Source organism: Apodemus sylvaticus, chromosome 2 (genome assembly GCF_947179515.1).
Source record: "Apodemus sylvaticus chromosome 2, mApoSyl1.1, whole genome shotgun sequence".
NCBI lineage: Eukaryota > Metazoa > Chordata > Mammalia > Rodentia > Muridae > Apodemus > Apodemus sylvaticus.
In genome coordinates this window covers 52,237,324-52,309,412 of record NC_067473.1, presented here as the reverse complement: position 1 = coordinate 52,309,412, position 72,089 = coordinate 52,237,324, and the positions used below count along the sequence as shown (strand labels likewise).

The window sequence follows — 72,089 nt, the reverse complement described above, 5'->3', positions numbered from 1 at the left end:
TGCCCTTGTATTTGGAGCATTGATGTTCAGGATTGAGAGTTCTTCTTGTTGTATTTTTCCTTTGACCAGCAAGAAGTGTCCCTCAGAGTCTCTTTTGATGACTTTGGGTTAAAAGTCAATTTTATCTGATATTAGAATGGCTACTCCAGCTTGTTTCCTGAGACCATTTGCTTGTAAAATTGTCTTCCAGCCTTTTACTCTAAGGTAGTGTTTGTCTTTGACCCTGAGGTGTGTTTCCTGTATGCAGCAAAATGTAGGGTCCTGTTTACGTATCTAGTTGGTTAGTCTATGTCTTTTTATTGGGGCATTGAGCCCATTGATGTTAAGATATTAAGGAATAGTGATTACTACTTCCTGTCATTTTTGATGTTATTTTTTTAAATTTGATGGGTTAACTTCTTTTGGGTTTGATGTAAGAAGGTTACTATCTTGCTTTTTCCAGGGTAAAGTTTCCTTCCTTGTATTGGTGTTTTCCTCCTATTATCCTTTGTAGGGCTGGGTTTGTGGATAGATATTGGGTAAACTTGGTTTTGTCATGGAATATCTAGTTTCTCCATTTATGGTGATTGAGAGTTTTCCTAGGTATAGTAGTCTTGTCTGACATTTGTGTTCTCTTAGAGTCTGCATGAGATCTGACCAGGATCGTCTAGCTTTCACAGTCTCAGGTGAGAAATCTGGTGTGATTCTAATAGGTCTTCCTTTATATGTTATTTGGCCTTTTTCTCTTACTGCCTTTAATATTCTTTCTTTGTTTAGTACATTTGGTGTTTTGATTATTATGTGACGGGAGGTATTTCTGTTCTGGTCCAGTCTGTTTGGAGTTCTGTAGGCTTCTTGTATATTCATGGGCATCTTTCTCTTTAGGTTAGGGAAGTTTTCTTCCATAATTTTATTGAAGATATTTGCTGGCCCTTTAAGTTGTAAATCTTCACTCTCATCTATGCCTGTAGTCCTTAGGTTTGGTCTTCTCATTGTGTCCTGGATTTCCTGGATGTTTTGGGTTACAAGCTTTTTGCATTTTGCATTTTCTTTAACTGTTGAGTCCATGGTTTCTATGGTATCTTCAGTATTTGAGATTCTTTCTTCTATCTCTTGTATTCTGTTGTTGATATTTGCATCTCTGTCCCCTGATTTCTTCCCAAGGTTTTCTATCTCCAAAGTTGTCTCCCTTTGAGTTTTCTTAGTTGTTTCTACTTCTGACTTTAGATCCTGGATGGTTTTGCTTAGCTTCTTCACTTTCTTATTTTTGCTTTCCTGTAATTCTTTAAGAGATTTTTGTGTTTCTTCTTTCATGACCTCAGACTGTTGACCAAAGTTCTCCTGTATTTCTTTAAGTGGTTTTTGCATTTCCTCCTTATTGGCTTTTGTATTCTCCTGAATTTCTTTCAATGATTTTTGTGTTTCCCTTGTAAGGGCTTCTAACTTTTGATCCATTTTCTCCTGAATTTCTTTAAGTATGTCCTTCATGTGTTCCTCTACCAGCATCATGACCAGTGATTTTAAATACAAATCTTGTTTTTCTGGTGTAATGGGGTATCCAGGACATGCTGTTAAAGAATTGGGTTCAGATGCTGCCATATTGCCTTGATTTCTGTTAGTGACGTTTCTGCGTTTGCCTTTTGCCCTCTAGTTCTCACTGGTGTTAGTTGGTCTTGTCAATGCTGGACTCACCAGTGTAAGCTGCCTCTTTCCAGGTGGCCTCTGGAGCACAGCTGACCTCCTGCACTGCCTGGAGACAGGGTACTGTGGCCCAGGCTGTTCAGATCCTGAAGCAGACACCTGAAGGCTCCTGCCTGGGGCCTGCTGGACTCACCAGAGCACACTGACTCCTCCCAGCTGGCCTCCTGGATGCCCCTCTGGCCTCTTGCAGAGCCTGGAGATGTAGTGTTGTAGCCCAGGCTGCTCTGGACCCTGAAGCGGAGATCTGAAGGCTTCAGCCAGAGGCCTCAGGACTGGAACCTAATCTCTGTGGTGCTGACCTACTGGAGCAAGCTGTTTGCTCCCAGTCTGCCTCTGGGTGCACACCAGGCCTCTTGCACTTCCTGGAGACGGAGTGCTGTGGCCCAGGCTGTTCAGATCCAGAAGCAGACACCTGAAGGCTCCCCCTGGGGCCTGCTGGACTCACCAGCGCACACTGACTCCTCCCAGCTGGCCTCCCGGGTGCCCCTCTGGCCTCTTGCAGGACCTGGAGATGAGGTGTTGTAGCCCAGGCTGTTCTGGATCCCGAAGTGGCTCTTTTGTTTTTCATACATCCCTACTGCACCTGCATCTTCTTCCAATCCTTTCAATTTCCCCTCCCCCTTTTCTTAGATCCACTCCTTCATTTACCTTCACAAAAGAGAAGGGCTCTCAAGAATATCAACCAACCATGGTGTAACAAGACACAATAAGGTGTAAACCCTCATGCCAGGCCTGGATTAGGCCTGTACGAGGAACAGGGAATACTGCTTCCATCTGGTTGGTTGTGTCTATTTAAATTATTTCTTAATCTTTATTTAACTTTCGTAGGCCAAATACTTCTATAAACCTATCTTTTTTTTTTTTTTAGATTTTTCCATTTCAGTAGAATTAGCTTTTTTAAAAAGCATATCCTTATGATTCTCTGTATTTCCTCAGAGTCTGTTGCAATGTGTCCCTTTTATGTGAAATTTTCATAGCTCAGGAGTTTGAGGAATGCTTTTGTAATCTTTCCCTTTTCTTTTCTAATTTTATTAATTTGTATTTTTCTTCCTTTGTTTTAATTTGGCTAAATTTAGTTAACTTTTTGTTAAATCAAAAATACAATTTGTTCCAGTGATTCCTTGCATTGTTTAAATTTTCAAAAATTTCAACCCTATTTTTATTTCTTCCCATCTACATTGTTTGCTACTTGTTTTTACTTTTAGCAAGGTCTTTACACATGTTATCATTATTAATTTGAGGTATAGGCAGTTAGCCTTACAGAGTTTCTTCTTCCATATCCCACAGATTTTGGTATGTTGTGCTTTCACTTTCATTCAAGTCTAGAAATTAAAAAATTTCCTTCTAATAACACATATCTTATTGGACACAGAGAAACTGAGCTGGTGCCTAACTAAAGCCTTCACCTTATTGACTCCTATTCACGATACTGGAATTTACTATGCACACTACAAGAGGAAAAAGGTAACCATCAACCAAGGTACAAATCCTATGATCTACAATGACTTGCCTACAAGAAATGCCAGTGCAATAGTGACACAAATGCGTGGAGGTAACCAACCACTCTGAATTTAAAAGCGGAACCCCAGGCCTGACACTGCTTGTGTGGTTGGGAACCTGAGACTGGATAGGCCACGGGTCTAGGGGAAAACCAAATACTATTGTTCTGCTAAAGGAACACAGCAAAAAAAAAAAAATGATATTCTGCTATACCCATAGATCAGTTGCCTAACTCAGCAACCCTATGAAAAGCATTCTCTTGCATAGATGGAATTTAGATCCATGGCTGGACAATGTGCAGAGAGTAAGGTGCTTTGGAATACTTAGTCCTAAATGGGATGTCTTCATCAAATCTTTCCCCTCAGGGATCAGGGAGCTATGCAAAAGGGGAGGCAGAAAATTTAGAAGATCCAGAGGAGATGGGTAACTCCAAGAGAATGGTGTGTTCCAGATACAACAGGAATGATGCACATACCTACTAACAGAACCTGACAGTGTGCACAGGGCTTGCACAGGTTCAAGCAAGATGAGGTCCAGCTCCAAGGGGTAGGGGGCTGCCAACCATAACCAAGAAGCTATCTTCAACTGACATCTGCTTACAAAAAAAAACCCATTAGTTTTCTTAATGGAGTCTTACTGGGTATATTAAACACACTTAAGGATAGGTCCCAGGCCCAGGAAAGATTCATTCAAAGCAAAATGAATTCTATGGTATTTTTGTGGACTTTTTAGTCTCATATTGCTTTGAGCCTTTCTTGTCTTAATGATCTATTGCTTGTATATTATAGAGTCCAAATTGTTTTAGTGTATATGTGTGTGTATGTCTGAGTGTGCCATGTATTTGTGTGTGATTTTTTTGGATCTGTTATTTTTTTCTGAGGAGGGAGAGGAGTGCAATTGGGGGGTGGGTGGGGATGGTGTAGGGGGAGTTGGTGGAGGGAAAACTGTGATGAAATATATTGTATGAATTGTTTTTTTTTGAGTGAAAAATTCTTGATTTTTTTACTTGATCCAATTTACATTCAGGAGAATATTGTTTCATCTCCATGAGTTTGGGTGCTTTTCATCACTGTCGTGATCTAGCTTTATTCTTTTGTGATCTAGCTTTATTCTTTTGTGATCTAGCTTTATTCTTTTGTGATCTAGCTTTATTCTTTTGTGATCTAGCTTTATTCTTTTGTGATCTAGCTTTATTCTTTTGTGATCAGACAATACAAGTTGTCTTGAAACTTTCCTGTATTTGTTGAGACTTGTTTTGTATCCTAATCCTCTGTCAGTTTTTGAGAAAGTACCATGGCTGATGAGAACACATTTTTAGCATTTGGGTGGAATATTCTGTTAATTTCAGATCCATTTCATTTATGATGTCATTAACGTCAATATTTTCCCCCATATTACTTATAAGTGAGAATGAGTTATTGAAATCACCCACTATCACTGTCTTTGGTATAATCTATGACTTTAGATCTAATAGATTTTTTTTTTTTTTGGTTTTTTGGATTTGGTTTTTTTCGAGACAGGGTTTCTCTGTATAGCCCTGGTTGTCCTGCAACTCACTCTGTAGACCAGGCTGGCCTTGAACTCAAAAATCCGCCTGCCTCTGCCTCCCAAGTGCTGGGATTACAGGCGTGTGCCACGGCTCTAATAGAATTTTTTATAAAATTTGGTACTTGTGTTGGGCCCATTCTTTAATCAGTATAAACTGACCCTCCTTATTTCTTCTTAGTTTGGTTTGAAGTCTGTCTTGTCAGATACTAGAATAGTTAGACCTGCTTATTTTTGATCTCATTTGCTTGGAATACTCTTTTCTTCCATCATTTTACCCTAAGGAGGTATCTAGTCTGTTATAATGGTGAGATGTGTTCCTTGGGGACAAAAAGATGAGTTCTATATTCCAATCCAATCTGTTAGTTATCCCTTCCCCATCGGCCCCTCCATGGAACTCCTAATTGGGTCTCAACAATTGAGACCATTAGTGTTAGTAGTTATTACTGTACAATGTGTTAATTCTTGTCATTCTGTTGTTTTGTGTTATTTTCTTAGACCTGTTTTGGTTAATGGCTCTAGAACTGTTTTTTTCCCAATACCCCTTTGGATCTATTTATCCTTTTCTTCAGACTAAACTAGTCTTTCCAGTATCCTGTGTAGATCTGGCTTGGTGGGCATACATTACTTTAATGTGTTTTAATCATGGGAAGTTTTATTTCTCCATTATGACTGATAATTTTTCTGGGTATAATAGTCTGGATTGCATCTGTGGTCTTTCGGAGTATGTAGAACATCAATTAAAGTCCTTCTTGCTTTAAAATTCTATTAGATACACATTGAAAAGATCAACTGTTATATTGATGATCCTTTACATGTGACTTGGTCTTTAAGTCTACAGCTTTCAATATCCCCTTTTGTTCTGTATACTTAATGTTTTGGCTATTATATGTGTGAAGTTTCTATTTAGTGTCCTGTAAACACTTGAGATATTTTTTTTAAAGATTTATTTTTATGTATATGAGTACATTGTTGCTATCTTCATGTATACCAGAAGAGGGCACCAGATCCCATTACAGATGGTTGCGAGCCACCATGTGATTGCTGGGAATTGAACTCAGGACCTCTGGAAGAGCAGTCAGTGCTCTTAACCACTGAGCCATATCTCCAGCCCCTACATTTTAAATCTTGACATGTAGCTCTTTAGAGATTTGAGAATTTTTCTATGATTTTGTTGATAATATTTTGTGTCTTTGACCTAATCTGGGTTCTTTTTTTTTTTTTTTTATTAATTCTTCTCTTTATAGCATCCTAGAGTTTCTACACATTCCATTTTTTTCAATTTATTATTTTCTTTGAATGAGTAATCAGTCCTCATTTATTATTTTCTTTGAATGAGTGATCAACGTTTTCTTCAAGTCCTGATATTCTGTCGACCACTTGGATCATTCTCTTGGTGAATTTCTCCACTGAGCTTTTTGACTTATTGAATTTTTTAAGGTTTTAGTTTTTACATCAAAAATCTTTTATTAAATTTTATATTCCCATCATTCTGTATTCACTCCAGCACCTACCATATTCTCTTTAAGTTTCTTGAATATATTTATAATTGCTATTTTGAAACCATTGGCTAATGAATCATCTAATTTGATTTTCTTTGGGTCATTACTATGGGAGTACTATTTTTTTTTTAAAGAGGATACATTGTTTTAGTTATTTATATTATGTTTTTGTGATGAGAGTTAGGCTTCTAGAGTTATGTCACTGGTTCATCTGTCCTACCTTTGTTGAATGGATCTTTTTCCTGTCATGATGTGTCAGATTATGGACCATCTGAATGGTGCTTAGGGTTCAGTCTTGGGGTTACTCAACATTGATGTGTACATAGGGTATAAGAAGAGATCCCAATTCAGCTAGAGCTAGGTGCAGTTTGTGAGTACAAGAGCAAACTTTCTGTAGAGTTAGATTCTTGCTGCAAATCCTCATAAGTTTATTATATGTAAGTATACTGTTGCTGTCTTCAGACACACCAGAAGAGGGTGTCAGATCTTGTTAGGAATGTTTGTGAGCCACCATGTGGTTGTTGGGATTTGAACTCAGGACCTTCGGAAGAGCAGTCAGTGCTCTTAACCACTGAGCCATCTTTCCAGCCCCTTCGCCCCTTTTAAAGATCTATTACATGTAAGTACATTGTAGCTGTCTTCAGATACTTCAGAAGAGGGTGTCAGATCTTGTTATGGATGGTTGTGAGCCACCAAGTGGTTGCTGAGATTTGAACTCAGGACCTTTGGAAGGGCAGTCAGTGCTCTTAACCACTAAGCCATCTCTTCAGCCTCACAGTGTTTTTATAGATGGTCTTTAGTTCAGTGCCTGGAGTCCATGCAGGAGTGACTACTGTTACCTGGGGGAGGTATGCAGGGGTGGAATTGCAGTAGATGTGAAGGTTTCTATTTGGAGAAGCTGAGCAGGATGCACCACACTCAGGCCCAGGGGTGGGGATGAATACCTGGGGGTGGTGCTCAGGACCAGTGGTCCTCCGGTGGCAGAGAAGGATGGCAGTGGTGTGAGGGTGGAGAATGTGCATTCATTCTTCTGTAAACTGTTATATGAAAGACACAACTAGTGTTTAGAATATATAAACAACAACCCTTTAAAGCCCAAACCCAATAATCCAGTTAATGAATGGTAAAAGGATGAATATACATCTAAAAATAGAAAAGGTGGCCAATCCATACATGAAGAACATCCACAGTCACCATGGTAATACAAATAAAAACTACTGAGGCTTCATCTCACCAATCAGAATGAGTATCATTAAAAAAAAAAAAACAGTAGCAAATGCTGCTGAGGGTGTGGGAAATTAACATAGTTAATAGGATGTTGCTTGTGGGAATTTAACATAGTATGCTGGACTTTTGACCTGTTTTGACTAAAGGCATGTGGTGGACATGATGTAACTTGGAGGTCCTACTGCTCTCACTAGACCGGCTTGGTATGTTGCTACTGCAAAAGGAACTCCAAGCTACTCACCTTAAAGATGAAAGGCTCCATGGAAGGAATTCCAGTCATCAGACAGCACTAGCTGCCAGCTATGTGATGCATTTAGTCAAGCTTCCAGATGAGCAGCAGCCTGGTGACTCAGACAAGGCTAACCCAAATTACTGCTCTACAAATGGGGAGCAGCTACAATGGGTTGATGCTCCAGGGGTGGCTTGGTTCACAATAATTAGATGTGTGAATGTATAGTAGTCTCTAACACTGACAATAAGAAAGAGTAACTTTAAATCATAAAATAGAATTTAGGCTATTCAACAGGATGCACTTTTAGAATTTTAAGAATACCAGTTTGAGCCATTGAGATTCTATCTCTGAAATGGTAAGGCTCTAACAATTAGCCAGACCATTCATTGCTGTGACCAAATATCTGATATAACTCAAAACAGTAGAAGGTCTGTGGCTCATATTTTCAGAGGTCCTAGTTCACACAGCTTGGCTTTGTTGGCTCTGGGACTCAATGTAAATTAGAACAGTACAGTAGAAAAATCACATGACAGAACTGGTCATCTCATGGTAGCTAGGAAGAGCAAAAGAGAAAGGGACCTGAGAGCAGATATAACCGTCATTGTCTTGGCCCCAGACAAGGTCTTCTTCTAGACAGGCCTTGAATGCCAAAATTTCTATACCTCCCAAAATGGTGTCACCAGCTTGGAAAAAAGGACCTATGGGTATATTTCACATTCAGACCTCAACAAACATTAACCTGCTGCCTCGGTTGCTTGGAATGGTTTGGGAACATTGTTCATAAAGATAGGGTGATAATTCCACATATCCAAACTTTAAGTTCTGGAGCACCATGAAATTTCAGTTCTTGTGATTTAGCAACTCCATTTTGACTTCATGTTCAGGCACACTAGTTTTGTTTTGCTGAGACAGTGTCTCTTGTAGTTCAGGCTGGCATCAAATTGCTATGTAGACAAGAATGGTCTTGAACTCCTCCTTCTACCTTTGCCTCCTGACACCACCATGCTCACTGTACACAGAGTATCTTGACACAACATACCACTCACAGCTGGCAGGATTTACTGGTTCATCTTTCATATCCCATGCCACTGTCCCCAAACAGTTATGATATGGTGAGGGCCAACACAGAAGTCAGTACCACCTTAATGGCTAAATTTGTGAGTTTCTTAGGGAAAACGTTTCAGATGTTGGCTCAACTGTCAGCTGCAAATTTAGTTTACTTCAGTTTCACCACCTATACAATGGAAGAGAGGGACATCATTGTATAACTGATGGGACTGAAATTAAAACACTTTTTAAGCACTAAAGGCATCTTAGGTATTAGTATTGTCATTGTCGTATGAAGGTACCTAGATCTGGAAAGCAGTTATTACTAGCCACTTGATATTTCTGGTCTCTGTTTTCTTGGGTATCAAGTAAGGTTTACTTGGTAATTTCCATGGTTTATTTTCATCTTTAAGACTCAGTGTTTAGAATCTGTTCTACTCATATCTCAATTCTGTCTGTGCTTTTCAGATTATTTATAATTTGATGTTAGCAATTCTAAGGACCTTCTGGTAATTTGTTATTTGTAAGGCTGTACTTACAAAGCAATTCTATTTACTTAAAAACATTTATATGCATATGAGTGTTTTGCTCTCATGTTTGTAAGTGCACTTCTTGTACCTGGTGCCTCTGGGAATCAGAAGAAGGGGGTTGGAATTTCATGAATTGGAGCTGCAGCTGTGAGTCACCATATGGGTGCTGGGAACCAAACCCAGATCCTCTGCAAGAGCGATAAGTGCTCTTAACTACTGAGCCATATCTCCACCCTCCAGAAAACAAGTTTTAAAACTAACACCTGGTAAGAAAACATTTAAATTCTCACAAATAATACTTTCCTGGTTTATAAAATTTTACTATTTATTTTTATACACTTACTACACTCATTGTGTCAAATTAAAGAAAATATTCTTTGAAACGAAAGTTTTACTTAAAAATTTACCATTCAGCTATCAGCAATGTTGATAGTTTTCTCTTTCAGGTTTTTATTGCAGTTTTGAGTGGTTTGTATTTTTGTATCATATTTTTTTGTGTGTCATTATTTTATACCATTTCAGATAATAGTCATTTTAAAGAGTGGATTTTTAATTTTATTTACAGAACACTGAAAGATAAATTATAGAGACTGTTAACTTTTTATTAAAAATCACATATGCTTCATTCTGACAAAAGCATCTATATTTCCAAGCATAGCATCTCTCACATTTCAAAAATATATCTTTTTGGTTTAAGCATATTGCACATAGCTAATAATATACAAGATAATTCTTTGTGTGTGAATAGATGTTGTATGCCTTCTTCAATTGCTCTCTGATTTACTTTTTGAGACAGGGTCTCTCACTGAGCCTGGACTTCATCCGTTTGGTTGTGCCAGCTGGCCGGCAAGCCTCAGGGATTCGTCTGTCTTGGTCTCCCTAGCACTGGAATTGCAGGTGCACAGTCACCTCCAACTTTTTTTGTAACATGTGTTCTGGGATCAAATTCAGGTCTTCTTGATCAGACTTAACTGACAATGTCATCGTTCGAAGCCCCAAATATGATTTCTTTGTCTTCTTTTTCTTTTTGTTTTTTTTGAGACAGGGTTTCTCTTTGTAGCCCCGTCTGTCCTGGAACTCACTCTGTAGACCAGGCTGACCTTGAACTCAGAAATCTGCCTGCCTCTGCCTCCCAAGTGCTGGGATTAAAGGTGTGCGCCACCACTGCCCGGCCGAAATATGATTTCTATTGGTTGTATAATACCACCACATACAAGTAGTAATTTATAGCATATTGACCTATAATCTGCATTTGCTTCATGTGGGTAGTGATTCTTGATGATGGAACAGGAATCAAGATCATAATATATCCTATGTAGCTGCAGACTTTCTATTCTATTCTGTTCCAACTGTACCAGAACTAGTCAGGTATTCCATTTAACAGTCCTACAATTAACAACTCCATTTGCCTCCAAACTTTCTTTGGAATTTTGAAAATTGATTTTGGTGATTTTCTCTTCACAAACACAGAGCTAGCTGCGTGTGGTGCCAGCCTGTAACCCCAGCTTTGAAAAGTAAAGTGCAGAGGCAGGCGACTCTTGATTTCAAGGTCATCCTGGGCTACTCAGCTAGTTCCAGGCAAGCCTGAGCTACATAGCAAGACCATCTCAAAAAACAAAATACCAAACACATATTGCCTACCTTCCTAAACTTTACTTTTTCATAAGCTCCAAAACTGGAAGCTTAAGTTAGATAACTGTGGTTTTCATTAATCTAGAGAAGATTAAAAAGGTCAAATGGGCGCTCTTAAAATACCCTGACCAATAGCTGACACCTATTTGAGCGAAGTTAGCAAGGGCAAGAATTTCCTTCTTAGAGTTGGGAAGAAGGTGGAGACAGCAGCTACTGGATATGAGAAGCAGCTCAACGTTTGTAGATCTGACAGAAAATGGCCATCTTCGATCTTCGGGGATTTTCCAAGCAGGATGCTGGTGCCAAAGATGGAAAGTGCGTGCTAGCCATATGACCCAACTTCACTTCCAGCTTTGCACCAGCAGAACTTTGCCAATCGCTTTCGTCCCCAGAGCCCGATGTCGGCTCTCATTTCCCAAGTTCCATGGGGGTACACTTAGACAACAGCTGGGCAGCCAGCACCTGACAGCTTTCCCGATCCAGTCCACTTCGGATCCAGCTCACTGTCCCTACTTTCCCCTTCGCTTCCCCAACCCAACCCCGGTTCGGGTCTGCCACCGAAGCGCTGCAGCGCGAGCAACAGTTTGGTGCCCGAGCAGGCGGCGCATGCCCGGGGGAGGACGCGCCCGCGGTTCTCACACCTCCGGGCGCACGCAGCCTCCGGTAGGCATTCCGCGGCCGCCGCAGCCGCCGCCGCCGGCGGCAGGAGGATGCACGGGCGCGCGCCAGCCAGGCCCGCCAGCTACCCCGCCGCCCTCAACGCCGCGGGCCCCGCAGCCTCCCCCCCGAGACCGGCCCCGCGCGTCGCCTCGCCTCCCCAACGGGGCTGCCCGCCCAGCGCATGCGCGCCGCGCTGCCGGGCGTGCCGGCCACACTCCCCCCACCCACTCCGTGAGCTTGTCACTTCCTGCCCTCGCCCCATCTCCGTCCGGGGTCAGTCAGTCGCTCCCTGTCGCAGCAGGAGACTTCTCTGCTTCCCCCTTCCTACCCTCTCCACGGCGGTCGCTCGGGCTGTCCAGGGAAGGGGCGGCCGAGAAAGAACGGGACTGACTTCCATAAAGTTTCCCGAAGCATCTGCTACCCGAAAGGCCCCAGGTGGGGGACCCGCGCAGCTCCCCGCCCCTCTCCAAAGCCCGGGGGACCGTTGCAGGTGGAGCGGCGCTGAGGGGAGCCGGGCTCGGCGCGGCCGTTGCCCCGACGAGGGGCGCCTCAGTCCTGCCTGCTCCGGTTCCAGCTCCTTCGGCTGCTGCGCCCGGCGGTTCCTCCTGTCAACTGCCTGCGCCCGCGCGCCGCCAGCTCGCCGGTCCGGAGCGCGGAGGGCTGCCGTGAGCCGCCGCCGCCTCCGCCGCCGCCACCATAGCCGCCACCGCCGCGGCCCGAGGACGTGGTGAGCTGTGGCGCTTCCGCGTCGGCGCCGCCGGGGACTCTTTGGGAGCGCGCCCGGCCGCGGCCCGCTCGGCTTCACGCGGTGCGCCGGGGCTGCGCCAGGTGGGGCCCTCCGCCGCGTCGTGCGCCCGGCTGGTGCCGCGGCCGGCCGCTCCGGGAGTTGAGTAAGTTGGGCGCACTTGGTGGCGCGGATCGGACCTGCTCCAGGGAGACCGCCCGGCGCACGTGCGTGGCGGGAGGGCGCGAGCGGCTCCTCGGCCGCGCAGGGGCCCCGTCGCACCCCGAGTCCCGCGCCCGGCTCTCCGCGCGCGCTCGCCTGCCCGGCACGGCGAGGCCGCAGCCGCCTGCGCAGCCCGCCAGGCCTTCGCCGTGCGCCGCGCTTCGCTGCGCGCCGGACACTGCGTTTCCGGGTAGGGCGGTGAACCTGTGCGGGGACGTGGGGCTGGAGGCCTGGCGAGCGTCGGTTTCTTTTCCGAGCGGAAGGTGCGGGCCCGGGGTGAGGGAGCACAGAGCGCACGGTGGGATGATCTGTGGAAATTGCAGCCACAGCCACCCTAGAAGTTCAGGGATAGTGATGGGTTTGTGCTTCTGTCCACAGCCAAGCCGCGATGAAGAGCTTCTCACAGTGAAAGGAAAATAGGTCGTACCCATTAAAAATGCCTTTGAGGGACAAATACTGTCAAACTGACCACCATCATCACGGATGCTGCGAACCAGGTAAGTCCGTTTGTCTCCCCCCCAGTATCTGTGCTTTCCTCCACCAGAGCTACCCTGCTTCTGTGTTGTCTCTGAGAAGACTTTCCTAAGTAACTCGGTTTCTCCAGCGTAAAACAACTCGCATAAAGCCAAAAGCCGGTACAAACTGGAGATCTCCCTTGCTTGATCCCTTAGAGAAAGTGCCACAAGTGTCACCGTCAATCATTTCCACAAGATCGGTTGCTCCTTTCCATTCTTTTCCAAGGCAGCTTTGGTATTGGTTTACTCCATGCTCTGAATGTTTAAAACGGAAGAAAAAGGCGAAGATAGGTGATGGATTACTACCATTCATCTTCATGAAAATTGCTTATCATTAAAATAACTTTGCCTTGAAGTGTTTTAAGCTTTAGGATAAAGTTTACCACTCCCCCAAACAAACAAACAAACAAACAAACAAAGCCAAAAGTTTAATTTGGGTTAAGAAGGTAGATTGAACTTGTAGGGACTATTGGGCTTTTTGAATTTAAAAAATTTTATCCAAAACATTTAAGATAGAATTTATTGTATTGCAGATTGCTTAGAATATGTAGAATATTTAAAGTATTTTACTATGTTGAACAGATTCTGTTAAATTTATGACATTAAAACTTTTGAGTCTCACAAAGAATTTATTAGTCAATTTTATTTTGATAGACATTGTACTTGTAAACTGTGAAGAGTTCGTAGAACTTTGGCCTTATCTTAAAAGGGAATCATTGAAAACATACTGTCAACTACAAATAAAGGCTTTCCCATTCTAGTTCAAAGACAGGTGTTTATCAGTTTCTACTTTAAAGTTACCAGGGTTGGTAATTCCCCCCCACCCCCACACACACTTTGGCTTGCTTTTAATTGCAATATTTTAATTACATTCATGTATTTAGATTTTTTAACAGTGTATTTGAAATTACTTTTTTGAGTAAGAGAAAATGGCAATAGTAAAGGGGAAGAAATTCTTTTGCTATACATGACAATAACCATTTGACTCCAGCCTTTTTGCTTTTTTTTTTTTTTTTTTTTTTCCCCTTTAGACAGGGTTTCTCTGTCCTGGCTGTCCTGGAACTCACTCTGTAGACCAGGCTGGCCTCGAACTCAGAAATCCACCTGCCTCTGCCACCCAAGTACTGGGATTACAGGTGTGCGCCACCACTGCCCAGATCAGTTTTAACCTAATAAAACAGGTACTTCTAGGATGGGACCTCATTCTCATTCATCTCCTGACCCATCTCACTTCAGCATTCTTTATACATTACCTTTTGTATACTTGAGGTAAAGATGTATTTATTGATTTTTACTAGGTTGCTTATTCGTTTTCTTAACAAATCATTATTGAGCATGTCTTAGGTGCCAGGTGCTCAAGGCAATAGGGATATCAATGGTGAAAAAGACTGTTTTCTTCGTATATAGTTTTTGGGTAGGAAGAGATGGATTTAAACAAATAATATAATTTGTGAACATGATTTATGGTACATGTTGATAATTAAGTATTTAACAGAAAGTTGCTTTCTGGATTTTAAGTTTTAAATGTGTATTGAATTTTTTATTCCCCATTAACAAGAAATCTTTAAATATCATTAATTAAAAGTTAAAAGTTGCTGCTTATTAAAATATACCTTTTTAGAATTAAACGCTTTGGAATGTTTGTTTCAGTGGAAAGCTGGACACTTGATGACTTTTAGGTTAGTTCGCTGTCATTACAGGGGAGGTATGTGCTGAGAGGACGTGTACTGTAAATCATGTCTGGAAGGTACGGCATGATAGTCATTAAGCTGTCCTCAGCTGCGATGTCCAAGACATGCTTTAATTGGCTTTCATGGGGGGGAGGTCTGCCATCATTTGGGTTGCGGACAGAGGGTGAGGCCTGAGATGAGACCATCATGTCTTGATGGAATTGGTCAATTTATAATGAGGAATGTATTAAAAGTCTTACCAGTATATGCAAATTCTTGATTTAACACCTTTTTTTTAAATAGAAGTTTTCAGAAGTTCAAAAAACAAGGATGTGATTTAACCATCATTCAGAGCCATCATTCCATGGAAAATCTGTTTTCCATTATCTTCTCCTTTCCCCAACAATTCCCTTTTCTGCTCTCCAACTTCTGTTTTTCAGTAAGCAAATCCTAGACATCATGCTAGAAAGATCTGTAAGAAACTTGTTTTAAGGCAGGAAAGAATTTTGCAAATATAGATATGTGCTGTGGAAGAGAGTAAACTGTTCCGAGGGTTTGGGTATTTTTAGTTGGGGAGATAATTGTTTGAAATGTTTGTTACCTGGATGGATCTGATCATTTGATCTTGCAGTGGATAGTAGGCTGTGAAAGAGACAATTTAGAAAATTACAGGTGTGTGTGTATTTGTGTATACAAGTACATTTCAGATGAAAAAGTATTTTAATAATGGGAGCTACACACACACACACACACACACACACACACACACACACATGTTTACTAAATAAATGTGTCCATGTAAAGCTGACTTGGTGTGAATGTTCTAGTGGAAGGTTGTAAGGATGGTAGTTAAGAAACTGCTCCAGCTCTGAGCTTGGGTATTCTCACGTGGAAGTTGAAGTTGCTATATTACAGAAAGTTTTTTGGAGTATATACCTGAAATAGGAACTCTTAGACAAAGTCTGTTTCTCCCCACAGCTCTTTCTTACTGTTTGTATTTTCTTTCTTCTTTTTATTCGCTAATCCTCCACTTCTTGCCCCCTATAAAGCCAGTCCTTAATTCTTTACAGTTAGTAGATTTTTCTAGTCTTTGTAGCTAATTATATTTTATAGTTATCAATTGTTATCACACATATATGCTGAAAAGAGATCTTTCTGACTCACCATGAACAGACTGCTAATAAACCTCTGTTGTTTCTCTTACAGGTTGAATTTGACTTATAGTTTGTAAAAAAAGATTGGTTTGGTGGCAGGAAAGCAGTTGTTTGTTGATGATAATACTGATACTGCCAGGGTGTTTCCTGAGCACTTTCTATACCCCAGGGTGTTTTCATTAATTTTTATCATATCTTATTTAATAATTACAAAATTTTTGTTTTTGTTTTTTGGGCTTTTTTGGAAACTTTGTCAGCTCCATGATAAGAGAAGAGGATGACATCTGAGCATTTAATTGTCTTAGTTATAGCTCAGTGAACAGACGCACAATTGACATGCAGGGATTGTGTGTCTGGAGTCTTACATTCTTTATTACTGCAGTTTTTGTCAATCCTCAAACTGAGTTAGTTGTCTGTGTATTCTGTCTATGTACCTAGAGTGTTTCTTAAGCCTCTGTTTGATGAAATGATAAGGTTCTGAGGTATGGTTCCTCTTGTTTGTGTGCACTGCGCACTCTGTAAGAAGGAGACTCTTAAGGCTGCTTTCGCGTGCACAGCACAACAGCCTCAGCTATTCTGTCCAAAATGGAATTGCTATCCAGGTCTGAGGTGCAGAGCAGTAGTAACACATCCAACTGAAGGAAACTTGCTCTCCCAAACCCCACACCGAGAGAATGGGCCCTGGAATATGATGCCATTAATTAGGTAGGACATTCTGTTCTTAAAAAAAAAAAAGATTAAATAAAATGGTTAGTTTTTCTTTACCACAACTTGCTATTTGAGAGAGAGCTCATAGAAACACAGTTGTCCTTTTCAGCTACATTGTGTCACATGATCTAATAATTACTTTTCTACTCATCTGAGAATGAATGATGCCAAAGCAGTAAGTATTTGCTGTTAGACCTACTAATGAGCCTTGATTGAATCTAGTATTGGGAATGATTGAGGTTTTCCCTCCATTGCTTCATTGTCTTATAAAGATGGTGAATTTTACATATATGAACATATATGGGTGTATACTCATTATTAACATAATTGTAGCAAACTACTGTTTGATTCAATAGTAAGTAATTTAAATAACCCTGTTTTTTTGTCTGTGGGTTGGGGTGTGTGTTTGTCTTCCATGTAGTTTATATCCTGGAGCCTGGAGATCCTCCTTTATTACAGCAACCAGTACAGACATCCAAATCTGGTATTCAGCAAATAATTGAGTGCTTTCGATCAGGTATGAACATTTTAGTTATATTTATCAGCTATCTCAGTAATTAAAAACTTTCTAGAAGACCTGTATATTGGTTTTCTTTATAGAATTCTTTGAGTTGTCATATTTTTTTAAGACAAATGAATAAACATTGACTTGGTCTAGAAATTCTTTTTCAATACTACCTACTAAATATTAATTTAAATTTATTCTGTAGTTTAGAGAAATCAGATATATTTTAAGATAAAATGCTGTTAACCTCTTAAGATTGAATTATTCTAGTTCTTTATAAACTTTGGTGTATGTTATATTAAAATATGTGAGATATCATTCTGTGTTAATTTTCTTATCACTTCTGTTTTGGAGGATCACCTCCTGCCAAACTCTGGAGTTTTCAGTATCTTCAGTAGAGTACAGGGTAGAAAAAAAAGACATGTCTGACTCTGATATCTTCAGATACATTTATTAAGCTTCTGTTTCTTTTTTAAAAAATATTTTTATTTTATTTTCCATGTCTTAATGTTTTGACTGCCTGTTTGTCTATGCACCACATGCATGTCTGGTGCCCAGAGAAGCTGGAAGAGGGCTTTGGATACCTTGGGGTGCAGTTATAACCAGTTGTGGCCCTCCATGTCAAGTGTTTTAAACTTGGGTCTTTTGGAAGAGCAGCAAGTGCTCTTAACCTCTGAGCCAAACCCAAGTTTCTATTTCTTGTAGATTATTATAGGAATTGGCTGTATATTATATTTGTGTAGTTATAGTTCAGTGCTTTGAAATAGGTGTTACCCGTTACATATAAGCAATGAGAAGTTAGGGCTCCTGTGTTAATGGTAAGATCACAGATTGCTATGACTCTTACAACTCCTTTATCCATTTTTTAATAGATTTATGTTGTGATGTTACTGTTCAGTCAAACAGCAATAAGCAAATAAATACAATGAATGGTCACCTGATTGATGGAGAGTAGGATCTTATCATTATTTTAAAGCTACTTACTATTTTAGTGAAAAATTTCTGAGGTCTAAAGGAAAGCATGATTATATAAAACTGGATGAAGTTTTTTGAAGCATTTGTTTTAAAATTTTACTGAGGAGGGACTGGAGACTTGGTTCAATGGTTAGGAATGCCTGTTACCCTTGCAGAAGACCCAAGTTTAGTTCTTTGTATCCACATAGCAGCTTATAGTTGCCTGTAACTCCAGTTCCAAGGGATCCAACACACTTTTCTCATGTCCCTGGAGATTGCATGCATGTAACATGTATGTATGTATGCATGCATGCGTGTATATATGTATGTGTATATATATGTACATATAATCAGACATATAAAATAAATAAATTGTTTTTAAAGAAAAAATACAGAGGGGGAAATAGACATTTGCTTTATAAATCAAAGAAATAGGGTATCCTCAGATTTTTTTCTCTGACTTCCAAGAACCATTTTGTAGACTTAGACATGGTTTTTAATTCTGTTGCCTTTACTACAGTAAGTGTTTCAGTGTCTCATATGCCTACCTTTATGCTAGGTGTCTACCTAACTTTCAACAGTTTTTACTTTTGATACTCAACCTTGATTAACAGAATAATCTGTAAGTTAAAGTCTCCTATGATGAATATATAACTTTTACTTGTTAGGAGCAGTTTATATATCTTGCATAAGAGAATAGTAGTTTATTTCTGTTTGTTTTAGCAACTTTAAAACACATAATTTTTTTTTCATTCTTTGGAATAAAAATGAGAAACTTAATTTTTTTTTTTAAAGAATTCATGATTTAGAGTTAAGGTTATTTTGTACTGCCTTAGCTTTTTAGAATTGATTACTTCATAAATGATTTATTTTATGAAGTGCTTTTCAGAATGTTATGTATACAAAGTTTGTGTGTTTTTAAAATTTTGGAAGGTGTTTTATTGCTGCAAAGAGACACCACAACAACTCTCACAAAAGAAAGATTTTATTGGAGTTGCTTTCAGTTTCAGAGGTTTAGTCCATTATCATCATGGTGGGGAGCACTGTGGCATGCAGAACACTGGAACAGGAGTTGAAAGCTACATCCTGGTCCACAGGCAGAAAGAAAGAGGGGTTGGGAAGTGATTGATGGATGGTCAGACAAAGAGACAAAGCAAGGACACACAGACAACTCGGCCTAGGTTGTGTGTTTGAAACCTCAGAGCCCTACCTCCAGATACAAATTTTCTCCAGCAAGGCCAAACCTCCTCCAACAAGGCTATACCTCTTAATCTTTCTAATCCTTTCAAATAGTGCCACTCCATGGTGACTAAGTGTCCTAGCACATGAGCCCATAGTGACCATTCTCATTCAAACCACTACAGAAGGAAAGTACTTAAAGATGAATTCTCTTATGCAATATAGTCTCTGGTTCTCGGGGCTTGGCAGTTCTTACTATGTAAACTGAAGAATGGGGCAGTGGGATAGGCCATCTGAATTAGGGTCATTCTACAGCTGTTTGTTTATCTTTTGAAATGTCCTTGTCTTAGTTAGGGATCTTGTGATAAAACACTATAATCAAAAGTGACTTGGTCAGGAAAGAGTTTATTTCATCTTATATCTTCATATCTTACAGTCTATCATTGAAGGAAGTCAAGATAGGAACCTGGAGGTAGGAGCTAAGGCAAAGGACATGGAGGGGTGATGCTTACTGGCTTGCTCCTCATGGCTTACTCAGCCTTCTTTCTTATAGCATCCAGGACCACGTGCCCAGAGGTGGCCCGTCTACAATAGGTTGGGCCCTTTCACATCAATCATCAATTAAAACAATGCCCACAGAGATGCCTACAGACCAATCTAATAGGGGCTGTTTCTCAGTTGAAGTTCTCTTTTTCTCAAATGACTAACTTGGTGTCAAGTTGATATAAAACTAGCTAGATGTGTTTTTTTAAATAATTTCTCCAGCATATTAGCCTTGAGGTGTATATGTTTTAGAAATACTATAATTTAAATTAAAGATGATGTAGAAATGTGCAGAGTTGTGTAGAGGAACTAATTTTGGATTAAAAGTGAATCACTTGTGTCCTATAAATCAGAAACTTTAATTTCCTCAAGACACAATCTCTCATATATCTAGCAGATCTAAAGTTTACTGAAGTAGCTCTTTGTATAGGCTAAGGTAAACCTTAGGAGAATGGGCCACACAACTTAGGGATTTAATGTCCATTCTAACCTGGGATTCAGGTCCTCCCTGACCCAGACTTTCATAAGTACACCCTCAGTGACTCATCTCTTTCCAACCTTTTCTGTAACTAGGTCACACACTTTGCATTGAAAAACCTATCCTGGTAGCAATGTGTATCTGATAGATACTTGGCAGTACCACTGTGAAGTCCATGAGTCTGCTTAGCAAGAGACAGAGGCGAAGTCAGGTTGGATAGTAATGCTTGCTGTAGGATCTGCTTTCATTTCAAGCTCAGATAGTTGTCTGCGACCTATGTCATCCTTGAGATCTGACTTTCTTCCTCCTACACTGGGCTGTCTGTGAGCTAATACTCATTCCCACCCAAGCTTGTTTCTCTTTGTCTGGGGAAGGAGTTGACTCAGTTTTCCTAGCTCACGTGTGCTACACTGACTGCTTAACAGTTTGAACCCATTCTTACTGTCTTAGATTTCAGTGTTTATGCCAGCTTTGCACTATTTTCTTGGCTTTAAATTAAAATTTCTTTTTTACCTCTGCTATCTACTTCTAACTGCTTGATGTGTAAAACAGTTTAAGATTGTTTTGGTGGGAGGAGGAAATGACATTGTGGATACAGTTCATAGAGCAGACAATAACCTCCCCACTACCTTTACAAAACACGTGACTACTGCTACATAGTTGTGTCCTTTTTATGGGGATCTTTATCCATGCATAAATGGAGCTGTGCTTTCCTCCCAGTAGATGGTAGCAGATTGACATTCTTCTGCACGTTGACTTTGTAGATAAATTTGGTTGTTGAATTTCTGTAGAGTTAGATGTGGCTATAGATTTTTCTGTCCTGAACCCTGATGGTTGGATGACTTGAAACCTGCTGTTTGCTCCAAATACCAACTTCTGGTACTACCTCTACCATGCCCTTTGCTGTCCTGGAGTCTTGTCATGCCTGAGCAAATACTTCTAGCAAATTACACCTGTGATGTGGTCTCTTTGGACTTCCCTCCTTTCTCTTAACATGCTCAGTTGATCTTCCTTTCTCTCTGACTTCTTTCAAAACAGAATTATGAAGAAAAAAACCCCACAGTATCTTTTAGGTAGTTATATTGATTTAGTTAAGATTAATCTGTGTTAGTCTCTTAGTTATCTTACAGAGACAAAGACGCTGTAGAATGTACTAAAGTTAGAAATAGGACAATGAGGGAAGGTGCCCAGCATTCAAAATTAGTCTTTGGTATGAAATTGACATGTTAACTTCTTATAATAAATTATATAAAGAAATAATATGTAAAATTACAAAGAGAAGGTTTTTTATTTTATATAGAATGCACTATATTACTGTATGCAAGGAAATTCATCCTCCTCTCCCCAGGAAGGAATAAATTATTAATTATGGTATGCTGGTGAAAAATAAGTATTTTGTGTTATGATTCTATCATCTCAAACTTATTTATTTCTGATTGAAGTAATTTTAACTGAACTTAGTTTAAGCCCTGACTGAATTTTGATGCTGTAATTTTAATTCTGCTTAAGCTTAGCATGGAAGTAAGGCCCATGAGAGATGTATAACAGAATGCTTTATTCTGTGATTGGAATTTCCCTCCCTCTCTTCCTCCCTCCCGCCCTTTCTCCTCCCTCCCTTTCTCCTTCCTTCCTTCCTTCCTTCCTTCCTTCCTTCCTTCCTTCCTTCCTTCCTTCCTTCCTTCCTTCCTTCCTCCCTCCCTCCCTCCCTCCCTCCCTCCCTCCCTCCCTTCCTTCCCATTTGTTTCTATACACAATTGTGTACCCATGTACATGAATGCAGTGTCCAAAGAGACTAGAAAAAGGCATCCGGTCCCCTGGAGCTGGAGTTATAGGCAGTTGTGAGCCAATGATAGGGTGCTGGGGACTTAACTGTGGTCATTTGGAAGAGCAGCAAGTGCTCTCAGTGGTGGGACTTTCTCATCAACCTGTGATGAAATGTTTTTGATTGTTATAAAGCAATTATAGGAAGCTTAAAATGGCACTAGATATCTTTTGGGTTAATTTATTATTTTTAGCATTCATCTTCCAAACATGTCTTGTAGGTATGTTCTTAAGAGCAGTTAGTTATACAGGCTTGAAGTTTTCAGTGTTGCGGAACCATATCCTTTACTTACATATTTCCAGTTAATTGAATAGTATTGTATGCAACATTTAATAGGTTCTGTATTAAGTGTTTGTTAGGGGAAGCTGAAAGATTCACTAAGTTTATCCTACTTATAAGTTATTATTGTATGTATCAGTGCTCCACCACCAAAATCTTACCCTTGGGTGGAGGTTTTTTTTTTTTTTCTTATTATTAAGATCCTGATTGATGATCTATTAAGCAGTGAGTTCTAAGATAATTTAAGAAGCTAAACAAAGAGAGTAATTGCTTTTTTTTAAAAATAATTTGGATAAAATCAGCTTGACTCTTTCTTGAGATTACAAGTGTAGATGAACTTTATGCTGATATCTAGATTACCATGCCTGTGTCTCAGGTGAAGAGGAGATTTAGTTTTATGACAGAGGCTGTGTCTGTTTGTGACAAAGCAATCAGAAAAGTGGTAGCTGATTTTTGAATAAATCCATTCTGTTATGATGGAAAAAATACAGCATCTTAAATGGTGGCTGGAACCTTTTAATATTTGTTTGTACAACAAGACACATCTTAGTTTTCTCATTTGTAAGTCTGTAGCATTAGAAAACCATATATAGAGAGTTGCTAATAAAGCCATCCAGGCATTGTCCTGAAGATAGGAACACGGTGGTGAGCATCTCTTACATATCCTAGCATAGTGGGTACACAGAACACTGACTAAATGCAAAATAGTGGGCAGCTGGGGATGAGAGTACAGGTGACAGATTCTTAAGAGGAATCTCAGAGAAGGCTTCCTAGTGGAAGTGACATCTAACCTGGGATCTGAAGGTATTATGAGTCAGAACAGGGAAGGAGGTGTTATAGTACGAGTCACAAGGGTGATGGCACACAAAGACAGAGGAGCAAGAAAACGTTTGCTGTATCTGACCCAAAAGAAATTTGTATACCTGAGTCAATAGTAACTGGCAGGTGCTGTGTGTGCTTGTGTGTGTGTGTGTGTATAAAAGTGTTTATAACTGATAGGATAGAGAAAACACGTTTTTTATGCCTATTGGGAATAAGTAATATGTTCACTACTAAGTAGAACTAACTAGGAATAATTAAGAAATTGATGTTTTTCTTTTTTTAAGATCAAGAGATTCTAGAGGACAAAGTGACCTAATTTAAGGAAATAGTCTTCTACTTTTATACCTTACTGTTTATTAATTATAAATTCATGTCTATGTAAGATTGGTAATGCTTTAAATATGCTGTTATTTGCTTATTTAAACTTAATGTTAAATTTAAAAATTAATTTTAAATTGTTTTTAATTATGTCTGTGTGTGTGTGTGTGTGTGTGTGTGTGTGTGTGCGTGCATGTGTGTGTAAATTGAGTACACTGAACATGTACCCTGTAGGTACCTGCAGAGGCCAGAGATGCTGGATCCTTCTGGACCTGGAGTTATGAGCTTCCAGATGAGGGTACAGAAAACCAAACTTGCATCCGCTTCAGGAACAGAACATCCTCTTACCCACATAGCCATCTTTCTAACCCCGTTAGTTGCATTTTTTAGTTAAATAGATTTATTTTTCTTCAATCGTTTTTGCTTTAGTGTCAACTATTTTTAAGATTTATTTATATTTTATGTGTGCAAATCTTTTGCTTGCATGCACATTTGTGCATTGTATGCATGCCTGTTACCTGTGGAGGCCAGAGAGATGGTTGGATGCCCTGGAACTGGATTTATGGTTGTGATCCTTTATATGGGTAGAGGGAACTGAATCCAGGTCTTCTGCAGGTGCAGTAAGAGATTTTAGCTGCAGAGCCAAAGGTATAGCCCAGGCTGGCCTCACTCATGATCTCTTGTCTCTGATTCTTTGCTATGTCCTGCAGGTTTATTTGCCACAATAGGCTCTGTTCACTATTTTTTAAAGGGAAGATTCAATTTCTACTTTGGGTATAGTGGCTCTTTTGATTTAGAACCAGTACATGAACTTTTTCTTTTTTTCCCCTCCCTATATTCAGCTACATTTTATGAAACTAAATGTTTATTTGTTAAAACAGCTTAGCTGAATCCTTGGTTCATTTTCAATCCTTGGTTTATTTCATATAGTTTGGTAATCACTTTAGGGCTAGATATGAACTAAATATATTAGCTAACTATCATGAACTCCTTAGTAATGTGAAATGACTAGTTTTGTTTTGTTCTATGATACAAGATGGATAAGCTTAAAAAAATAAGCCCACAGATATTATTATATAGTTTGTTAAGATAATATAACTAGCTAGGTGGTGGTGGCGGCACATGCCTTCAATCCCAGCAGAGGCAGACAGAGCTCTGGTTTTGAGTCCATCCTAGTTAGTCTACAGAGCTAGTTCTGGGGCAGCCTGGGTTACACAGAGAAACTTTGCCTCAAAAGACAAAACAAAACAAAAACAGAAAAAAAGAAAAAACACAACTAGATCAGATCAGATTAACAAATCTTATCTGTAGTGAGAATTCTGAGAATTTGGTTTCTTTACAAAACACAGAAATATTATAAGAATGTGCTTTAATCCAGGTGTGGGCTATGGGGCTGCTCTGAGGCAGCTTTCTATGATTGGCCTTGTGCGCTAGCAGCAGCATGACTTTGCCAGCTGCTGGTAGTTTCTGAAATTGTGTGATGTTTGGAAATCTGGGGACTTTTCAGAGGGCATATAAATGCTGGTCCCCGAGAGGCTGGTTATTATGGCTGTAGTTTGTTAGTTGTGCTCAAAGAACAAACAAGAAGAAAGAAATTAGATTCAAGGATCTCCCTCTCCTTTCCTCTTCTCTCCTCCCTTCCCTCCTCTCCTCTCCTCCTCCCTCCTCCTTTCTTTCCTGTCTGGTGATAAAAGGGGGTGAAACCAGCTGTGGAATGGCAGTGGTGGCTCACGCCTTTAATCCCAGCACTTGGGAGGCAGAGGCAGGCGGATTTCTGAGTTCGAGGCCAGCCTGGTCTACAGAGTGAATTCAAGGACAGCCAGGGCTACACAGAGAAACCCCTGTCTTGAAAAACCAAACCAACCAACCAACCAACCAACCAACCAAACAAACAAACAAAAAAGAGTGGGAAAAAGAAGAACACACAAAATAGAAAAGTCTGGCTACACTTACCAAGTTGTATTATCTTTTTACAATAGAATTTTGAGGTCTGGCCTATTTTTAACATAATGATAAAATATACTCTTAAAAGTTACATTGTAGATGTAAATTGCAAAAGATTGGGTTAGAGACATTGAACATGTATAGACACTACCTTTTTCTTTTTATTTATTCTTCTCTGATACGGTACATCTTAAAGGCTCCTCTCTTTCTCCTCCAGTCTCCCGACTACCCCTCAATTCTTCTCTCTCCCAGCTCTACTGCTCCTGTTTCCCTTCAGAAAAGAGCAGGCTTTCAAGTGACACCAACAGAACATAGCATAACAAGATGTAGTGAGACTAGGCACAAACCCTAACCAAGGAGGAGGAAAAGTGTCCCAAGAGCAGGCAAGAGTCAGAGACACCTCTACTCCCACTGTTATGAACACCACAAACACTCCAAACTAAACAACCATAGCATGTATATACAAGACCTAGCACAGAGCCATACAGGCCTGATTGACATTTCAGTCTCCGTGAGCCCGTGAGCCCTACTTGGTTGATTCTGTGAGTTATATTTTGGTGTCTTTGACCCCTCTGGCACCCACAATCCTTCTACCTCCTTTTCTGAAGGCTTCACAGAGCTCCACCTAATGTCTGGGTGTGGCAGTCTCTACAATTTTAATTATACTATGTTAAGATAGTTTATATTCTTAAGTAGTACCAGAGCTTCATAGGCAGGCAAAAATGCTTGTTAAATGACAGAACATTCAGTACTTAAATGATCTTAAGGGTATTATTATTCAGGATACCTTGTCAATGAAAATAATAAAATTAAACTATATTAAGTTACTATAGCAAAGATTTGTAGGAAGCAAAAAAAAAAGTTTTGATAATTTTTTGCCAATTATTCTTCTGTGTCTTTTGATCTTCCACCACAGTGCTTCAATTCCCTGGATCAGTAGCATTTCTCTATTATTAGAACTGAACATTTGTGGTTATAAATGGTGGCTTGGTCTTGGCTGCTTTGAGGGTTTATAATTTAATAGATGAGATATATTAGGCCACAGTGATTATATTGATAAGTAATTGGAATTGAGGCAAGATTTCTCATGGATAAAGACTTGAGATATATAAATTGATAGTGCTATTTAGAAGCCTGAGCAAAATTCAGAATTTTGTAGGGGAAAAGGTTCTCTGCTTTATCAACAGATAGCATAACTCCATGTTGTCCCAGAGCCTGAAGTAATGTAAACTGGATTTTAAAAGGATAGTCATAGATAATCATGTGGTAAAAACTGGACTTTTAATGAATTGAGAAATGTGTTAAAAAAAAAAAACAACCAAAAACCCAAAACCCTCTTTTTTCATTTTCATGTTTAGAAAAAAGCTGGCAGAACAAGCAGAAATGTAAAGAAATGATGAAAAACATTTCTTGTTTCCAGACCTACCAAATCATAATCTTTAGGGAAGGCTCATATATATCTTTATTTTCATTGCTCAATCATGTCAAAACCACCACCTTGGAATATCCAGTGAATTAATTACCTGCTGAAGTAGGAGAGGGGCCTCACAGTCTGGCTGTCTAAACTGCTAAATCAGAATATTTGCTGGGAATTTATTACTTAGTTAATAAATATTCTGTGGTAGAAAATAGCATTATCTGTGTTTTGTTTGCAGAGTAAATGTGCTTTTGGATTATCAACTTAATACCTTTTTAAAAAGTACAGGTCAGAATTAATTTTTATATATTTCTTTCCCCTCCAGGAACCAAACAACTTAAACATATTTTATTAAAAGATGTGGACACTATTTTTGAATGTAAATTATGCCGTAGTCTCTTTAGAGGATTACCAAATTTAATTACCCATAAAAAGTTTTACTGCCCACCAAGTCTCCAAATGGATGACAGTAAGTTTTATTCATATATTCATTTATGTATTTTAGAGTTAAGTATTTTTATTGCTTCTTTGTATTTTTGCATTAAAATGGAATTGATATCTAGTTATAGATATTAGTGATAAAGAATTTGAAACACTTGATATCGTTATATTCAGTTTCTTAAATACTACTTTATATCAGTGTTTTACATTTGTTTTTTTCCTAATCTATGAGTTTAAATTTGTGAGTATATTTATTTGTATTGAAATATTGAGGATTGCTTTTGAATGTCTATATGGGTCATATATAGTTTAGTTAATATTTGAAAGTTAGAATATTAATGCTGTCTTTAAGGGAGCAATTCAATAGCATATTATTTTAATTTAACAACTTGTTGCTAGATATGATTAATTACATACTCAGACTCTCCTTAAGTAAAAGAGAATGCTTCCAATAAGTAGCAAAAAAATGAGTAAATTACTTGATATTTCGAGAATTGCAGAGAGTATTAAAATATTTATTAACCTTTTAGTGTTTACTGGATCTTAATATGAAGATTGTATTTGTTCTTTAGATATAACGTAACTAGTATTAGATTGAATCTAGACAAACAGGATTATTACTTTTTGTGATTAGAGGCAAGCATGCTAATAGTTTTTGTGGAACCAAATGTTTTTTGAATGTAATGTTCTTGTATGACTAAATAATATGTATAGTGTTATTTTTTCTTGTTTTTAAGAATTAATGTAAATTCTTTAAAATAGTAATACTAGGTAACTTCATTATTTCTTGTTCAGGGATTTAAACTTTGCAGATTTACAAAATGAGATATTTATTTTAGTAGCATGATACCATAGATTTTTGCATTTTTCAACTTAAACACACCTTTTTTGTTTTAAAGTTTTTTGGTAGAGAGATATAATGCTAAAATTGAATAATAAGACATTTCTTTAATTATTGTTAAATTACACTAAAATGTATTACAGGGCATAGATAAGGTAAATTTTTCATATTTGTCTAGATTTTTTAAAGTTTATTAATTTATTATATGTAAGTACACTGTAGCTGTCTTCAGACACTCCAGAAAAGGGCGTCAGATCTTGTTACAGATGGTTGTGAGTCAACATGTGGGTGTTGAGATTTGAACTCTGGACCTTCAGAAGAGCAGTCAGTGCTCTTAACCACTGAGCCAACTCTCTAGCCCCACAAATTTTTACATAAAGAATATGCTCATATTTTATGGGAACTTAATAATATTCTTCATGGTACTTTATTCATCCTGGGTTATGGAAACTTTGGGTTAATTGTGCTGGTCTAAAACTTTGAAGCTAAAAGTAATAATTTTTAGTGCTTAAGATATTCTATGTGCTTATATTTGATCGTATTGTGATTTTTATTATTGAGCTGTAAATTAAAAGGTAGTCTAGAGAAAATAGTTTAAAATCTAACAATTTTATTAAAGTAGTTTTGATTTCTTGGTGTTCTTCACTATATTTACATAGTACAATTGATAAATGGAGTTGCCAGATTTTTGTACATTCTTCTTGGTGGTTCTACATATACTTTGATGAAAGTATTATCACACTGCATTACTATTTACAAAAAGAAGTAAGGGCTGGGAAGATGGCTTATCACAAAGCTTGAGGATCAGAGTGTGTTTCTAGAACCCATATACATGCCGAGTGGGATAGTAGCCTAACTTCAACCTCAGAATGTGGAGCAGGGGAATCCCTAAAGCAAGCTGACTAGCAGGACACATTAGTGAGTCCAAGTCTTGAATCTGCCTCAGCGAATAAGGCGGGGGGGAGTGATGGAAGATGACTCTCAACATCAGCCTTGGGTTTCCACATGCATACACACATAGACCCACACATACATACCCACGTATGTAAACATATACCCGCCAAGCACACTCATGAAAAATGAGGAAAAGGAGAAAGAGGGTGAGAAAAATTACAATGGATTATGTCATAATTTCGAAGTAGATATCAGATTAGTATTATGTGTGTTACTAGATTTTGGAATTGTATGTGGAACCATACAATAACTGATGCCAGCAGGCCTTGCTGCGGAAGACTTACTTGGTTGCCTATTGAAGGAGTTACTATTGCATAAATAAGCAGAACTAGACCAATGGATAGTTTTTAACCAATTGTTTTATTAAAATATTGTCATGTTGATGAAATTGTAAGACTGGGTTTTATACCTCATGCCATTTATGTTGATGTGCAAATACTATTTTATTTCTGTGAGATGTTCAGCTGTCCCAGTGAAAGTAATCTGCATTGTTTATTAAGGCTTAATTAACTAGAATACCACTATATTTTATAAAAAATCATATGTATAGTAACATCCTTCCTGATTATTTTATCCATTCTCGGTTGTAACAACTTGAGTTGTCTTTGGTACTCTAAAATTTTCAGATTAAAAAAACATAAGTGATAGTATTTTTGTTGTTGTTGTTGTTGTTTAGGGTGATTCACGTGCTTGTGTATTTTATCATAAGGGAACTTAGAAGCAAAAGTAGCTCTTCAGATTATACCTTTCTCATTTGGTAAATTAAAGCAAAGTTTTAATTTAGTTAATAACTAGGCTTATGTTCACAAAATGCTGAAAGCAGATAATGCTATAAAAGCATACATGTACTACTAAAAGATGTTTCATTATATATTTTAAAATATTAGAGGGTTAGAACAAGTTAATTTTTTCAGGTTAAAAACAATTGTCTTTTTTTTCCTTAACAGATCTTCCTGATGTGAATGATAAACAAAGCCAAGCCATAAGCGATCTCCTAGAAGCCATATATCCAAGAGTGGACAAGAGAGAATATATTATTAAGCTAGAACCCATAGAAACCAACCAAAATGCAGTGTTTCAATATATTTCAAGGACTGATAATCCTGCTGAAGTGACAGAGACAAGCAGTACCCCTGAACAAACTGAAGTTCAAATACAGGAGACAAGCTCGGAACAGCAGAAAGCAGTTCCCGATGCAGATACAGAAGTGGTGGAGGCCATAGAGCCTCCTCCGGTAGAGACTGTTGTAGATGAAGCCACAGCTCCTGCTCAGGAGCAACCTCAGGAATCACAGGCTGACGTGGAGACATCTGACAGTTCTGACCTTGGTCACCAGTTGATATGTTGTCTTTGTAGAAAAGAATTCAATTCTAGACGAGGTGTCCGTCGTCACATTCGAAAAGTACACAAGAAAAAGATGGAAGAACTAAAAAAGTACATTGAAACACGGAAGACTCCAAACCAGTCCTCAAAAGGACGCAGTAAGAGTGCTCTGGTTTCATTAAGTAGGAGTTGTCCAGTTTGTTGTAAATCATTTGCTACAAAAGCAAATGTAAGGAGGCATTTTGATGAAGTTCACCGAGGACTAAGGAGGGATTCAATTACTCCTGATATAGCAACAAAGCCTGGGCAACCTTTGTTTCTGGATTCCACTTCTCCTAAAAAATCTTTTAAGACTCGAAAACAAAAGTCTTCAAAGGCTGAATACAATTTAACTGCATGCAAATGCCTCCTTTGCAAGAGGAAATACAGTTCACAAATAATGCTTAAGAGACATATGCAAATTGTTCACAAGATAACTCTTTCTGGAGCAAACTCTAAAAGAGAGAAAGGCCCTAATAATACTGCCAACAGTTCAGAAGTAAAAGTTGAGTCAGCAGATTCTGTAGAGTCTTCACCCCCTTCCATTACCCATTCTCCACAGAATGAAATAAAGGGAACAAATCATTCAAATGAAAAAAAGAACACACCAGCAACACAGAAAAACAAAGTTAAACAGGACTCGGAAAGCCCAAAATCAGCTAGTCCTTCGGCTGCAGGTGGCCAGCAAAAAACCAGGAAACCAAAACTTTCAGCTGGCTTTGACTTTAAGCAACTTTACTGTAAACTCTGTAAACGCCAATTTACTTCCAAGCAGAACTTGACTAAACACATTGAGTTGCACACAGATGGAAATAACATTTATGTTAAGTTCTACAAGTGTCCTCTCTGCACTTACGAAACTCGTCGGAAACGTGATGTGATAAGGCATATAACCGTGGTTCATAAAAAGTCATCTCGTTACCTTGGGAAAATTACAGCCAGCTTAGAGATCAGAGCTATAAAAAAGCCTATTGATTTTGTTCTAAACAAAGTGGCAAAAAGAGGCCCTTCAAGGGATGAAGCAAAACATAATGATTCAAAACATGATGGCACTTCCAATTCTCCTAGTAAGAAGTATGAAGTAGCTGACGTCGGTATTGAAGTGAAAGTCACAAAAAACTTTTCTCTTCACAGATGCAATAAATGTGGAAAGGCATTTGCCAAAAAGACTTACCTTGAACATCATAAGAAAACTCATAAGGCAAATGCTACCAATTCACCCGAAGGAAACAAAACCAAAGGCCGAAGTACAAGATCTAAGGCTCTTGTCTGGTGAGGAACAGTTACAGAGTTTTGTCCCCCTCCCCCTCATGGAACTAAACAAAATCATTTGGCCATAATTTATTGCTGGTTCCAATTTAACATTTTTTCTTCCATAAATCATATGGCAGTAGGAGCTGTAAGAGGGATGGTCATTGCTTTTGTCTCTCAGAGACCTTTATTCCAGTAGTTTGTGAACAAAAGTTGATTTTAGAACTCGCCTTCCACAGGACAATGCAATGTAGCAGTAGGTAGACGACACAGGGGCAGTGCTTTTGCTTTTGTTTTAATGTTGGAAAATATATACATTTATTTCAGTCTATGTTTACATAGAAATCTTTTGTTTAACTTGCACAGGTTTAATTTGACTCAGTCTACTAATTTTATTTATTAATCCTAATACATTGTAGGAAAGTTAAATATATTAGAATGAATTTATGAAGGAGATAATTACAGGAAAAACATTTTAAGGCATTGTAATTATTGTAAAATTTTTTTAATGGCTAAGTAAGGTGTAGCACTTAGAAAAGAAATCCCTCGATAAAATTTAGAAAAATTAACATTTATTATTTACTTTTAGCACATTACTTTCAGGGGAAGGGGGAAAATGAGTAAACACAAGTTTGATTTTTTTTCTTTTTCTTTTTGGGATTATATGTTAGTGGGTTTTTAAGGTTTTAATCTATAGGGAAAGATTTTTTAGGTACATATATTCTTGTTTCTCTTTCTATTTAATAAACTTATAAGTGATTATTTCAACGTAGTTAGTATTATTTAGTAGTAGTAGTATAGTAGTGTCTGTGTGTGTGTGTGTGTGTGTGTGTGTGTGTGTAGAGAGAGAGAGAGAGAGAGAGAGAGAGAGAGAGAGGGAGAGGGAGAGGGAGAGGGAGAGGGAGAGGGAGAGGGAGAGGGAGAGGGAGAGGGAGAGGGAGAGGGAGAGGGAGAGAGATTGATTGATTGATTGATTGTGACCAAAAGGGAAGTAAAAAACCCTCTTTGGAAGAAAGAACAATTCTAATTTTTAAAAGAAACTTTGGAATAAATTAAATATTATAAAATGTGATATAAAATAGGGAGTAAACCCTCTATACTTGGTTTTGTAAGTCTATATATTTTTAAAGTTTGCAGCAACTATGCCACTTGCAATTAGACATTTAATGTCCCTAGTATTACATAAGTTTGAGATACACCCTCTAAAGTTCTTAGTTTGAGTGCTTAGTATGTTAATGTTAATGTGGTTTGATTATCACACTGTTTTTACTTGTGTGGAAAACTTAAGATGAAATCATCCTTTAGAAGTCATTTCTGTTGTGTAATTTGAAGACAAGCTTTTATTGGTACTCAAAAGTGTTCATTTATTCCTATTTCTCCTCAGATAACTTCAAGTGATGTACGAAAAGGTTTGGAGTTCATTTTTGTGGAAAGACTTTAAGTTGTTAGAACCACTAAACGTCTTCACATGGTACTATGAGGAAAAAAAAGAACATTTTCATAAAATTTCAACTGTAACTGCTGATTTCTGATTAAAACAATAACCATCTAACCAGTTTCTAAGGCAATGCCCATTCCAGCACTTTCGAGTAGCTGTGATATTATATATTGTCTTCATAGACCTTGAATGGTCTACAATTTCTACAAAAATGTTGGGAATTTCATTTTCCAAATAATTTGTTGATTAAAATGATCAACAACCTGAAGGAAATAATAGCTTTCAATTGATATAAACTTTGTATTTTTAGTGGTTTAAGTTTATTTCGCTTTACATGCAAAATTTTATCTAGACTGTATAAATATGATTTTTGTAGTGAGTATGTTAGGATCAAAAGACAAATTAGTATCAATACATTATGAATATTTAGTAGTCTACTGAATAGTTATAATTATTTTGAATCCATTTAAATTGAGTTTTTCTTTAGCACTTAAATGTTTGAAAGTTTTATTCTAAAATATATTACAAAAGTTCCAGTTCATTTTATGCATAGATCATTATTACATTTATCATTTGTAAACATTAGACCTTTTTATGAAAATTAAACATTCCCCTATTTTTCTTTAAATTTTATATAAAGCACTTTAATGATAGATGCAATCTTACTTCTCAGTTCCTATTTTTTTAAAGAACACACATTTACTACTGTTTATATGAAGGTAATAAATAGTTTACTGATATTTTATAGATGCAGACAATCTATGTGCATCCACTTCTTATGTTTCTATTTTATTTCTTTCAATGTTGCTGGAAAAGGAAGATAGGGGTATCCATCTTAATTTTTTCTCCCTAGCAAAAATTTTAAATGACCCCTTTGGATACTATTTGATTCCTACCGTAAAATTGGAAATAATGAATTCTTGTCCATCCTTTGTAATCAAGATTTTAGGAAAAAAATCTATCTTTATGAAATTTTGGGCAGGTTTTATGTATCAATATTTTGTACTCGTAGGGAATATTTTATTTTTTAGTAACTTGTGTCAAATTATTTTAAAAAAGTACTGCAGAAAATATACCATGTTTTTATATAGGTTCACAGCTGTACTTAGAATGGACTCTGTCCATCTGTATCTTTTTTGTATAAATTTTTAAATGTCGAAGATCTAGAAGGTCATAATAAAATGCTTCTATAGATAGAAAAACATTTATCCTTCTCAGTGCTTTGCACTAAAATATACTGTGAAAGGAATTTAGACTGTAATTGTTGCTAGAAATGTTCTATATTGAATGTACATGTTTATGTTGGAAAAATGTACAATATGTGATGAAATAAACCAGACTAAAAGTTATTTCAGCTAAATGTGCTTCAACATAGGTACATTGGTTGAAACTTAAATGTTTTATTATCCAACTTACTCAGTGACTATGAACAGCTACACTTGAAGTATATCCTGATAGTTTTATTTTTAAGAAGTAATGATTTCTCTTAATTTAAAAACAGATTACTTTTCCACAGATGGAATATTTGTACTTAGAGGTCTAACGTTAATGACTAATAGCATAATATATTTAGGGACCAAATGTGTAGTAGGTGGCATTTAATTTATAAACCATCTTCATTAGTTGCACATTATTAAACATGTATTTTTGACATTTTCAAGGTGTTATCTTTTTGTGCATTCTTACATACAATACATCCTCTTTTGACATTTTCCAGTCTATTTTGCTTGTTAATTATTGTAGGAAAGTAAGAAAAATAGCTTGATGTTAGAGGAGGGAAGAGCAGCCAGAAGTCTTAGGAGCTTCACAAGACTACTCACAGTGCATTTCCTCTTTAACACCTCTTGTGCCATAGAACAGGACTTTATAAGAAGAAAACACATGTTCCTGGGTCTCCAAAAGATTTTTTTCTAGGTCATCATAGAAAAGAGAATGCTGTGTCAGAACTTGCCTGAACTAGAAGCACCTAGGTGGTGGCATTTTGTCATAGTAGACAGAAGAGAGGCTAAACTGGGACCAGTTTAGAACAAAAGGGTATTTGAAAGTATTTATTTTTCTTGTTCCTTTCTGTCCTGTGTCCCTACTTTTTGGATTTATTGTGCTGGAACTTTTCTGCACAGTCTCTATGAACAAATGTTCATATGACTTTCTGTTGTTGTAATGTCAAGTGAGTTAATAGCCATCCAAAACTGGTAATTTATATTTAGACCTGTCCTTGATTATAAAATTATATATACTTTAGGTACTATTTGATCAAGAGGGTTTTTTCCTAAGCCAGACATGATAGCACATATCTATAACCCAGCACTTAGGAAGCAGAGGCAGGAGAAATTTTAAATGACCACTTTAGGTAATATTTGATTCCTGAAAACTAAAAGTAATGAGTTCCTGTCTCTCTTTTGTAGTCAAGATTTTAGAAAAAAGAGATACATCTTTTTGAAAGTTTAAAATAAAATTTCTCAGTAATTTATCTTCCTTCCTAAAGATAGCTTCTCTTTCTAAGTGTGGTATAAGAATAGAAACCGTAGCAGATGTAGTTTCTCCATCAGCTTGTTTGGACTGGATAATAGGTGAGACCTGGGTGAGGAGGTCTGGCTGCGAGTAGAGAGGTGCTCATCAGAATGTGCACTGACAGTGGACAAGAGACGCAGGTGCTTTTGTTGTTGTTCATCTTTTACTTTAAGAAGCTCTTGCAAAACATAAATTATTTATTAAATTTTAACATAGTTTTGTTGGTATGAAACTGAGCTTTTGGTTTGTGCAGGCTGCTTTACTGTTGAAAAGTACTGTCACAGTTTTTAAAGGTATTATATTGATTTCTAGGCAATAAATTCTATTATGCTTTAAAAGTATGGATGCAGCAGTAGAAAGGTGTGTAACTGGTTTGCTATGGCTTTATATTGTGAAAGCAGAGACTTTCCATATAGGTGTATGAACGCGCACGCGCGTACACACACACACACACACACACTCTCATTCCCTGTTGTGACATTAAAAAAAAAAATCTTCAAATGGCATGATGTGGAAATGCCCCTGTGATTTAGGAATTAGGTTAATATGCTTCTTGAAGTGGCCCACAGGAATATTTTAGATTCTTATTTAGGAGTTGTAAAAGTTCTCTAATGGAATTCGTAGAAGCCATAGTTATTAGAGTTGATCTGAAGCTAATTCTACATAGGATACATAGTATAATGTTGGCTCTGCTCTGTGCTTTTCTTTATACCCCCTGGTTTTATGAGCTAAAATGTAAAGATAGACAATCTTAGAAGTAGTCCACTGATTGCTTCTGAGGCCCTAGGCACATGGTAGAATGCAGAATAAGACCTGCTGTCCTTGAACTTACTAACTAGTAATTCCCCTTTCTAACTCAGCTGTCTTTTCTTGTCTGTATCATGTTTTCCTAGCTTCAGCTTGCCTTTTCTCTTCAGCTTGATTAAAAGAGATAATTAGTCCCAGATAGTTACAATATTTGGAGAGATAAGAGCATACAGCCCATTTTCTTCTGTATCTTCATTGTTTTCACACTGAATTTGAGAGGAGTGTTTTCAGGCATCTTTGACTAATTTTGATACCATACATTCAGAAGCACAAAGGAAAACTTAAAAACTATATGTGCATTTATGGTTAGGAAGAAAACCCAAAGAGAGAGGTTTTGGTGTTTGTGTTTATTCTCCAAACCACTTGGCTTGAGTGTATATTTTTGATGTCAGGGAACTGATTGTGTCTTGAGTACTAAGCCCCTAAGAGTTTTGCCTTGTAGCTCATGCTGGCCTCACATTCACAATCCTCCTAACTTAGCCTTTAGTGTTGGGAGTGAGGTGTGTGTTACCATCTCTGTGTTCTCTCCCTCTCTCTCTCTCATGTCAATATTGGTGAGTTTTGCTTACTACCTCTAAGAAGAGTTTATGAAAATAAAGATAAGTCCTAGTGATAGCTAATAATATTTATGTAGTACTTGTATACCAGGCACTCTGTTAACACTTTGCATGCATAGTGCCTCTACACCCTACTGATAGACTTATGAAGTAAGACCTGTTTCTTCATTATTACTATGGTACAGAAAGAAAACTGAAGCTTGGAGAAGTTCAGTAAGGTGTTCAAACCACATAACTACTAGGGAAGTTTAACACCCTTAGTCAACCCAACCTTAATATTGTCACATTTCATCAAATGAAGTACAGTTCACTACATAGTATCTTACTGGTGAGCAGGAGCTAAACTAGTATTAAAATTTTGGAATAACAAATTATTTCCCACGTGAGCTCTGTAAATCTATTCTAGCCTTTTCTGCTTTAGTTCTGTTTTATTTCACCTATGAAATTGGACCAGTGTATCTTTCTTCATGAATTTTTTTCTTCCTGAGGAGAAGATGAAAACTACATGCAAAACTTAGAGAACAGTGCCTGGCATGTTATTATAAATGTTAGATGTTATCAATTTTAGAGAAGACTTGAATGGCACAAGACAGATGGGAACTTTATTATTACTGCTAAATTAAATTTAGATGGAAACTTCTATATTGGAAGAGAACTTTGTTACATACCAGTTCTGTTGCTTTTGTTCTTAATTGGAATAAAAAACAACCAACGTATTAGCTATCAATTATTCTCTAATCAGATCTTAGTAGCTTATCTTTCTCAGTTATTTTTTTCATTGCTCTTAGAAAGATACTAGATACTAAGAAGTTTCAGAAAAGAATGTTCAGTGTAAATTAAGCTTTGTTATGGCCTCCCCTATAACCATCCACCTGTTTCAAAATCTTGTTGGCATCTATTCTGACACGCAAATATTTTTGGTCATGTGCAAAATACTGACATGGGACAAATACTAATTGAAAAAGATTGTTGGATTTTTAAAAATAAAACAAGCCCTATAGATAAGTAGTACTATTTGAAGGCATCCTCTTGTAAGGAGAGAATAGACTTTGAGGAGCACTCTGCTTGATTGGGAATGTCTGAATGTGTTGCGAAGAGATAAGCAGCACCTATCAGAAGCCACAGTGCTCATCAGTACTGGCAGCATGCCAAATTTCTGCTAAGGTCCTGCTGTTAAAATTACCTGCTGGGAGAGTTTGCACACAAACCTGACCATTCTTGATCTTGTTCTTTGGCCTTGGAACTGTTGTTGTTTCACTTTGTATCTCTGTGTGCCTGGGCAAATCATTGAAATCTTAAAGAAATATGGCTGCTTTTGTTATTTTTTGTGGTGGTGCTGAGAATTGAGTCTAGGAACTTTATGAATGATAGGCAGGTGCTCTACCACTGAATGGCATTTTTAGCCCCTTCTGTTTTGATAGGGTCTCACTATGTACCTTAGAGTGGCCTAGAACTTACTATATAGTCCAGGATGAACTTGGACGCAAGATCGTCCTGCCTCCTGGGTGCTGAGATTACAGGCTTACGCTCCTTATGATGATCTGGTACGCAAATGCTCATGTCTAGCATCTGAGGCATATTTCTGGCAATTAAAATAATCTTTAAGTGATAGAATGATATGGGTAAATTATCTACCTCTCAGAAAAACCAAAAACCCTGTTTGGATGCTTGAGCAATAATAGTCAACCTTCTGCCTCTACTGTTACATGTAGTCTGGCAACACATTTAGAGTATCTAATAATGTTAAATTTAGATGAGATATTACTATATGAGAATTATCTTTAGGAGACTATAGTTTTCCTTATAATTAGGATTTTGATAATGGAACATTGATCCCTTTTATTTGAAAATATACTGAAAATAAATTAGCTGTGAGAAACAGAACCATATCTTTCAGTTGGACATTCTCAGCTCTGCAGATGTTTTAAAGAAATAGTTGAGATTCTTGTTGGGTGGTAAGGTGCCTTGGCAACCCTGAACTAATTTTTTATGTGCTAATTTTTACTGGTAGCTTTGATTTTGAATGGGACTAGAAAAGGAAGGAATACCTGTTAGAGAAAAAGGAATGATGTAGTAGAGAAAAAGAAATGAAGCAGTAGGCATAGTTGTGCAGGAAATTGAATTACAGGGTGGGGTGAGGTTTGGGAGTTTCGGGAAAGAAGCTTCCTCTAGTTTTTTACATAGAGGTATTTAGAGAAATAGGAGTTTCTATAAGAGAGTTGTTTTCATGGTTTTTGCTCATTAAATATATAGAGTTCCATGGTATGCTGCCCAATGGGCATGTGTGGGTTTCATGTTGAGAATATCTGATCATCATCTTTTGTGTCAGCAGGGTTCAGGGTGTGAGATAAGCCAGTGGATCTCTACTTTTCCATAAGACATCTTCATATTTTTCAATTGTCATTTCTGTGCTTGATCACCTTAACTAATCAACACTTATTCAATGCAATTCTGAGAAAATCAGTTCATATTCCACTAAATTCCTCACACAAACATTTATGCACACATAGATTAAAGAGCTTTTAAACTCTTTTAATAGTTTTGTTTCTTAAAACTATTCTGGAGCTCTTGTTAATGTCAAAGTATAGAATTTAAAATGAAGAGTTAATTTTTTTGTGTGTATATCTGTTTGTGTACATACATATGTAGGCCAGAGGATGACATCAGGTGCCTTCCATGATTGCTTTCTACTCTTAGGTTTTGAGGCAGGTCTTTCACTGAAGCACTCTTACTGCGTGGTTAGACTGAAGTAGCTTGGAGGAATCTACCTGTTTTTCCCAAATTCCCATCCCTGTCCTAGAATTGCATACTCAGGCTTCCATGCCTAACTGTTATGTAGATGCTGGGGATCTGAATCAGGGTCCTCATGGGGGCACAACAGACACATGACTCATTTCCTCAGACTTAAGTCGCTAATTTTTAAGGTTTATCATTCTTTTTGAGCTCCTCTCTCTAGACTAGAGCTAGGGTTTATTAACACAGTAGCTAAACCACAGATGCTGTAAAATAGATGTGAGAATCTTGGATTGCCAGCTACCACCCAGTTTGTCTAGTATCTAAAAGATGTGTGAGTTAGTGTGTACTCAAAAACCAGCTGTTAGGATCTCTTCTTCTTCTTCTTCTTCTTCTTCTTCTTCTTCTTCTTCTTCTTCTTCTTCTTCTTCTTCTTCTTCTTCTTCTTCTTCTTCTTCTTCTTTTTTTTTTGGTTGCAAGCATACAAGTTTGGCTTATATCTGGTAAGGGGAGGAGTTTTTTTTTTTTTTTTGAAAGTTTTATGTGAGGAACATAAGGGAGACAGAAGTGGCCAGGCCTTGTGGAAATCCAGTCAATTTGGCTTCACTAGAAGCTACTATTACCACTAGGTAGGCGATATGAAATCTAGTGGGGAAATGGAGGCAATTCCAGTGATTGGGTATTGCTGTCTTGGCAGCAAGTATTGTTTCTCTTCTCCAAGCTGTTCTAAGACTACTTTAAAAAGATATCTCACTCTATATGTTTTCAATATAGTTGTAGGTACTTCCTGCCTTTCCTGCCCCTTTTATCTACTTTCTTTCCCATGTAGCTTGGGTTCATTCTCTTAAGGGAAAATATGATTAGATGAATTAGGTATATTTGATCAAATTTCTCTTTCATGCTAGGCTTCCTGGGCTGCTGGCTTGTCTGCAGTGTAGTGGTCTTTGGGCAGGTTTTCTCTGCTGCTCTGCCATGTGATCTTTATGGGGAAGGCAGGAGCATAAAGCATGGTCCTGAGCCCAGCAGAAGGAGTCTGATGAAACTGTTTCAAGGATAGTGCTACAATGTAATAAGGGCTGGAATATACATGAAAACATTAGAAATAAAGGCTGCCCATGTTTGTGAGTGTTACATTAACACAGCACTAATGGTCCTTTTCATTCTAAGAAAATGTGGGAAGACACAGTCTTTTGATCAGTGTTTGCAATTCCTTCTGAACTGTTTGGTGCATTTCTATTTCTGGCTTTGTAGAGTCATAGAAATCCTGTTATTTTCAGAGAAAGAGCCCTTGTGTTTCCTATGGCAGCCTTTAGGTCATTCTATAACAAGTTGTTTCTATTTGCCACACATCCTGTTACACTGTATAGTTTCAGTAGCAGTTTAGTCAATCCTAAAATTTTAAGGTATTCTTGCTTTTCTGTTTATGTTTTCGGAGTTTGACTTACTGTGATAGCTGATTTCTGTCCTGTTAGTCTTAATGTACCTGATACTATTCTGCACTTTCAGTGAAAAGAGACTAATGTTAAAGCATGGAGTTTGCAAACTTAGGTTGAATTCTTGGCTCATTTATTTACAGGTTTGAAGTTTGGCCAAGTTACACATCAACTTCAAATTTCTTGTCTATAAAACAATAAAGTAATATTAGAAACTATCTTCTATGTAGGTTTGTTGTGGGATTTTAATAAATTAACTATGCAGTATATATAGACTTTATATTGTATTTAATATACTTGGTCTTCTTTCCCTCACTTAAGAATCCAAAACCATTAGTGACTCTTGTAGTGATCAGTGAAGTTGTTATCAAGTTTTTGCTGAAAGACTTTCTAGCACCTAGTTTCTGGTTATCTTGCTTGGACAAATGTTGTTTGTTAACTTTTGAGGAAGTATTACTCTTACTGTTTAGTGTAAAGTCAGATGTAACATCTATGATAAAGCCAAGATACACAGCAGTTTATTAAGTTAGAGCAAACTGTTATTTTATGGGCCTTAAACTTGGACTGGAGTTTGATGCCATTTTTGGCAGAACCACTTAATAGTTTGTTCCTTAATTGTTAGTATCTTATTCAACAATGTATAGTTCTAAGTAATGAAATCCAGGGAAGCACTCCCTCCATTCCTCTAGCTCTCTTTTCCCTATTTCTCTCTTTCTTTACCCATCTTCCCAACTCCTTTTTCCTGGCATGTTAGGCTGTGGGTGTAAGAGCATATTTATAGGCAAGTGTTGCCAGTACTTTGTACTATACCTGGACATAACAGGTATTAAGAGATTGTTAAAAAGAAGGGAAGAAAATAACAGGACACCAGTTTCAGGTTTCCCAGTAGTCCACAGTCTATTGAGGCCCTGGGTTCATCATCTAATAAGCATGTCCTTTAACCACGAGTTGCTATTTAGGTCTGTTACTGTGGCTTCTACCTACATTCTTGTGTGAGTCTCACAGTTGTGGCATTGCTATTAAGTTGCTCTTGCAAGTTCAAATTGACTGAAGTGATATAGTGACTAATGCTCTGTAATTAATTGCATACTATATGAGTATGTTTTTACTAACTTTGGTAAATTTTAATTTACCTTTAATGTATACCTACTGAATTTTACAAAGTCCAACTCAACTTTGCAATAAATTATTGTCCTTTCCAATGCATCCCTCTTTTATGTTGGAATGTTCCCTGTTGAATAGTTCTCATATTGTCCTTCCAGTTACCTGGCTAATCAGAATCCTGGAAAAGGCCTTGATGTTTTCTCCTACACTCTTGCTGTATCACACTTCTGAAGCTTATGTTTGGTTCCTGCTATCTCTCCCATTAGTAGTTTAGTATAGATCTTGTCTTTAACATTCCATTTCGTAAGTCTTTTAACCAACCCTGTTTCTCCCTTTTCCTCTATGCTATTGCCAGAGCTGATTTCCTAAACACAGGAGGGTGCTGTGTGTTCATTACTTGTCTAATTTACTCCTCTTTCAAGTATCAGCTTAAATGCTGCTTCTCAATAAAATGGGGCTGTCTCTGAATTTTAATATCTTTTCCTAATGTCTTCTAATGGTGTTTGTAATTATGCTTATATTGTAAATTGATTTGTTTAATGTGTGTCTTCCTACTGAAAAGATTTATGTAAGGGATGTTGACTTCCATGTTTAGCACATACTTGGAACATGGCAGTAGTTAAAAAGTTTTGAAAAAGTATGTGGATGAGAACTTAAGACTATTACAGGATCCTAAACTCTTTACTCTCTCTTAGTCACTGGCTTGCAGTGTTCGCCTCTCTGATCTAATAATGGCCTCTTTGTTTTGTCTTTTTCATTATCCCTGCAAAGACAGGAATTACATTGCCCCATACTGCACTGCAGGGAAAGAACTGTAGACCTTTTCTTAACCTCAGGATCTTGATTCAGTTAGAAGAGCTATAGAGCCACTCTTGTCTCATTCAGGTAATTTCATTTCTGAGGAAACTGTCAAGTAAGTCTCTAGATACTCTTCCTGTGCATTTTCCTCAGAAATATTTTTGGGATAGGTGGCTTTTAAGGTGGGGCTTGGAATAATTGTGTCTGTATAGCAGTTCTGCACTCCTTGAGGTCAGATACCTTGCACAGATTTTCAGTGTGTACCTTTTATTTATTTAGCATCTTAGGAGATAATCCATTTAGATTGTTATTTCTGGTGACAGCAGCTTTCTCTCAAGTTCTAAGGCTTAAAAACAAAATGACTGAATGGTGACCTTTTCAAAAGGTACACTTCCTTTACAAGGCATATTTGTTCCTTCAGGATCATGGCCAGTAACTGAAACTTAGAATATACAGAATGAGTCAGTATGAATGAATGAGGGCATGAATTTGCTTCATTAGTTAAGTCTTCCTTGCCTTTTACTTATTTACAAATTCTTCTTCTTAGAGTTGTTTATTTTTATAAAACATATATGGATGGTTTTTCTGCAGGCATGCCTGTGTATCATGTGCATGTTTGGTATCACAGAGGCCAGAAGAGGTGGTTGAATCCTCTGAATCTGGAGTTAGAGGTGGTTGTTAGCTAACATGTGGGTACTGGGAATCAAACCTGGTCCCCTGGAAGAGCAGAAAGTGCTTCTAACCACTGAATCATCTCTTAGCCCCTCCTTTATTATTTTAAGTATACTTGAGTCACTACTTTGTGCTAAAAGGACAGTGCCAAGCATTTTAGGGATTGAAAAAAATAGTATTACTTTCTTATTCCCAAGAAGTTTAAATGTTGACCTTTTTCATGTCTTTCATTTGAGCTGAGCGTTCTAAAGGGTATTTTCATATCATATTCCTTAATCATTACAAAAGTTTTGAATTATCTTCTCTTTAAAATATTATTTGTTTTATATTCTCTTTCTTACAAAGATATTCTTCCTGATTATTCACCTTAGAAATGAGAGCTGCCTGTCTTCTTCCTACCTGCAAACCAGCATCTCATTCTTCTCTCAGCCTTTACCATGGCAGTTCTGCCTTTCCTTTCCTGAGCTCTGTTCTCTCCTGACTTAGATCACCTATGTCATGTCTGCAGCAGCATAATGGCTAAGGTGATAACTGTCCTAGCCAGCCATTTCGTATCTACATGGTGGCCACCTCAGAGGACTCCTACAAGGAACTGTAGACTCATTCGAAGACTCCCTTGTATTACCCTCCCAGCTCCTCTGAGCACTTGCCTTCCCTGCCTCCAGGCAGTTGCCGATGTCCATTCAGTATATCACTTCCACTTTACATTTTTCCTCTTTAGCAATTACTGCAGTAATTTTTTATGGTGGGCTCTTCCTAACTAGGAAGACCATGTAAGGGTGTGTGTGCTCATCTGTCCTGTGTCTTCAGTGCCCAGCATAGCATCTACTATACACTATGTAAGCAGTAAATAGTATCTGCAGGAAATGCATTTTAAGTGGAGTCTACCAGTTTAGTGTCCTCTAAAATGTCTCCAGAACTATTCCACGGCCATTTCTTTATTATTGAGAGAGGCTCTGTTAGTTAATGTGTATCTTTATGACTTAATTTAGACTCTAATCACATTTGCATACTTGAATTACATGATGACAATCCTTGAAATTATTATTTTTATTCTCTGGTTAAGTAGTATGAATAATATTTTCTTCCTGGATGATTCTTACCATGTTTTTTAAAAAAATTTCCCCAAGTTTGTCATTTAGAATGTATTTTGTTCCAACAAAGAGCCAGTATGGATGGATATCTTTAGACCAGTCGTTCTCAACCTTCCTATTGTTGTGACCCTTTAATACAGTTCCTCTTGTTGTGGTGATGCCCAACTAAAATTTTCTTCATTACTATAAGTGTAATTTTGCTACAGTCATGATCTGTAATGTAAATATTTCTTTTTCAATGGTCTTAGCTAATCTCTGTAAAAGAGTCCACCTTACCTTGCAACCTGCAGGAGTTGCAACCCACATGTTGAGAACTACTGCTTTAGAGACAGGCATCCTACTACTGCTGTAGAAACAGGTTATTCATTGAGTATAAAGGAGTTTATATAAAGACACAAATCACCATTTGTCATATGTTACAATATAGAGTACCTATAATATTATGAATACATAAATTCTTACTTTCAATGTACAAGAGAAGTTTGGTTTTTAAAGGAATTCTGTGAGGTTGGTTTCTTGGGTTATGTTAGTAGGTGGTTTTCTAACCAGGATATGAATTTGAATTGCCTATGAAAAACTAGAACTGGAAATAACAGGTTCCTGGGCTTGCTTTCTCCTTGTCTATTATATTGCAGTTTCTCATGGTGGCAGCTGACCCCATGGACAAATTATGTCTTGTCTGAAATGCTTAAGACCTGAATTACCTCAGATTTGGGATGGTTTTGGATTTTGGATTTTTACATATAAACTAATAGAATACCTGATGGCATCTAACATCAGAACTGAAGTTCATTTAGTATCTTTAATGTGGTTGCATTTTGATTATGAGCCACCATATGAGGTCAGGTTTGGAATTTTCTATTTGTGTTGTCATTGGCATTCAAAAAGTTTCTGACTTTAGATTTTTGGATCAGTATTCCTGTTTTATGTTTAAAAATGTTGAGAACTTCCTGTCATGTGTCATAGTTTCCTCTCATCAACTCTAGTGAAATTGAGTTCTTTTCAGTTCTTATTAGCAAAGATAATTGAGTTATTTAAAGACTATGAAACTGTCTACTTCTATACTGAATCCATCAAAAGAACCTGGAAGGAGAACCAAACAGTAGTTTTGTTTGGGGCTGTGATGCATGAGGGGAAGTTTGGCATCATGATGCAGTACAGTGGGGGTTGTAGGGTGGTGCAAAGAGTTGTTTACCTGCTACTGGTGCATGGGTGGTGCCATAGGCATGGAGTCAAGCAGGTGTTTGCTAGGCCTAATTAGCCCAGATTCCTGACTGAATCATACTTTTGTATCATGTGTTAATGAAAGAGTTTATTACTTGTGTGACAAGTTCTGAAGTTTGGTATTTATTTCATTTATTTAGCACTTATTTGGTTTTTATTTATTTAGACATTAAAATTTTATTTAAACTTTAATGAGTAGAAGATGAAATGTTAAAATAACAGTGGAAAAGTTAGTATTACAGTAATAAGGGAATTAAACATTTTTGTGTTGATTTTTAGATAAGGACTTGTTATATAGCTCAGACTAGTATGAACTTACTAGGTAGCTTAGGCAGGACTTGAACACAAATCCTCCTGCCTCAGTCTTTTACATATATGTCTTAATTAAATATCCCCCCAACCTCCACAGAACACTTAATCAGTTATCAAAAGTCAAAGAATTTCATGGAATACATGTTCTACAGCTTTTACAGTTGTGTGTCATTCATCTGTATACAGTTCTGTTTCATTCATTCTATAGACATTTGAGCTCAGCTTTGTGCCCAACCCGCGCGCATGTGCATGTGTGTGTGTGTGTGTCTTGGATGCTAGGAAACAGGTTTGTTATAGCTCCTTTCAACCGTTGTGAGAGGAGTGCATAGTAAGGACACAGACGTGTGATCTGAAGGCATACTGGGGTTGGGCAAGCCACTTCTAATTCCTAAATTCATCCCTGAGTTTTGAAAGAGTTAAGCACAAAAAATTCCCAGATAGATTCAGAGACAAGAAACATTAGGTTAAGGGAGGGAGTATGAGATTAGACAATGGCCAAATTTAAGATGTTATGGACCCAATAAGTACTTTGAATTATATTTTCAAGATTAGGAACCACTGATGGGGGTTTCTCATAGCACTGAGGATCTCTCTCTCTGTCTCTCTCTCTGTCTCTGTCTCTGTCTCTCTCTGTCTCTCTGTCTCTGTCTCTGTCTCTGTCTCTCTCTCTCTCTCATATGTACGGTGGGAAAATTAATTAAGAGCCAACAATAGCCTGTAAGAGTGACGGAGCTTACGTTCATGTAAATGGCAGAATTTACATAATATCAGTAAGACTAGAGAGAAGACTGCTAACACAATTCCAGGAGTAGAATTTTCTGGATGATGGAGATAAGAAATGAACTGGGAGGATTTCCTGTTTTAGGCATTCTAGTTGGGCAGAATTCTCCAAGGTAGGGAGTTGAGAAGGAGAGTGAGTGAATTAACTCTTGGATGTGTTGAGTTTGAGGTGCTCTTTCCACATCTAAGTAGAAATACTCGATACGAGAAGAACACTCTGGTAGGTCAGGAGAAAGCTTGCCCATGGTAGACACTTAGGAACTATTAGCATTGATGCAGATGCAGAAGCCACAGGTTTTGAAGAAATTACCAGATAGAATGGTAGAGGCATTGGTTTATTTGGTAATTTAGGGCAATACCTAGGTTTTATGTTTCTATTTCAGCGATCCATTTGAGAAATGGTGTCTGGCTAGCATTGGTTATCTGTGACTCTGTCTCTCATTATCTAACAGTGCACTTGGTATTACTTCAAAAGTGGTACATGAATTGTAATAGCATGAAATGTGAGTTAATCAATGTGTTTTACTTACTCAGAGGACTTCTGAGATCTCTGAAACTTACTTTAAAAGACCAATACAAATCTTTTCTTTTTGCCTTTTTGTTTTTTTAAATAATTATTTTATGTTTATGAGTATATTATAGCTGTCTTCAGACACACAGAAGAGGGCATCAGGTCTCATTACAGATGGTTATGAACTACTATGTCATTGCTGGGAATTGAACTCAGGAACTGAGCCATCTCTCCAGTTCCAAAGGACCAATCTTTTAAAGATAAATATTTTATTTTTTTATTTATTTATGGACAAAACAATTCATTAGTCTTCTTGGAGTAAACAAGATTTTCTTTTGTTGAATCCCATAGTTTTGAAGTATAGGTGTTCTTGAACGGTCACTATGTCTCTGACCAGACAGGAACGACCTGTGTTTCAACTCAGGCAGGGCATAGAGACCTAAATTTGAATCTGAATCCCCCATGCAGAAAAAGCTAGGAGTTGCTGGTTGTACCTATAACCCTAGTATCGTGGAGATAGCTAGGTTGATTCCAGAAGCTACCAGCCAGTCTACTGAAGTAGAAACTGAGGGAGATACCTGATGTCCTCCTCTGGCCACTGCATGTGTATGTATGGGCACACGCTCCTGTACATTCACATTCATGTATGACATACTGTATATAAAGACTTTAAAAATTAGGGTATAATCCATATGGTTAACTTAATTAAGTGTCCATAGCCAGAGTATAAGGAAGAAAATTAAAGGCTGACTAAGTTAGGTTTTTTTCAGAGCTGGATCCTTTGGGCTGGTGAATTCTTACATGTTAGAACATTGTTATATGCATTCTTCAGAACCTCACTGTTCTTTCGTTATTTTGCCTGTCTAAAGGAAGAACCTAGCACTAGAACTTGCTTTGATTTTTGGATCTGAACAGTCACCAGCATTCAGATGAATGTTTTTGTCCTGAGACATAGAGATGTACACCAAGGTGTCCTTAGGAAGGTTTACCAGGTGGCTTTTCAGAAGTCAGCACTACTTATCATTGAGCCGACGCATTCAGTACAGAAAGTGTAAGTCTGTATGCCCTTTGAGCTATCCACTTTTGGGACTGTCTTTAAAAATATGGTTTTAAAGGGAAGAATTCCCAGGAGACCTTGTCTGATGTTTCAGTAAAGTTTAATGGACAAGTGAGGACCTTAAACTTAAGCTCAATAGTAGAATGCTGGCAGATATGAATTAGAAGATAGAGTAAAACTATTCTTTTGTTCTTTCATGATCTTTAGATGAATGGGGTGGGGCTTAAAATTTTTTGCTCAAATTCCTTGAAAATAGTTTCTTTCACCTTGTGTTTTAACTTTGAATAAATCACTAAATATTAGAATAAAGGCCTGATATTCCCATCAAATAACACAAAGCAGACTGTTGTATCACAGAACTGTATCATAACTATAACCTTTTACTAGTGTTTTAAACATTTATTTTTAATTTTGTGAACACTGATCCTGTCCCACCAAGCAGTCTTCCATATACCAACCTATACTCCGGCAAAGCACTAGAACATGATTATACATTTAATAGTGCACTTATGTGTTTGAAGAATAAAAAAAGCAATGGAGTAGAATTTTAGAATATATTCTCCAACTTGAAGACCTCACTTGTTTAATGGAATTTTTATACATGTTGTTCTTTTTTGCCTGTATGCCAACATTCAAGAGAGAAATTTTATTTGGAAATGTTTTGCAAGGTCTATCAGTATGCTATCAATAACAGCACACCCATCCTCTGTCCCTCTAACAGCGAGCACCATCATCATGTGTTGTGGATTTTGCATGTACTTGTTTATACATTGTTTCCTTCTTTGCCTTTTTAAGTTGACTGCAAAGACTAACCAGTAGGTTATAAGCATAGAAGTTTTTTTCTCTTATTTTAATTTAGATGAGTTTTTTTTTCATATAGTAAAACCTCAGTTAGCTTCATTCATCAGGCCCAGTGCATAAATTTAATGGAAACCTGGCACTTCTTGATTTCCTGGTTTTGTGCTTTTTGGGTGGAGCTGATTTCTGAGTATGAAGGTTGTGACAGGAAATAATATGAGGTACCTACAAGAAAACACTGTGAACGGTTGCCAAGCATGTAACTATAATTTCTCTCGTTCTCAGGACCCTGCCCACAAAAAGGCTGCATCTAGGTGCATGCTGATCTTGTGGTCGAGACTACTCAGTTCCTTTAAGAAATTAGTGTATTTGTATTTAGGTGTATGTGCTTATATGCACGCATGCATGCTTCTATCCACAGAGGCTGGATGGGGTTGAATCCTCTGGAGCTGGGGTTGCAGGTGGTTCTGAGCTGCTCAATGTGTGCAACTCTGGGACCTGAGCTCTGATCATCTGAAAGAGCAGCAAGTGCCCTTGGCCACTGAACCATCTCTCCAGCTCATCAGTTCACATGTAGTACTAGCATGCCGTCATTCCTGTGTGTCATTCTCTAAAGAAAGCTGGGCAACTCAGAGTTCAAAAAAAGAATTTTGAACATTTCTAATGAGCTTACTACTTAGAAGCAAGCCATGATAGGCTGAACGCACCATCTAACAACTTTCTTGCATTGCCACCGTCTAATTTGAAGAGATTCCTGTTGCTGATCACTTTGCCTGTGGTGTCACTGTCCCTTTGCTGGTCATGCAGACTTCAGAGCCTGTCTTCTGTAAATCTGTTCCTGGTGGGTCTAGCCCACAGACTTCTTCCTCCAATGAGGTTTAAACATTTGCCTTTCTACTCATTTTCACCTTTATTCTTTGTGATACTGCATTCATATTAATTTTCCTGTTCTTGTGAATCAAATCTAGCTCTCGGAGACCAAGGCTACTATTAGTCAGTTAAACACAATGGCGTATATGGTTGTCAGTGAGTGAGTCACCAGGGCTGTTCCCATTTTCCTTCCTTGCCCTGCAAGGAGCCAGCAGAGCTCTGGCTTCTTCATATACTATTCCTCCTAGTGCTCTTGTCTTGGTTACTGTTATCTTCCATTTAAAGAAGATTATACATGGTTTTAGGACATTCTTGGGCTATGAAAATCAAAGGGTTCATTGCAGCATTTTTTAATTTTAGGATTTACTTTTAAGCTGTCATAGAAGTCTGCCTTCTTTGTATGTCCATTTAATATTTGTTCATTTACTGGGATGATTATGTTGGAGGTAATAGTCTGCATGTGCACTTGACCAGAATTGTACTTGGTACAGGAGAGAAGAGAAACACTGTCAAGCTTGGAAACCTGAACTTTCTTCCACATTCTTGATTCCTGTGCCGTTCTGACAGCCTTCATGGAACTTGCAGGCAGAAGTGTAATAATTACACCATGTCAGCTGCTGCAAAGCAAGGCTCATGGTTTTCTTTTGCCAGCTGGCATTTGATGTACACCTGTTGAGCCATACTCTGTTGGGATGGCAATGGTGATGGCAATGGTGATGTAGAGGCTTAGTGCAACTTCATTTTGAAATGGAGAAAATTAATTGATTGGCCAGGCCATGTGTAGTCATTGAAGAACAGAATGAGGCTGTCTCAGAAGGAGTGTTTTGTTAGGTAACATGCATACCTGAAAAAGCAGACTTGCAGAAAGTGGTGTTGTGGAATATCCCATGCTCTTTTAGACTTCCCTAGAGGGAGGCAGTTACCAGTGTCGTGGGCTTTTAATACACTTAGGTTGTTTTATGTATCTGCAATCATATACATGTATATGTTACCTAATGTAAATTGCAGCATATCATTCACAGTTTTGGTATCTTTTAAAAAGCTTCTTCAATAATATATCAGAAAATTATAGACTCCAGGTATTTTTATGTTTTGGTCCATGAAGTTCCTACCTGTGTATCATTTAGGCAACTGTTGTTTGCTAACCCAAATGAAAAGATGTTAAAAATAATTCCTATATTCTGTTTAATTTAGTATACTATTCACATTTCTTTTAGAGAGAAACAAGCCATGGTCATTGATTTATTTTATAATGAATAATGCTGATGTTAAAAATATTTAGAGAAATGTATACAGCAGCAATTACTGCTGGTTACCAAAAACAGAAATCAGATTATTTGCTTTTCTATTAAAATATAAAATAAAGGCAGAAGGCTGGGGATGTAGCTTAGTGGTACAGCACTTGCTTAATGCAAGTCAGGCCCTGGGTTCAGTGTCCAGTACACAACAGAACAACAAACTAAGAAGAAAATCACAGGAATCTTCAGGAAATTCATTTCCTTTTAGATTTTTATCAAAGTCTAAATGGTAATGTGCCAGTGAGAAACAATCCCACTATAATTAGTAAGCTGTGTGTGTGTGTGTGTGTGTATGGTCTATGCAAGCATTTGTGTGGTTATGCTTCTGTGGGCATGCATAAGTGGAGGATGGAGGTTAACACTGCCTGTTTTCCCAAATCGCTCTTCACTTTGTTTCTTGAGAGGGGTTCTCCTTCAGTTTGGAGATGATCATTGCCTAGGCTGGTTGGCTGAGCGGGCTGCTGGGCCAGCTAGTGAGCTGCAGGGATCCTCTTGTTTCCACCCCCCATGGCCGCTGGGGATCCTAACTTAGTCTTCAGGAGCCATCCAGTTTGGGCTCCTCTAAGGTGACTGGCTGCTAGAGGACACTGACTGTGTCTAGCCTCACAAATACTGGTGTGTGGATGCCACAGTGCCACTTCTTCAGTTTACACTGGGAAGAAGCAGCTACAGTGACTTCTAATATTCACAGTCTGTACTTTTTCTACTAGCAGGCAAATTTGGCAGAAAAAATTACAATCAGTTTTCCTTTTTCCTTTTAAAAATATTTTTCTTTTTATTGAAAACAAATATTTTTGTTCATACAATATATTCTGATTATGGTTTCTCCTCTCTGCTCCTCCCAGTTCCTTCCCAATTCCTCTTCTATCCAGATCCACCCCCTTTCTGTCTCTTATTGGAAAGCAAAAAGGCTTTTAAGGGATAATAATAAAACAATATATAATTAAATAAGATAAAAACAAATACATTGGAATCAGAAGAAACAAACAAGGAAAAGAGCCCAAGAAAAGGCACAAAAGCCAGATACAGCTGCAGAGACCATTTCATCTGCACACCTAAGAGTCCCATAAAAACACAGAACTGTAAACCATAATATGTGTGTAAAAGACACACAGGGTGAAAAAAGGAGAAAAAAAAGTAAAAAATATATAGAAAAATAGAAAAAGCTCTGACCTGACATTGCGACAAGGAACCTTCAGTGACGCCTCTGAGTTTCTGTTGGGTATGCAGCTTACTCTTACAAATAGTTTCCCCAGTGAGACGCCCTTGACAAAATGTACATTTTCACTTGCAAATGATTATCAGTTGGAGATATGTTTTGGATTAGGCATGTGCCTACTTCTCCTTGCAGCTCTAGGACCCCCATCTGGTCAGACCCATGGAGGCCCTGTGTATCTTGCCGTAGCCTGCCAGCTCAAATCCTGTGGACCTAGAGGGCCTCTTTCCCCTGGTGTCCTCCGTCTCCTCCAGGTCTTACACGGTCCAGTTCTCCACCCTGCATCCTGTCCTGAGCCCTGAGGGGAGAGATCTGAGAGTCATCTCATTTAGGGCTGAGGGTCCCAAGGCCTCTCCTCTGTACAGTGTCTATCTGTAGGTCTCTGTCTTTGCTCCCACCTGCTACAGGAAGAAGCATTTCTGATGGAGGCTGAGCAAGGCTCTGATCTGAGTATAGCAGAATGTCATTAGGAGTCATTTTATTACTGCATGGCTTTGTTTTATTTGTTTAGTACGGAATATTTAATTTTGCCCTAGGTTTCTCGGCTATACAGTCTTAGGTTCTTGGTTACATAAGCAGTGTAGGGAATGGGTTCCATTTCATGGAGTGAGCCTTCAGTCAGATAATATAGTGGTGACTCTCATAAACTTTGTGCCACCATTGCACCGTTGTAGGTCAGAGCGTGTGTTATGTTTGGTAGTGTAAGCTGAGTGTCTTGGTAATCATTGAGTCAGCTTAGTGCTATAACTTTCTCATAGGAACATGACTGTTTCTCAGACATCCCTTCCATTAGAGCAGGCCTTATACATTGAATACTTTTGTTTTCCTGATTTCTTATGGAGATACAGATTATCTGGGCATGTTTTTTTAAAAGAAAAAAAACTAGAGTTTTAAAAAAACTTATTTTAATAAAAATATTGAGGAAATGTATATCAAAATACTTAGCTTAATGCCTGTCACCATGTCAGTACTAATGTGACAAGTACCATCGCATCTACCTCACTTTGATACCTGCAGGATTGAAGAGTGCCTTTTGGGCCACTTTGTAGATAACCGTTCTATTTTATCTTATATATACTGAATAATTTTCATTCTTCTGATTCTTTCTCACTTGTTTCCTTAATTTACCCTTAATATTGACTTTCTAAGTTTCTACCATTTATAATACTAATTTGTTGGTATACATAATCTCAACGTTATGCTTAGTTTCATTGAATTTGATTTTGTGTCATATTTAAGCAGATGTTAGTTGTGACGTCCCCCAGGTAACCGTGCTCATTTTCATTTCAAGCCTTGCTTGAATTCTCTCTTATATGGTGGAAAGTTATTTTTAAAATGGTAGCAGTGTGTTCTGGTTGCAAGTTGGCCATAGTGTTGGGAGATTATGGTTGAAAATTAAGTGAAAATTAAGTGTTGGAAGATTATGGTTGAAAATTAAGTGAATGTTGCTTAATTGAGCAGGCAGCAAGTGGCATTGCTGATGTGACAAACGCACAATGGGTAAATCAGAACTTTCTGGGTGAATGGGAATAGAGAAGATGATTCAGAGGAGTGAGCCAGTCACCCTGTCAGTAACAAATGCTGTAGTGTTCTTCCCACCCTTCTGGAGGATGGGCTGGTTAGAATGGGAAATGGTGGAGAAGTCACTATAGACTGTCCCAGTGCTTGCAAAACTACACAGCAGTGTGGGAATGGTCTCAGAAGGAGAATTAAGAAACAGAGCAGAAGAGGAGCAGGCCATTTTAGACTTCAGCAATCAGAAAGTGTGTGTATGTGTGTGTGTGTGTGTGTGTGTGTGTGTGAGAGAGAGAGAGAGAGAGAGAGAGAGAGAGCACGTGTAATAACTGCAATGGTTGGAGGGAGAAACCTTTTTAATGATTTAAGTGGCAAGAAGAGCACACATGGAAAACACTTGTTTGTTTTTTTTTCTTTTTTAAAGGAAGTTAAATATTTTGGCTCAAATTTCTAAAATATGGTCCAGGAAAGAAAACTGGTGCAGGTTTTTCTAATACCTCGAGAAAACCAGGCAGTGGTGCAGTTTTTCTTTAGCATGCAACTGTTAAGACCTTCTGATACCTGCTTCCATGTCTGTTTAGTATCAGCAGATAAATCCATTTCAGGCCTGTGGAAGTTGGAAAGACTGTTGGCATTTTCAGATACTCTTACTTGTGCTGTAGCTTTCAGTCCCACTTAAGTAAATATTCCAATGGAAGGGGGAAAGGCATAGAGCAGAGGGGAAGGCCAGATGGTGCAGCTGTGATACCGGCACATAGCATAGGGTTCCGGTTTGGTGAACAAAGGACTGCTAACATTATTGGGTCTCATTACTTTGTATATCATCAGCAGCCAGTCTTTCCCAGAGGAGTTGCCAAAAAACAGGACAGAATATATTTTCTCTGTACCACACAAAATTTCTGACTTAGCAGTGTGCTTATTTGAACTTGATGAGGAGGGTATATGTGTATATATTCTAATACAAGTCGTGGAGGAATTTGGTGTCCCATTATACAGGCTGACTTAACCGGGCGAACACATTGTATGGGCCGGTTGCCTCAGGGAGAATGGTCCGATTGACTGTAAAGATGAAGGACACTTTGCAGTGATAAAGGCCAAATCCCAGATTTAATTAATAAATCAAATCTCATCAAATCTACATACATCCAAGGCTATCCCAGCTCCTGCCCCAGGCAGCTTCAGTTCTCCACTTAGGAAAAGTAGCAATGCAGAGGAAGAGACTGTTCTTACACGTTTATGTTCAGGAAGACAGCTTCTAGCGTGGCTCTATACAAGCTTTTGGAAGGTGACCACATCTTTAGGCAGAATCTCAGACTGGTCTTTGGCTCTCCTCAAAGGTTAGTGACTATTTATTCATCCAGTGTGCAGACAGTGGGATGCGTTTATGTATCTGAGCAGAGGAATGACCGGAAATGAGAAGGTTCATTTGAAGACTATGAGAAGCAAAGCCCTGGCCTGTGTATAGTGACAGGGAGTCAGGTTAGCCTTGCGCTCTGACTCATCCTAGTAATGGGAAAGTAATTTTCTAGGTGGTCCTTCTCAAAGGTAGGAACCTTATATTATTTATTTGTTTGCTGTTACTGTCTGAGATAGGCCCCTAAGAGATAGTACATTCCAAAATATTAAATTGAAATCAGGCCTGGCAAGATGGCTCAGTGAGTAAAGGTGCTTGCTACCAAGCCTCACAACCTGCGTTCAGTCTTTGGAACCCAGTGGTGGCAGGAGAGAAGCAACTCCTAAGTTGTTATTCAACCTTCACATGCCCTGGAATACATACATAAATACTCCTTAAAAATTAAAAAAAAAAACTAACTTGAAATCACCTGGTGATGGACTTTTTATTAAAGAGCCAATGCTTTTAACAAAAGCTCTGCAGCCTCCCTTTTGCTCAGGAAGTAAGTTAACAACAAACACTTGGTTTCTTAGGCTTTGTTCTCTTTGTAGATTTTATTCTCGCATGTGATTTTTATTTATTTTTTTTAATACCAAAGTTGTACCTCTGGGTATGATGATTCTATCCAAAACCTTCAAAACTTGCAGGGTAGTATGATTAATTATGTCATCAACTTAAGCAACAAAGCTCATTCCCACAAACACCTAACCTTTGATTTGGTTATCACTGAATAAAATCCATCTGCCAACTGAGGTCACTTTAGTGTAAAATATTTTTGAAGCTTATATTACAATGGATTTTCTATCTGATAACAAAGCCCTGGGCACTTGTCTATGTTATTACCCCATGTGCAGATTCCTGGAATAATGTAGCAAAGCAGACTGTGTATTAACTTAAAACTTAAAATGCATTCTAACTGAAAGACCACTATTTAGCCAAGAGTTTGTGTACTATCTTATTTTTTCTTAGTTTGAGTGCTTTCAGATACAGAGCATTGCTGAACTAAAACACTGGCATGCACCAACATGCTTACTCCAAAAGCATGCGAGGTTTTCAGTCTTTAGCATATCATGATCCCAAGTCTGTGTCAATGACATGGTGAAATTAACTTTGCAAAGGTCCACAAAACTTTTATTTTCCTTAAGTAGAAATGAATAAAATAAGGTAATAATTTTATAAAAGACAGTGGTTTTGATTCACTGTTAAAAGTTTAAGGGGCAAACTACTCTGTAATACTGTGATTTATATAGTGCTTAGAGTAAAGATAAGCCATCTCAGCGAACCCATTCCTTAAAATCTCTTTATGCCTAACACTTTGCTACTGATATTCATAAGTGGGATAAAATTTATAAAATCATTAACTTTTTATTATAATAGTAAAAACACTTATTGTATAAATTTGGAGGTTACAAATAAAATGAAAATAAAGACTATCTGCAGTACCCAAAGGTAACAACACAGTGTTGTGGTTTTTCTCCATCGTTTTATAAACTTGTGTTGTCTGAATACGGAAGTACATACCCTCACACCCCACAAATGCCGGTGAAATGGAAATTTTCCTTGACTACTTTTTCATATTGTTGGACTATATCTCACAACATTTTATTAGCTAGTCAGTTTGTACTATAAAATTATAATACTTTATGGTTGGAGATGGACATTTTACATTTTTTCTTCCTCTTTCTCCATTTTCTATTATGTTGCACTAGATGTTGCACTGAACACTCTTTGAAATTTATTTGCATTCATTGTATGCTTTAAGGGAACTTTTTAAACAGTACTTTCTGGGTCGGGTTATTAGCCTGGGGTTGATGCCGGCAACCCTGCCCCTTGTGGAGTGCCGCGGGGTGCTGGGCTCCCGGGCGCAGCTTTACATGATGGGTGCGGGGGGGGCGGGGGGGGGAAACGCCTCGGCCCCGGGCTGCGCGGTTCCCGCCCGTTGCTAACCGGCGTGTCTTTGTCTTTCCTCCCTCGGGTCCGCTGCGCCCGTGCGGGCCGAAGCCTGGCGAAGCCGTCGCCCCGCAGCGCCGCCATCCTGCGCCCGCCCGCGGGCGCCGTCACCACGCGCCAGGCCGCCTCCAGCTGCCGCGCCAAGCTCCGCGGCGCCGCCAGGGAGCGCCAGCACGCGGCGCGCGCCCTCGGCAGGTCAGCCGCCCCGTGACGGCGCCGGCGCCGCGCGCTCCCGAGGCCGCGCGCACCGCCATACCTCCGGCGCCCTGGTCGTCTGCAGACCCAGCATCCACCGGCCGCCTAGGCTTCGTCGCCGGTCGAGCTCCTCAGCCCGCCCCCGCTGCCGCGGCTTACCCTGCCTCTCGGGACGCCGGGTCACTCCTTGCTCCGAGCTACGCGTTTCTTCAGCCCGCCTGCAAAATCCTGGCTTCTTTGAAAACTTCACCGCACACGATTCGGTTTCCCTATTTCTTGTAACGACTGTGTTCCCACTCAGATTCTTTCCATAATTAGTTCTTCAAAGCCAGCGCTGTTTTCTTCATTCAATTCTCATCAACCTCCACCTCCCAGTCCCATCTGCCAGAAAATTCTAATTGTCCAGATTCTCTGGGATGGCTAACAAACCCAGAGTTGTATCCTGCACATCTGTAATTGAACTCAAATGTTAGGCTTTCCCCTTGCTGTAACTTCATCTCCAATAGCCCTTGCTCTCTGTGGAATCAGCTCTTGTTTCCAAGGACCTAAGCTCATCATCCTTAGAAACTGGATCCTCTCTAGACTATTGTCGCTGGTGACCACAGGAATGTGCCTTCCATATCTGCTCCGGGAAGGCTTGTTGGCTTAGCCCCTCTTGTTTTCCCAGGCCCTCTGCCCCTGGCTTTACACTGAGGTCTTAACTTCTCTTGGGCTATTCCCAGGGACTGGTCACAGCTGAAGGAGCTGTGATGGCCCATTCATGTGACATACATGGCCCCTCAACAAACTATTTTGGGGTGGGGGCCCTTCAACTCTTGGCTGAAGCTTTCTTAGGACTCCGGGCTTCAGTCTGTAGCCCCTCTTGCCTTTCCTAGGTATGTCAGAGCTGCGTTACGGCTTGAAGGCTCTCTTTTCTCTTCTCCTCTTTTGCTTTCTTTTCTTTCTCAGGTGTCCCCTCAACACAACTGCTGCACAGTGACCGTTGTCTTGGTGTCTGCTGCTAGGACCTGAACTGACACATCAGACATTCCAGTCTCTGACCACCTTCTTATCCTGAGTTCTTTGTTCGTTGACCTCATTTTTCTGCTAACGAGCAGGCCATGTCTCGGATCTTTTTCCTTGACTAGCCCAGATTCCACAGTCCATTCTTGTAATCCTGCCTTGAAATGCAGTTCTCTCAGCACTCTCAAACCTCAGTTTCTTCAAAATTATTTCCCTGGGAAAAAGAAAAAAATCCAACCCCGGGTGTAGGTAACCTCTGTCTTGCCTGACTGTACGATGGACCATTTCCTTTAAGAAAATCACGAAACCAACCAACCTGCGCTACTTCCAACATATTATTGCAAATCCTAAATTGACGTTTTTTTTCCCATGGTCATCTCAGTCCCCCACTCCTAGACCTACTGTTTCTATGCATGCATCTCCCCAGAATGTGCCGTTTGTTTTTATATTTCCCTGAGAAATAAGAATTATAGACAGAGCTCCTCAGCTTTCTACTACAGTACGTGGAAGGGATCTTCTATTTTGTGACTGTGAAAGGAGCCCCTTCTTTCAGTGCCCTGAGTCTCACTCCCTCTTGCTTTTTGAGTAACTTAAGGTTTTCTTTCTCTCTCTCCTGTTCCATCATTCTCCCCTGCCTCTTATCATTTGTAGTAAAGGGCATCGCCATTCAGCCAGTTTCTATAGTTAGAAATCTGAGGTTCATCTTTGCTACTTTTATGACAAGTTCCTTACAAAGCAGACCATTTTATAACTCTTTTTTTTTTTTTTTTTTTTTTTTTTTTTTTTTTTTTTTTTTTAGAAGGAGCTCTCCGCACAGCTCTGGTTGGCTTGGAACTCACTATGTAGAACAGATTAGCTCTGAATTTATAACGATCTCCCTGCCTCTGCCTCCTAAGCCCTGGAATTACAGGTGTGTACAATCACGCCTGACTTTGTCTTTAATTTGTCTCCTTCCAAAGTCAGTGCTATGACCAACATTTTTTCTTACTTGACGTCGGTCGGCTAATCATGCCTCCTCTCCCGGGTACCACTTTTGATCTACTTTAGTACCTTTTTGATAACCTGGTAATAGTGACCTTTGTCATCCATTAAATCAAATAAACCCCTTACCGTGGCTCACAAAGCCCTGCCCCGTCTGACCCTTTTCTCTTCCTCTAACAGCCTCTGGACCCTTCTCTCACTGTTTACCGTGCATGTCCACACAACATGCCAAGCAGGATCTTCTTTGTACCTCAGGGGGTAATGAATGCCACCATCTCTAAGCTGCTTCTCATGGCCACCTTCTCTCTCTCCATCAAAATCTGCCTTCTAGATGGGAGCGAAGTTTTGAGAGGCCTGCCTGGAGTACCATGTTGAGATACTGAGTACCATGAGTCATGACCTCCCAATCATTTCCTCTCCCAGGTCTTTATTTGTAATCTTATTTATTTGTTGACTCTGTCTTATCTCCATTTTCCCATGCCAGGATGTATGAAGGAAGAAACCGGGTGTGGATGTCTGAATTCTTCAATGCTGCCTTCTCTGTCCATAGCAGATTTGGTGCATAGAAGGCCCACAACAAATGTCTGTAGAAGGAGTACATGGATACACAGGCAAACTTCTCTGTTGGGAATTCGCTTTCTATTGATGTAGTAAAAGCTGTTTATATATTAAAACCACTAATCATTTGTTTATTCTGTCTGTTGCAGACATTTCCTCCCCAATTTGTGCCATTTTAATTCTTAATGTCTGTGATGTACAGAAATACTGTATTTTCACAACAATAAATACCTTTTATGAATCCTGCACCCGGTGGTATGTCTAAAAAGATCTCCATGTCAGTGTTACCTGTAGATTTGTTTCCTTTCATTTTAATTTTTTAGATTTAAATATTTTCTCTAAATGGAATTTATTTTTTGTTATAGATGTGAATAAGGGCCTAAGTATTTATTTAGTTGTTACATCATCACTTATTGAAATTTCTCTCTTTTTTCTACCATTTTGAATATTTCACATTTATCAAATATTAAATTTCTTATACCTAGAGTGGTTTCTGGATTTATTACTTGTTTGTTGTTCCTGATGCCTGTTACTTTAACTATTGCCCTGCCATTGGTTGCTTTACTGTATGTTTACAATGAAATAATATTACTCTTATTTTTTAAAAAAAAAATTTGGGTTTTGGCTGTTTTTGCCTTTATTCTCCTCAATAAGCTTTAGTTATATTTTGGTAAAGTCCAAAAGAAAGTTTACTGTTGTTTTGTTTAGGATTGCTTTAAGATTATGGTTACTTGAGAAATAGTTGTGAAGTTTGTACTCTTTACAACTATTGAGCTATAAAATCTCCTATTAAAGAACTTGTCATGTGTCAAGGTCACTGAATATACCTTGTATGTCCTTCAGGTTTTCTGTTTTTTAATGTGTTGCAAACTTATTGGTTATATTTTACATTTTGTTGCTCTTTGACTCTGATCGTTCTTTCATTTTTAAGAGATTTTATAAAAGCTGTTCCTTGTAGGGTCACTTGATTTTTTTGTTAAATTTTCAGAACGCTCACTACTGAAAGAATCACTTTACTGATTCTTTCCTACATAGCCAGTCATTTTAAGCATAATTCCTGATAATTTCTTGTTTTTCTTTTGCTGTGCTCATACCGCATCAGTTATTTGATGATACTGGCTTTGCTCTTATCCCTGACATTTTAGGAATGCCTCCATCAGTATTTTATCAGATTTTAATATTAACTACTGAATGAAACACAGGCCTTCAGGTAAAGGACATGGTTTTCTGGTTCAATTATACCAAACATTTTTTGGAAGTTTATGTTGAATTATATTAAACATTCTAGACAGCTAGAGATTATCATAGAGTTTTATTTTGTTGTTTATTACCGCAATACACAAGTGTCTAATATCACAAAAATAATAATTATTAAAAGATTTCCTAATACTGAGAATATCTTTATGCATAAGATACAGTCTGTAATTATGGTGACCTTTCTCTCCATCATTTAAAGTATATGAGTACATTCCCCTAGCCCCCCATTTATATATATGAGTACATGAGCACTGTCTTCAGAACACCAGAAGAGGGCATTGGATCCTATTAGAAGGGTTGTGTCTTACCATGTAGTTGCTGGGAACCAACCAGCATTTTAAAGTATAGTAATGTCAATTCAACTCCTACATTTTAAATGGGGTTATTACACTTATATTCATGAAAAAATCTAGATTGTAATCTCATATTTTTGTATTCTTAGCTTCAGGAGGGGATCTCTATTGTTTTTATGATATAAATTAGCACTGTAGCAGCTGTCTCTTCCTTGATGGCTCGGAGAACACCCCCCCCTCCGCCCCATAACACTGTTTATAAGATAAAAGCTAACTCTCTGAAAAATTTGAAAAGTTCTGTGGTTTTGTCCTATACAGGCAACCATACTTCTTGAATAGCAACTTCAAATTATATTTTTAAAAGAAAGTCATGCATTTTCATAGAGTTTAAAACTTGTTAGATTTCTGCATATATTTATCTTAAAATTAAAAATTTTCTCTGCATCTGTGATTGTAGTGTTTTTCTTATTTCTGAACTTTTTAGCATTTAGTTGTGTTTTTAATTTTATTAGTCTTGCCAGTCTCTTTAAGGAATCAACACTTAAATACCTTATTAACTTTAGTTTTTCTGTTTATATCAATATAATTATTTATCTCCAATTCCTTCCTCATTTTTAAAGCTTAGTTGCTTCACAAATGTTTCTTTGTAATCGATATCTTAGATAATCTTAAAATTTCTTATTTAATAATAGAACATAAGATTATAAGCTTACCTCTGGGCACAGCTTTGTTATGTAGCCTCTTACTGTTACAGCGGCTGTTTCTATTTCATTTTTTAACTGGTGTAATTTGCAATAGTGTTCTGATTTTTTCCCCTGTTAATCCTGCTTTCTTTAATAAAAGTAAGTTTATTAATATTTATGTTGCTATTTTTAATAAAGAGCTAATTTTATTTGTAAGAAGTAAGATTAACTGTGAAATGATTTATTCTGGCATAGCATACAAGCACCATAGAATTCTTCCTTGGAAGATACCATCAACTGTGCAGGCGAGTGTCAACTCTAATTAATGACAGCAGACTTTTGAAATATCACTACTACCTATAATTTAATGAAATAGCTTTCTTCACTGTCTAAGTTATTCATATAAAAGTCAAGAAAGATCTTGAAAATGTTTATGGTGTCAGCAACCTTCAAGTAATATGAAATTTAAAAGGTCATCTAATAATTAGGAAGTTTCCATTCAAATTTATGAAATCAGGAAGAATTGCAATTTTTTAATATGGACGTTTTCTCAAACTTTGTTATTAGAAAAGTTTTCTCTTTGACTTAGAAAAAGTAGTTTTAAAATGCTTATTTTTTTTAAAAAATATAATAAATATACATAAACTAAAATTTATCCCATAATGCCATTATCTAAAGAAAAGCTCTGTTAGAATTTTGTTTGATTCTCTTCTAAGACGATTGTGGTCATGTCTTTTTCTTTGGGGCAGACCTAGGCTGGTATGCTTCTGTAGCAGCTTCTGTTTATTCCTGTGACATTTGTATTTCTTCAAAGTGAAAGGAAGTAGAAATGTGGGGAAATACCTCAGTAGCAGCAGAATAAGGAGGGGCTCTCTGAGCTCTCGCTGCTGGTGTCTATGCTGCCCCATGCTTAGGTGCGGTCCTGGGCTGCTTGGTACTCAGGCATGATCTTGACCCCAGGCATGCCCCTTGACCTCAGGTATGCCCCTTGACCCCAGGCATGCCCCCTGACCTCACTTATGGCCCTGAAAGAGTCTTCCATCTGCTCCTTTGCTTAACTCCTCTGCTCCTTAAATTGCTCAGAAGTGCTTTGTCATATTCCAGAACTACTCTCATTGAGAACAGTAATTTTGTTTGGTTCCATTAATAGTATTCTCAGAAGTTTAGGACCAATAAGTATATTGATATGCACACATACCACTTAAACTTGGAAAATATCTACTTGTTTGCAGAGCTGGAGGTTCACAGACTGATTTTTCATAGACAAGTCTTTTAGAAGTTCTGCATTGCAAGAGGAAAGTTTGTTTTAAAATATGCATTTCAAACTTTTTCTTAAGCAACACTTTCTTTTAGTAAGACTTGTTAATTTTTAAATTTTTATTTTTATTTTATTTGGGATTATGTGTGTGTATCTATATCAATATGTCACCTGTGTGTGGGTGCCTGTAAGGCTGGAAGGAAGCACTGGATCCCTTGGAGGTGGGATTACAGGTGGTTGTGAGCCACCTGGTGTGGGTGTTGGGAACCGAACTCAGGTCCTCTGGGAAAATAGAAGCATCCTTAAGCCATGGAACTGTCATTTCTCTACCTTGTTTATAGTTTTTGTACAGTTTGGAAAAACAATGGTTTGCTTTATCAACTAAGTAACCCATAAGGTACTTAACTCTCAGTGGTTTAAAACATGCAGAAAAAATTTACTTGGGGTAATTGTACACTGAGGAGTTAGTTCCTGGATTGCCTCCAGACTAAGGCAGGGAGGTCCCTGCTTTGGATCCCAAGCATATAGGGCATTACTGAGGCCCTTTGGTGACAGTGTGAAGATGTTGTTGACCAAGAGGAATTTTTCCACCTCGAACCTGAACCGTCTTTAGACTACATTTTGGGCTCCTGGCACCCAGGGAAGTGTCAGCTAATAACACCACCTTCCAGTCTGTCCAGAAGAAGTCACTAACCCAATGCAGGGTTAAGAGAGCTCTCTGTTGTGAGTCAATAGATAGCTCAGTGGTTAAGAGCCTTGACTGCTCCTCCAGAGGAGCTTGGTTTTATTCTCAACCCACACACAGTGCCTTAAAACTAACTCCAGGTCTCTGCTTTCTGCAGGCACCAGATGCCAGGCTCACATGTGATGCACAGGCATGTATGCAGGCAAAATTATATACATGCATGCAAACATACATGTGTGTGTGTGTGTGTGTGTGTGTGTGTGTGTTAAAAAGAGCTATCTGCTGAGCTTGGTCATGTTTTGATTTTGCAGGTTGGAGCCTTGTTCTGCCCGTGAGACCTCAAGGGGAATATGCATCTGAGGACATGAGTTAGGGACCAAGCCACTGTATTCCAGAACAAGACTCTGACACGTTCAGGAATTCTATTTTTTTTTAAATTTTCTATATTCTTTGTTTACATTCCAAATGATTTTCCCTTTCCCAGTTCCCCCCTCCCCATAAGTCCCATTAGCCCTCTTCCCTCTGCCCGTTCCCCAATCAACCCCCTCCCACTTCTCTGTCATGGCAATCTCCTACAATGCTGGATCAAACCTTTCCAGGACCAGGGCCCTCTCCTTCAATCTTCTTGGGAATGATTTGATATGTGACTTGTGTCTTGGGTATTCAGAGCTTCTGGGCTAATATCCACTTATCAGTGATTGCATTCCATGTGTGTTCTCTTGTGAATGAGTTACCTCACTCAGGATGATATTATCTAGTTCCAACCATCTGCCCAAGAATTTCATGAATTGTTTTTAATTGCTGAGTAGTAGTCCATTGTGCAAATAAACCACATTTCTGTATCCATTCCTCCATTGAGGGACATCTGGGTTCCCTCCAGCCTCTGGCTATTATAAATAAGGCTGCTATGGGCATAGTGGAACATGTGTCGGTATTGCATGCTGGGGGTGCAGATCAAAGCAACCCTGAGATTTCACCTCACACCAGTTGGAATGGCTATGATTAAAAACCCAGGAGACAGCAGGTGTTGGCGAGGATGTGGAGAGGGAGGAGCACTCCTCTACTGCTGGTGGGATTGCAAGCTGGTACAACCACTCTGGAGGTCAGTCTGGCAGTTCCTCAGAAAGCTGGGCAGGACACTTCCGGAGGACCCTGCTATACCACTCCTGGGCATATACCTAGAAGTTCAGGAATTCTAAGTTTAAATTTGGCTTCCTAAGTTGATTATGAAGTTGGCATAGTTGTTGGCATAGATAAATGGAACTTTTTCTTGTTTTTTGAGACAGGGTCTTTATAGCTGCTTGTCCTGGAACTCACTATATAGACTGAGCTTGCCTTGAACTCATAGAGATTCACCTGCCTCTGCCTCCTGAGTGCTGAGATTAAAGGTATTGCACTGCCATCTCCTTCCTATTAGAACCCATCTTATTTATTTATGTAGTTTTTCTACTTGTGTATGTGTGGTATATGTGCATGTATGGGTGCCACTGTCCATGCAGGTGTGTTTGGAGGCCAGAGGCGGTAAGGGTGTCTTTAACCTCTTTTCTTGTGTGTGTGTGTGTTAACAATTCATTTGAACATGTCATCATCATACTGTAGTTGGATCACACCCGTCACCTCCTCCTGGATTGGTTGGTTTGTACCTGAGAGCATTTGGCATGGGGCATGTAAGTGTGCATTTCACTCTCGAGCCAGACTTTGTAGATGCTTGGAGTGAGACTGCAATCCTGAAGGATACTGGGAAGCCTGGAGGTATTCGAGGATGGTTGCCAAGGGGTGAGGCTGGCAGGAGAATCCTGTGTATCATGACACTGCCTGATGGGCCCCAAAAACTTAGAATGAAGCATCCAAGCCTTTGGTTTGAGATAGCCCATGAATTGGATAATAAATGCTTTTGCAGGGACACTGGATCACAGTGAGTTGAAGATCAGAGGCCCTTCCTTCCAATTATAGGACTGCAGGAGCTTCCAGGTTTGTTTCATATTCTAACAGGTTTAACAGGGTTCCCAGAACAGGACTGATTTTAGTCCCCCCCCACCCTTTAAAAATAAAACTATACAAGTAAATGGAAATTTCAGAATTAGGTTTTGTTTAGAAAATTAATCAAGGGGCTGTAAAGATGGCTCAGTGGTTAAGAGCACTGACTGCTCTTCCAGAGGTCCTGTGTTCAATTCCCAGTAACCACATGGTGGCTCACAACTTTCTGTAATGGGATCTGATGCCCTCTTCTGGTGTGCATAAAGAGAGCAGCAGTGTACTCACATGCATAAAATAAATAAATCTTAAACAAAGAAAATTAAGCAAATAATACATCTTTTATAGCTGTGTAAAGCAGTATAAGGCTCTCAGCCACAATGAAATGATGCAAAAAGAAGCTGACAATGAAAACGTGAGACAGGGAGGGACCACTCTGGGTCTGTAAGCTGGGATATGTTTCAGGACAGTGTATTTTATGTATACCTAAAGTATATATAATATACATTGGCACGTGTGTATATATACATATTAAATGCTCACCTTATACCCTCAGAGGAGTGTAGCTCTCATTCCTCATGAATGAAGCTTTGTTTTGCAGCATTATAGAAAAACACAACTGGTCAAAATGCAGAGAATAGTCAATTATGGAGCGATCAATGCCAGTTGATAAATCTAAAATCCAACCCCAACACTAAAGACCCAGGGAACAGTGTGGAAGTGGAGATAGAAGATAGAGTCAGGGGACCAGGAAGTCTAATATGTTTAAATGAGATAATACCACTAGAGGTGGCACTACCCTCTCCAAGAGTCACAGACTAAATGAAGCCAACTAGTGAAAACCCTGCTACTAACTGTTGTCGGGCAGGGGAACCCAAACGACTCCCCAAACAGTATAGACATTGCTCTTGGTTTGCCTCCCAGTGGCGCTTTTATCGTGGGACTAACCGACAGCCATCTAATTGGACTTAATGTCAGCTCAATAAGAGACAATTCATTCTTTGTACTGTAAATCTGCCCAACTGTCTATGGCTGGTGAGGTCATGGATCCTAGAGGAGAGTCTAGTGCTGCCACTTTCCTAAACCAGCATGTCTGACTGCATCCTAAATGCTCACCTTATACCCTCAGAGGAGTGTAGCTCTCATTCCTCATGAGTGAAGCTTTGTTTTGCAGCATTATAGAAAAACACAACTGGTCAAAATGCAGAGAATAGTCAATTATGGAGCGATCAATGCCAGTTGATAAATCTAAAATCCAACCCCAACACTAAAGACCCAGGGAACAGTGTGGAAGTGGAGATAGAAGATCGTAAGAGTCAGGGGACCAGGAAGTCTGCTGCAAGATACAAATGACAGTAAAGATACAAATGACTCAGGAAATCTCAAGAGTATGGCTGCCTAGACAAGGCCCATACAGTGACAACACCAAGTGACATTCCAAGATGGATGGAGAAAAATCTCACAAGGTCCTGCCCCTAGATGAAGACTGCAGGCAATTAATGGTTACTGAAAAGAGGGATAATCCATCTTCTCTAGGAATAAGATCCCTCATTGGTTATCCAATTCAAAGTGTTCCATCCTAACACACATACTTTTGCACAACACAATTGGACTCAGCAGGCTGTATTGTTATTGCAATTATGTGTGTATATGTATACATATATATATATATGTACATATATTAAAGAAGAAAAGGTCATGAATTTGAGAGGGAGTTGGGGCTCATGGGAGGATTTAGAGTGACGAGAGGGAATAGAAATGATGTAAATATGACACTCATATTTGAAATTATGAAAGATTTAAATAAATATGAAAAAGAGAAAATATACATTATTTGAAAGAGAAGATGAATTATTGTTTCTAATTGCTGAGTAGTATTCCATTGTGTAAATATACCATATTTTCTGTATCCATTCCTCCTTTGAGGGGCATCTGGGTTCTTTCCAGCTTCTGGCTATTATAAATAAGGCTGCTATGAACATAATGGAGCATGTGTCTTTATTGCATGCCGGGGAATCCTTTGGGTATATGCCCAGGAGAGGTATAGCGGGGTCCTCTGGAAGTCTCATGTCCAGTTTTCTGAGGAACCGCCAGACTGATTTCCAAAGTGGTTGTACCATCTTACAGCCCCACCAGCAGTGGAGGAGTGTTCCTCTTTCTCCACATCCTCGCCAACACCTGCTGTCTCCTGAGTTTTTGACCTTAGCCATTCTGACTGGTGTAAGGTAAAATCTCAGGGTTGTTTTGATTTGCATTTCCCTAATGACTAATGATGTTGAGCACTTCTTAAGGTGCCTCTCGGCCATCCGAATTTCTTCAGGTGAAAATTCTTTGTTTAGATCTGTACCCCATTTTTAATAGGGTTCCCTGGGGTCTAACTTCTTGAGTTCTTTGTATATATTGGATATTAGCCCTCTATCAGATGTAGGGTTGGTGAATATCCTTTCCCAATTTGGGGGTTGCCGTTTTGTCCTTTTAACAGTGTCCTTTGCCTTACAGAAACTTTGTAATTTTATGAGGTTCCATTTGTCAATTCTTGATCTTAGAGCATAAGCTATTGGTGATCTGTTCAGGAACTTTTCCTCCATGCCCATGTTCTCTAGGGTTTTCCCCAGTTCCTTTTCTTTTTTTTTTTTTTTTCAATTGTATCAAAGGTTTCTTTTTTTTTTTTAATTTTTTTATTCGATATAATTTATTTACATTTCAAATGATTTCCCCTTTTCTAGCCCCCCACTCCCCGAAAGTCCCCTAAGCCACCTTCTCTTCCCCTGTCCTCCCACCCACCCCTTCCCACTTCCCCGCTCTGGTTTTGCCCTATACTGCTTCACTGAGTCTTTCCAGAGCCAGGGGCCACTCCTCCTTTCTTCTTGTACCTCATTTGATGTGTGGATTATGTTTTGGGTATTCCAGTTTTCTAGGTTAACATCCACTTATTAGTGAGTGCATACCATGATTCACCTTTTGAGTCTGGGTTACCTCACTTAGTATGATGTTCTCTAGCTCCATCCATTTGCCTAAGAATTTCATGAATTCATTGTTTCTAATGGCTGAATAGTACTCCATTGTGTAGATATACCACATTTTTTGCATCCACTCTTCTGTTGAGGGATACCTGGGTTCTTTCCAGCATCTGGCAATTATAAATAGGGCTGCTATGAACATAGTAGAGCATGTATCCTTATTACATGGTGGGGAATCCTCTGGGTATATGCCCAGGAGTGGTATAGCAGGATCTTCTGGAAGTGAGGTGCCCAGTTTTCGGAGGAACCGCCAGACTGATTTCCAGAGTGGTTGTACCAATTTGCAACCCCACCAGCAGTGGAGGAGTGTTCGTCTTTCTCCACACCCTCTCCAACACCTGCTGTCTCCTGAATTTTTAATCTTAGCCATTCTGACTGGTGTAAGATGAAATCTCAGGGTTCTTTTGATTTGCATTTCCCTAATGACTAATGAAGTTGAGCATTTTTTAAGATGCTTCTCCGCCATCCGAAGTTCTTCAGGTGAGAATTCTTTGTTTAACTCTGTACCCCATTTTTTAATAGGGTTGTTCGGTTTTCTGGAGTCTAACTTCTTGAGTTCTTTATATATATTGGATATTAGCCCTCTATCTGATGTAGGATTGGTGAAGATCTTTTCCCAATTTGTTGGTTGCCGATTTGTCCTCTTGATGGTGTCCTTTGCCTTATAGAAACTTTGTAATTTTATGAGGTCCCATTTGTCAATTCTTGCTCTTAGAGCATACGCTATTGGTGTTCTGTTCAGAAACTTTCTCCCTGTACTGATGTCCTCAAGGGTCTTCCCCAGTTTCTTTTCTATTAGCTTCAGAGTGTCTGGCTTTATGTGGAGGTCCTTGATCCATTTGGATCTGAGCTTAGTACAAGGAGACAAGGATGGATCAATTCGCATTCTTCTGCATGTTGACCTCCAGTTGAACCAGCACCATTTGTTGAAAAGGCTATCTTTTTTCCATTGGATGTTTTAAGCCTCTTTGTCGAGGATCAAGTGGCCATAGGTGTGTGGGTTCATTTCTGGATCTTCAATCCTGTTCCATTGATCCTCCTGCCTGTCACTGTACCAATACCATGCAGTTTTTAACACTATTGCTCTGTAGTATTGCTTGAGGTCAGGGATACTGATTCCCCCAGACTTTCTTTTGTTGCTGAGAATAGTTTTAGCTATCCTGGGTTTTTTGTTGTTCCAGATGAATTTGATAATTGCTCTTTCTAACTCTGTGAAGAATTGAGTTGGGATTTTGATGGGTATTGCATTGAATCTGTATATTGCTTTTGGCAAAATGGCCATTTTAACTATATTGATTCTACCGATCCATGAGCATGGGAGGTTGTCCCATTTTTTGGGGTCTTCTTCCATTTCCTTCTTCAGAGTCTTGAAGTTCTTGTCATACAGATCTTTCACATCTTTGGTAAGAGTCACCCCAAGATTCTTTATACTGTTTGTGGCTATTGTGAAGGGGGTCATTTCCCTAATTTCTTTCTCAGCCTGCTTATCCTTTGAGTATAGGAAGGCCACTGATTTGCTTGAGTTGATTTTATAACCTGCCACTTTGCTGAAGTTGTTTATCAGCTGTAGGAGCTCTCTAGTGGAATTTTTTGGGTCACTTAGGTAGACTATCATGTCATCTGCAAATAATGATAGTTTTACTTCCTTCTTCCTTTCCAATTTGTATCCCTTTGACCTCCTTATGTTGTCGAATTGCCCGGGCTAGTACCTCAAGTACAATATTGAAAAGATAAGGAGAAAGGGGGCAGCCTTGTCTGGTCCCTGATTTCAGTGGGATTGCTCCAAGTTTCTCTCCATTTAGTTTGATGCTGGCTACCGGTTTGCTGTATATTGCTTTTACTGTGTTTAGGTATGGGCTGTGAATTCCTGTTCTCTCCAAGACTTTAAGCATGAAAGAATGCTGAATTTTGTCAAATGCTTTTTCAGCATCCAATGAAATGACCATGTGGTTTTGTTCTTTGAGTTTGTTTATGTAGTGGATTGCATTGATGGATTTCCGATTATTGAACCAACCCTGCATTCCCGGGATAAAGCCTACTTGATCATGGTGGATGATCATTTTGATGTGTTCTTGGATTCGGTTGGCAAGAATTTTATTGAGTATTTTTGCATTGATGTTCATAAGGGAAATTGGTCTGAAGTTCTCTTTCTTTGTTGGATCTTTGTGTGGCTTTGGTATCAGCGTAATTGTGGCTTCGTAGAAGGAATTGGGTAGTGTTCCTTCTGTTTCTATTTTGTGGAACAGTTTGAAGAGTATTGGTGTTAACTCTTCTTTGAAGGTCTGATAGAATTCTGCACTGAAACCATCTGGTCCTGTGCTTTTTTTGGTTGGAAGACTTTCTATGACTCCTTCTATTTCTTTAGGCATTATGGGACTGTTGAGATGGTCTAGTTGGTCCTGATTTAATTTTGGTATTTGGTATCTGTCAAGGAAATTGTCCATTTCCTCCAGA

The 72,089-nt window shown here is 38.6% G+C and overlaps 1 protein-coding gene across 5 annotated transcripts; it reads left to right on the top strand.

Moving 5' to 3' along the window:
- Positions 1-11,898: 11,898 nt before the first annotated feature.
- Znf800 (zinc finger protein 800) lies at positions 11,899-60,706 on the top strand. Of its 5 annotated transcripts, none has more exons than XM_052173322.1 (6): positions 11,899-11,990; positions 12,880-12,998; positions 16,970-17,065; positions 27,135-27,278; positions 29,993-31,679; positions 57,781-60,706. In XM_052173322.1, exons 2-6 carry the CDS (start codon positions 12,938-12,940, stop codon positions 57,938-57,940), a joined length of 2,148 nt encoding a protein of 715 aa, XP_052029282.1. In that variant the 5' UTR covers positions 11,899-11,990; positions 12,880-12,937; the 3' UTR covers positions 57,941-60,706. The 5 variants fall into 5 exon arrangements, with proteins under 5 accessions (XP_052029282.1, XP_052029287.1, XP_052029284.1 ...); XM_052173327.1 differs by lacking the exon at positions 57,781-60,706 and adding an exon at positions 33,043-34,756; XM_052173324.1 differs by lacking the exon at positions 11,899-11,990 and adding an exon at positions 12,225-12,282.
- Positions 60,707-72,089: the final 11,383 nt, after the last annotated feature.

What these genes read in the sequence shown, in the direction of transcription:
- Znf800 (XM_052173322.1), top strand. Translation starts at nt 12,938, where the DNA reads ATGCCTTTGAGGGACAAATACTGTCAAACTGACCACCATCATCACGGA. An exon ending in AATTGAGTGCTTTCGATCAG is followed by an intron (nt 17,066 to 27,134) that starts GTATGAACATTT and finishes TTTCCCCTCCAG; the next exon opens with GAACCAAACAACTTAAACAT. An exon ending in AAGTCTCCAAATGGATGACA is followed by an intron (nt 27,279 to 29,992) that starts GTAAGTTTTATT and finishes TTTCCTTAACAG; the next exon opens with ATCTTCCTGATGTGAATGAT.